This window comes from Suncus etruscus, chromosome 13 (genome assembly GCF_024139225.1).
Source record: "Suncus etruscus isolate mSunEtr1 chromosome 13, mSunEtr1.pri.cur, whole genome shotgun sequence".
Lineage (NCBI taxonomy): Eukaryota > Metazoa > Chordata > Mammalia > Eulipotyphla > Soricidae > Suncus > Suncus etruscus.
In genome coordinates, this window is record NC_064860.1 from 88,432,014 (window position 1) to 88,504,102 (window position 72,089).

The 72,089-nt window shown below is 37.9% G+C and overlaps 1 non-coding gene and 1 pseudogene across 1 annotated transcript; both read left to right on the top strand.

Annotated features, from left to right (window-relative positions):
- The first annotated feature begins 21,823 nt into the window (after nt 1–21,823).
- LOC126025973 (heterogeneous nuclear ribonucleoprotein A3-like) lies at nt 21,824–23,125 on the top strand (annotated as a pseudogene).
- On the top strand, nt 22,315–22,421 carry LOC126026651 (U6 spliceosomal RNA). The gene has a single exon (XR_007501875.1). It is a non-coding gene; the product is annotated as a U6 spliceosomal RNA (small nuclear RNA).
- Nucleotides 23,126–72,089: the final 48,964 nt, after the last annotated feature.

Here is a 72,089-nt window from a genome sequence, read left to right on the forward strand (position 1 = left end):
TAAGAGGGAGGGAAGGGCAAATGCGGTGGGATTTTTTGTGGTTTTTTTTATTTGTTTGTTTTTGCTTGATATCAATAGAATAAATATTCTAATTCTGAACTCCATCTCTAGTACTGTAGCTTCAAGTAAATGGAAAGATGTAGGTTAAATTAAGCTGGCCAGAGAATTTTGTTGTCTTTAAATTGGATCTTTGTGGATTAATGGAATTCAATTCAACTGACACTTATTAAAAAGGCAGTAGGAGAGACAAATATAAAATTACTGCCTCCATCAAACTTTATTTTTATACTGTGTTGACATAAGAAGTAACCAGAATCCCTACAAGATATGTACTGTCTTTTCTAGAAATAAAGGTTTCCCTATCTCAAGTCAATAGTCAATAGTCCAGGGGAAAATCTAAGGCTTCCAGATTGATGGATTTTATGATACACTACACCAAATATGACACAATGGTATATTAAATATTGCATCCTGAAGGAGTTTGAGAAAAATAACAGAAGCAAAAAAGTTGCTCTGACCTCCCCTTACTACCCTTACGTAGTAAGGCTCCTTCTTGTCTGAAAGCAAGAGATAGAGGTGCTCTGTGAAAGTTTCACTCCCTGTACCAACAGGAAGGAAGACATTCCTATCATCAGACAAAGGGAATTTGGAATCAACGGTGGCGCTAGAGGTAAGGTGCCTGCCTTGCCTGCGCTAGCCTTGGATGGACCACGTTTCGATCCCTCGGCGTCCCATATGGTCCCCCAAGCCAGGAGCGACTTCTGAGCGCATAGCCAGGAGTAACCCCTGATCGTCACCGGGTGTGGCCCCCCCAAAAAAAACAAAAAAACTTTGTTAAAAATTTATCTTTCTGGGCCCGGAGAGATAGCACAGCGACGTTTGCCTCGCAAGCAGCCGATCCAGGACCAAAGGTGGTTGTTTCGAATCCCGGTGTCCCATATGGTCCCCCGTGCCTGCCAGGAGCTATTTCTGAGCAGACAGCCAGGAGTAACCCCTGAGCACCGCTGGGTGTGGCCCAAAACAAACAAACAAAATATATATATATATCTTTCTGGGAACGGAGACATAGAACAGCGATAAGGTGCTTGCCTTGCATGCAGAAGGACGGTGGTTCAAATCCCGGCATTCCATATGGTCCCCGGAGCCTGCCAGGAGAGATTTCTGAGCCTGGAGCCAGAAGGAACCCCTGAGCGCTGCCGGGTGTGACCCAAAAACCAAAACCAAAACCAAACCAAACAAAAAAAACTCATCTTTCTGTTGGGGAAAAAAAAAAGCTGGGAGGAGTTTGTCTAGGATCCTCAATAGGATATCAATTTAAAAGAAAGTGAAAAAAAGAAGAAAGGAGAGGAAAGAAGCAAGCAATGACAAAATACACAACAGCCACAATAAACAACTACTAAACAACAATAACAACAAAAGAACATCAAAGAGATGCAAATCAAAACAACTATGAGGTACCCTCTCATGCAACAGAGATTGGCGCACATCACAAGCAGTGCTGTGAGAACGAGAACAAGCAGTGCTGGCAAGGATGTGGAGAGAAAGGAACTCTTATTCACTGCTGGTGGGAATGTCGCCTAGTCCAACCTTTATGGAAAGCGATATGGAGATTTCTCCAAAAACTGGAAATTGAGCTCCCATACAATCCAACCATACCACTCCTAGGAATATACCCGAGGATCACAAAAATACAATACAAAAATCCCTTTCTCATACCTATATTCATTGCAGTGCTGTTTACAATAGCCAGACTCTGGAAGCAACCAAGAGGTTCTTCAATAGATGAATGGCTAAAGAAACTGTGGTACATATACATAATGGAATATTATGCAGTGGTCAGGAGAGATGAAGTCATGAAATATTCCTATACATGGATGTACATGGAATCTATTATGATGAGTAAAATAAGACAGAGAGAGAGAGAGAGAGAGAGAGAGAGAGAGAGAGAGAGAGAGAGAGAGATAGGCATAATGGTCTCACTCTTCTATGGGTTTTAAGAAAAATGAAAGACATTTTTGCAATAATTCTCAGAGACAAAAGAGAGGATGGCTGGAAGGTCCAGATCACTACATGAAGCTCACCACAAAGAGTGGTGAGTGCAGTTAGATAAATAACTACATTGAGAACTGCCTAATAATATGAATAAATGAGGGAAGTAGAAAGCCTGTCTAGAGTACAGGTGCGGGTGGGGTGGGGAGGAGGAAGATTTGGGACATTGGTGATGTTTCTGGACTAGATTTATCTCCCCAATTCCTCTAGTTACTTCTTTAGGCAAGCTTACCATATTGTATATTCATTGTATATTATATACTGTTTTATAATAAGTTACTTAAAAATAAAAAAAATAAAATAAAAGGAAAGGAGGGCATGTGTGATGAGGTTTTGTGCCTTTTTTTTTTTTTTTTTTGAAAAGGCACAGTAAGTATTGGAGAAATTAGAAAGGGAATTCCAATGACCTAAGAGCTACAGGGTTTCTTCACCCTTGAAGCATACTGCCATGCAAACAACTATTGAATCATCTTGTTCTGCCTCATAATTTGAGGGGGTAAAAAAAAATTGGATGATACCAGGAGCAAACAGTCACATGAATATTGAGTGGAAATAAGTAATGATCAGGCCTAAATACCAAACCCAAAGTCAATGACGACAGAACAAAGATCTACAACAAGTTATATACAAAGGGCACCAGTTTTATTAGCAGTCCAGGGGGCAAAGGGGAGGTATGGGATGTATGATGGAAACAGGGGTGAAGGGAGGTCAACATTGGTGATGGGCATTGCCCTAATTCACTGCCACTATGTACCTTAAATATAACTGTGAAAGACTTGTAGTTCACATGGGTCTCAATAAAAATTATTTAAAAAAAAACCCTCATCTTTCTAGTTATGTTTCATCACCTACTACCCTGAATCTTTTGTCTTGTCAATTCTTTGTTTTTACTTATTTTATTGTTTCTTTGTTGAAAAGATATAAGCACATCCTGTTCTGCTCACTTGAATCTTCATGCGCAGCAGCTCCAGGGTATATGAAAATTGTCAATTATATCTGTGTGCTTCCTCTGTTGATCTGTCTAGTATTAACTTAAGTATATTAAAATTAGTTTTTTGAAGTAATGTTGACTTACCTATTAATATGTTTTAGGGGTATAGTAGTTCCCATTCTATTTTCACCAGTGTTAATATCCTTCCTTCTTTCAGACCACTTTCTTATCCTACCTCAATTCTTTGGCTAGTTTAATGGTTGGTTTTTATGTTCTTTTTTTTTTTTTTTTAATTTACTGTATTTAAAGAACATGTAACACATAGTTGTCATAGGTGATTGTAACACATTTATTTCCAAATCAGCAGGAGCAATATTATTTAAAAAAGAATAAAAGAAGCCTAAGAGGAAACAAAAGAAATACAGTGACAAGCAAATTTGTAAAAATTACTATATCTTCAGTGAGGCCATTAAGTCATTGTCAGAAGGTTTAGTAAACTCTTGTTGCTAGTTGCCATGATGTTACTTCATTTGTTACTGTATATTAGGTGACTTCAGCTACACATTGGCATCTAAATTGTTATGTCCCTATGGCAATGACAGTATTAAATAAAAATGTAATGGATGGGCTCTGAGCGATAGCACAGCGGGTAAGGTATGTGATATGCATGTGGCCAACCTGGGTTTGATTCCTGGCATTTCATATGGTCCCTTGAGACTGCTGGAAGTGATTTCTGAGCACAGAGCCAGGAGTAACCCTTGAGAGCCACTGGGTGTGGTCCAGAACCTCAAGTGTAATTGTTAAGTGATCCAGAAATTTCAAGTACAATTGCTTTCATTGTAGCTTTTGTAGAACATGTAGAGCAGTCCAGGGCTTTAGGAAGCATAAGAAATCAAGAGAAGTGGGGTGGGAGGGTGCCCACACTCACCCTAAAAATGTCCTTCTGGTATCAGTTCCAATGCTGGCACACTTGGAGATTTTTGTTTTGTTTTGTTTTTCGATTTTTGGGTCATACCCGGCAGTGCTCAGGGGTTACTCCTGGCTCTATGCTCAGAAATAGTTCCTGGCAGGCTCAGGGGACTATATGGGACGCCGGGATTCAAACCACCATCCTTCTGCATGCAACGCAAACATCCTACCTCCATGTTATCTCTCCAGCCCCACACTTGGAGTTTTAGTCCAACTGGTCTCTCTGCAGAGAGTCAAAGAGGAGTGGTCAAGTAGGGCCATTGGTGAAGCAGTGATAGTGGGTGAAGGGTGCAGAAGATGTGGTTTTGGCAGGTTGAGGATTTGGCCCTTCTCTCCATCCAAGATTGACAGTTTTCAGCTGTATGACCTGTGTGCCTATTATTTTTTATGGACTAATTTACATCTCTTTTGAGAACAGAGTGCGTCAATGAAGATGGCATAGTGCAGACATGGCAACTGCATTTTGTGAGGGTCTGTTTTTTATTAATAAGAGCACGGTCTTTCTCCCCCCATTTTTTTTTGCTTCTTTATATGCCACATATAAGTTAGATCATCTGGTATTTATATTTCTTCTTTTGACATATTTTTTATCATGACTCCCTTAAGATTTGCCTGTATTGTAAAAAAGGACAATATTTTTTTCTAATTTTTATTACAACACTGTGATTTACCAAGTTGTTCAAACACTAATCTACCTGTGTGACCTTCCCTTCACCAATGTCCCCAATTTCCTACTCACGACTATAGCAAGCCTTCTCACAGGCAAAAACAAAACAAAACAAAACAAAGACATTACCTCTTGTTGCTTGTTGCAATACAAAGGCAAACAGAACTATCAAAACTTAGATTAATAAGGGTCTGTGTGAAGTGATTGTTATATCTCTCCACTGTATTACTAAAGTCAGTGTCTAAGGACTTGTCTAAGGACTTAGTAGAGTCATCTGAGTTACTATTTAGGCTAGTGAGCTCGGTAGATTTCTATGTAATTTTCCATCAGACTTCCTCTGACACTATTGGTCTAACACTATTATAAAATATTGAGGTGTCAAGGAGCCACACAATCCAAGATTTATAGACCTGTTTGGTGGCTTAGAAGCCAATAAATTTGGTGGCTTAAAAGTTTGATAAAGTTAAGTCACAGAGGTGGCCTATTTCTGTTGGAGGGTGTCATGTGTGGCACTGGACTATTGCATTTTATCCAGAAAGGTAAATATGCCCACCCTCTTTCTGAGAACTTCTTAGAGCTATCAGCCCTAACCAGACTACCTGGGAAGTACCAGTAGCCATTATTTTCTTTTTCAAATGACAATATTTCAGGGCCAGAGAGATAGCACAGCAGTAGGGTATTTGCACGTAGTGGATTCAGGACAGATGATGGTTCAAATCCCAACATCCCATATGGTCCCCCGAGCCTTCCAGGAGCAGTGTCTGAGCACAGAGCCAGGAGTAAACCCTGAGCACCACCGGGAGTGGCCTAAAAACATAAAAACAAAAACAAAACAAAAACCAAAATAATAATATTTTATCTTTTCTTATAGCTGAATAATGTTCCATTGTGTATATACACTTCATTGTCTATATCATTCATTAGGCATTTGTATTTTTTTCTAGAAATTGACTATTTTAAATGGTGCTATAATTAATAGGTATGCATACTCTTTTGTATAAGTGCTTTTATATACTTGGTAAAGGTACCAAAAGGTGGAATTGCTGAATTGTAAGTTAAACTTTTTAATTTTTGGAAATATTCCACATATACTTGAGATGTGAACTTGATGTTTTAATAGTGGCAAGATCTTTTATGCCCAACTTTTCCAACTCTCAGTTCCTGACTAATTTTCTGTCCAGTTGATATGTCAATTGGTGACCATAATGTATTCAATAACTATTGTCCAGTTTCTCATATTTCTTTTTAGCTCTTGTAGTAAATTTCGATGCTCATTCACTTGTTGAAAATATGTTAATGAGTGCTAAACCCTCTTAATCTATTAATCCTTCAGTCTTTATATAATGTCTATTGATGTCTTCTATTGATGACTTCTTTGGCTTTATATCTGTTTTTAATATTTGACTGTTCCTGCCTTTTTAAAACTATAATTGGCTGTGATTGTTTTCCAGCATTTACTTGGAACCAATGTTTATTTTGGAGATCATTCAGGTCTCCTGTAGACTCCACAGATTTAATTTTGTCTTCTGATAGGTGAGTTCAAGACTGATCTTTTAGGACGATTTGGCCCCTCTTATTAACTGACTATTATTTGGGGAGAACTTTAGGGTACTTTCTGCTGTAAAGATATGACTTACTTGCATCATATCAGGTGAACTGGGACAATCCTGGCCTGTTTTTTTTTTCTGGGTTTAAACAATCATGATAAATATCTCTCAGCCCCTTGCTAGCTCAGCTATTTTCTAAGGATGGAGCTCTCCTTAAGAATTTGTCCTCGGGCCAGCGATGTGGCGCTCGAGGTAAGGTGTCTGCCTTGCAAGCGCTAGCCAAGGGTCAGGACAGCTGTTCAATCCCCCGTCCCATATGCCGCCCCCCCCCCCCCGAAGCCAGAGGCAATTTCTGAGCGCTTAGCCAGGAGTAACCCCTGAGCATCAAACGGGTGTGGCCGAAAAACCAAAAAAAAAAAAAAAAAAAAAGAATTTGTCCTCAGGGTAAGTTACTATGGACACTGAAATCCAATACGGCGTTTACTAATAAGGTCGAAAAAGGTCACCAAGATCATAGCTGTCATTTCTTTTTCTTTATATTTTGTGATTACGTGTTTCCTGTTCTAGTATTATTAGTATAGGATTGTAGAAATAAGGTTCCAGCAGTAACCCTCCCTTGCTATTCTAAAGTTTTAAACTTTTAAATTTTTTCCTGGCTTCAACTTGTTGCTCTATAATATTCTGGTTTGTTTGTTTGTTTGTTTGTTTCTTTCTTTCTTTCTTTCTTTCTTCCTTCCTTCCTTCCTTCCTTCCTTCCTTCCTTCCTTCCTTCCTTCCTTCCTTCCTTCCTTCCTTCCTTTCTTTCTTTCTTTCTTTCTTTCTTTCTTTCTTTCTTTCTTTCTTTCTTTCTTTCTTTCTTTCTTTCTTTCTTTCTTTCTTTCTTTCTTTCTTTCTTTTCTTTCTCTCTCCCTTCCTTCTCTCTCTTCTTTCTTTCTCTCTCCCTTCTCTCTCTTCTTTCTTTCTCTCTCCCTTCCTTCTCTCTCTTCTTTCTTTCCTTCCTTCCTTTCTTTTTTCTTCCTTCCTTCCTTCCTTCCTTCCTTCCTTCCTTCCTTCCTTCCTTCCTTCCTTCCTTCCTTCCTTCCTTCCTTTCTTTCTTTTTTTTTTTTTTTTTTTTTTTTTTTTTTTGGGCCACACCCGTTTGATGCTCAGGGGTTACTCCTGGCTATGTGCTCAGAAATCGTCCCTGGCTTGGGGGGACCATATGGGACGCCGGGGGATCGAACCGCGGTCCTTCCTTGGCTAGCGCTTGCAAGGCAGACACCTTACCTCCAGCGCCACCTACCCGGCCCCACTTTCTTTCTTTCTTCCTTCCTTCCTTCCTTCCTTCCTTCCTTCCTTCCTTCCTTCCTTCCTTCCTTCCTTCCTTCCTTCCTTCCTTCCTTCCTTCCTTCCTTCCTTCCTTCCTTCCTTCTTTCTTCCTTCCTTCCTTCCTTCCTTCCTTCCTTCCTTCCTTCCTTCCTTCCTTCCTTCCTTCCTTCCTTCCTTCCTTCCTTCCTTCCTTCCTTTCTTCTTTCTTTCTGTGTTTATGTATTTATTTATGTTATGTATTATTATTTATTAGTTCGTTTTGGGGGCCATACCCAATGCTGCTCAGAGCTTACACCTAGTTCTGCACTTAAGGATCACTACTGCCAGGAGTCAGAGGCCCATATAGGATGTTGGGGATTGAACTCAAGTCAGCATAGTGCCAGGCAGTTTTTCTACCTGCCACGATATCTCTTTAGCCCCTTTTACTTTTTTGGCTTTAGTGTTGGTGTCACTGTTTCCGAGTCCACCTGGGTTTTCTCCCTTTTGTTTCTTGCCACGAAAGCTTTGATCATCAGATTTTTTTGAGGTTGATTTTTCTTTAAATTAGTCAAATTTTTAGTGTACATTTTTGTCATGACCACAGATGTAAACACAAATGTTTTCCTATTTTTATGTAGATTTTTGTCATGACCATAGATGTAAACACAAATGTTTTCCTATTTTTATGTATTGAACATATTTTTTGGAAAGTCTACAAGGAAATGCTCAGAAGACCCTGTGACCATTTCCAGAAATTCTTGGCCTACTAGTCTTAAGATCAGTGTAAAGGTCCAAAGGTTTCATCAGACTCTTATGCCCTACTGTGCTCCAAGGCCTTTAGGACTACACTTGGTAATAGTCAGTATGTTACTGGGGGAGTAACCTGAATGGGTGAAAGCTAAACATGTGTCCTATAAGGCATACTATCTCCCTGCCCCTATGCTAGCACTCTTAAAATGCAAGCTTCGGTGCTTATGAGGTTCTGATGATTTTAAAAGTCTAACTCCAGATACCTTGAGAAATTCTGTTTCTCCTCAGTGTCTGATGCTTTCTTCTGAGGCTGCTTTTCAAGACCTCATAGCCAGGATTCCTACTTCCTTTACCTTGGGATTATTGATCAGGATTAAAACTTTGTTCTATCCTGGGTGAGCTTGGGCCTGCCACCTGGACCATTGGCTAACCTAGAGCAGCCTACCCCCCTGAGCCCCGGAGTGGACCTGAAACTCCCCAAGGACTGAGGGCAGTTACTGGGTGGGTTTGACTACAGGAATTTCTTTTGCTGAGGCTAGGAGGGGGTGGAGCTCCATTGACTTCCACAAAGGGGAGGGAGGATAGAAAGCTAGGCTCAATAGCGCTCTCAACCATTGTGGCCAGGAGCAGAACTGCACCGGCTGGCAGGAATAAGGAGAAGGAAATTGACCAGACCCACTGAAGGAGGGCTGACTTCCAGATAGGGGAGTGGGAGCGAAGGAGCTAGGCTCAACAGAGCCCTCCACCATTGTGCCCAGAAAAGGACCTGCACTAGCTGACAACAAAAGAGAAAAGCAACGAAACAGGCCACATAAAGAGCACAGGAGGAGCCAAACCTCAGCGAGTCCACCCAACAACACCCTCTAGAACCACGCTCAGAGAGGGGACCCATGGAGGGGACCCATCCCCATGCCACAGGGGACCAAAGCAGGCTGAATTTAGAAGGCACAGCACTCCAAACCACACCAAAAAATGCAAAGAAATATGGGTAAATCAAGGAGAACCCTAATATCTGGAGATATGAAGATAAACCCTAGCAAGTTTCCAAGTCCACCAAAATGTACAGATCCATGGGAAGGAGACCTAAAAGCAGCCATGAAGAAGAAAATGCAAGAATTGATAAAAAAAAAAAATGAAAGAAACGCTAGCTACCGAGTATAAGAAATCTATGGATGAACAAATCAGCCAAATTAAAGAAGAAATGTTAAAGAACATGAGAGATTACATACAAAAAAATTGAAGGAATTAAAAGACAAAGTAACAAGCCTTATGAGCAGAAACAGAGTTGGAGAAGTACATTGAAGAACTCGAATGAAAACTGCAAACAAAAATGACCAAGAAACCAACAAAGAAATAAAAGGCAAAGCACTGGAAGGAAAAGGCCAGAATTTAATTAACAAGGACAAAAGAAACAATCTAAGAATTGTGAGTATACCAGAAGGGGAGGAAATAGAGAAAGGGGAAGAACAAGTAGTCAAAGATATAATAGCAGAGAACTTTCCCACCCTCTGGAAAGAAACTTCAGTGCAAATCCAGAAAGTGAAGAGAGTCCCTAATAAAATAGACCCTAATAAACCAACACCAAGACATATAATAATCCAAATGGCAAAAAAAAAAGAAAGATGAACTCCTTAAAGCAATAAGAGAGAAAAAGAAAACCTCAAGTACAAAGAAAGGGACATAAGAATCAAACCAAATCTCCCATTTGAAATAATTCAAGCAAGAAGACAGTGGAATGACATATTTAAATGACTGGATGAAAGAAATTTCCAACCTAGGGTCCAATACCCAGAAAAACTATCATTCATATGGGAGGACAGACTAAAAACATTCTCAAACAAGAACAAACTTGAACTATTTGTGCAAACAAAGCCAATCCTAAGTGACCTACTCAGAGACGAATTACACAATCCAAATCCCCGATTGTAACAAAAACCACCCTATACAACACAACTGCACAACAGTCATCTCTGTCAATAATCTCCCTAAATGTTAACGGACTAAACTCCCCAATTAAAAGACACATAGTAGAGAACTGGATTAGGAAAAATAAACCGGACTTCTGCTGTCTGCAAGAAACACACCTACAACTACAGGATAAACACAGGCTTAGAATAAAAGGATGGAAAGTAATTATTTAGGCCAATGAAAAACAAAAAAGAGCAGGGACAGCCACTCTTATATCAGACCAAATTGCATTCAACCTCAAGAAAGTGATCAGAGACAAAGAGGGTTACTACTTACTGATCGGGGGAACATTAGATCTAGAAGTACTAACCCTGGTCAATATCTATGCACCTAATGTAGAGCCAGCAAAATATGTGAGGCAACTGCTTGCAAACCTGGAGAAACACATGAAGGGAAATGTGATAATAGTAGGGGACCTCAATACTCCACTATCACCACTGGACAGATCCACCAAGCAGAAAAATAGCAAAGAAATAAGAGCTCTAAATGAAAAATTAGAAGATCCAGGGCTAATAGACTTATTTAGGGCCCACATGGAACCTTCTCTAGAATAGACCATGTCTTAGGATACAAAGCCAACCTATATAAGACCACAAATATAAGGATAATTAGAAGCACCCTATCAGATCACTATGCAACAGAGGTCAAGAAGAAGCAATGGAGAAAAACTAGTACCTGGAGATTAAACAACATGCTGCTCAACAAACTGGATCAAAGAGCAACACAAGGAAGAAATAAAAAGATTCCTTGAGACAAATGATAATGAAGAAACAACTTGTCAAAATTTGTGGGACACAGCAAAAGCAGTAATTAGGAGGAAACTAATAGCAATACAGGCCTATATCAAGAAACAGGACAATGACAAAATCAACAGTTTAAAGGATCACCTCAAGGAATTGGAACAAAAGCAGCAGAGAAATCCAACCATAATCAGAAGGCAAGAAATAATGAAAACCAGAGCAGAAATAAACAACATAGAAAATAAGAAAAGAATACAAAAATCAATGAGGCCAGGAGTTGGTTTTTCAAAAAAATAAACAAGATAGACAAACCACTGGCAAAACTCACCAAAAAATAGAGGGAAAACACCCAAATTAGTAGGGTAATAAATGAAAGGGGAGAGATTACAACAGAACCCCCCAAAATACAACATATCATGAGATCATATTATGAACAACTATATTCAGCTAGGCTAGAAAACCCAGTGGAAATCGACAGATTCTTGGAAAAATACCATCTTCCGAGATTGGAAAAGGAAGAACTAGAAAGCCTAAACAGACCAATCACCTCAGAGGAAATTGAAGATGTATTTAAGAAACTCCCTAAGAATAAAAGTCCAGGCCCAGATGGATTTACAGGTGAATTCTATCAAACATTTCGAGAAGACTTACTACCACTTTTCCATAGGCTCTTCCATACGATAGAAAAAACAGGAATCCTCCCCAACTCCTTTTATGAGGCTAATATCACACACATCCCCAAAGATGGCAAAGACACCACCAAGAAAGAAAACTATAGACCAATCTCACTAATGAACATAGATGCAAAGATACTCAACAAAATCTTAGCAAACCGAATCCAATACTTCAGCAAAAATATCATACATCGGGGCCGGACGGTGGCGCTGGAGGTAAGGTGCCTGCCTTATCTGCGCTAGCCTAGGACGGACCGCGGTTCGATCCCCCGGCATCCCATATGGTCCCCCAAGCCAGGAGCGACTTCTGAGCGCATAGCCAGGAGTAACCCCTGAGCGTCACCGGGTGTGGCCCAAAAACCAAAAAAAAAAAAAAAAAAAAAAAAAAAAAAAAAAAAAAAAAAAAAAAAATATCATACATCATGGCCAAGTGGCTTTTATACCAGGAATGCAAGGTTGGTTCAACATATGCAAATCAATCAACATTATACATCACATCAACAACAAGAAAGACAAAAACCACATGATCATATCAATCGATGCAGAGAAGTCTTTTGACAAAATCCAACACCCTTCATGTTAAAGACACTCAGCAAAATAGGGTTAGAAGGAACCTTCCTCAAGATAGTTACAGCTATCTATGAAAAGCCTACAGCCAACATTATACTTAATGGCGAGAAACTAGAAGCATTCCCACTAAGGTCAGGAACTAGGCAAGGCTGTCCACTCTCTTCAATCTTATTTAATATAACCTTAGAAGTCCTAGCAATAGCAATCTGACAAGAGAAGGAAATCAAAGGAATTCAAATTGGGAAAGAGGAACTCAAACTATCTCTATTTGCAGATGGTATGATGATATACATTGAAAACCCTAAAGAGTCCACAATAAAACTCCTAGAAACAATTAACTAATACAGTAAAGTGGGTGGATACAAAGTCAATACACAAAAGACAGTAGCATTTCTATATACAAACAACGAAGTTGAGGAGAGAGAGATCAAAAATACAATTCCATTTAAAATAGTATCAAAAAATATCAGGTACCTAGGAATTAACCTTACAAGGGAAGTGAAAGACCTATACCAGGGAATCTTTAAAACACTCCAGAAAGAAATTGAAGAAGATCTAAAGAAATGGAAGAACATCCCATGCTCATGGATAGGTAGAATTAACATAGTCAAAATGATTATCTTACCCAAACTACTGTATAGATTTAATGCAATCCCAATCCAAATTCAGACATCATTCTTTAAAGAATTAGAACAATCAATCACAAAATTCATCTGGAACCACAAAAGACCCAGGATAGCCAAATACATACTGAAAAACAAGAAGCTGGGTGGCATCTCCTTACTTAACTTGAAACTATACTATAAAACCATAGTGATCAAAACAGCGTGGTACTATAACAGAGACAGGACCTCAGACCAGTGGGTCAGAACAGAATTCCCAGACAAAAACCCCCAGATATACAGCCAACTAATATTTGATAAAAAAGGCAAGAACTTGAAATGGAACAAAGAAAGTCTATTCAACAAATGGTGTTGGTACAACTGAAAAGCCACATGTATGAAAGTAAAAATTGACCCATACCTCACTCCTTATACAAAAGTCAACTCAAAATGGATCAAAGACTTTGAAATCAGACCCGAAACTATAAAGTTTATCGAGAATAAAATAGGCAGAACACTCGAAGACCTATATATCAAAAAGGTCTTCAAGAATGGAGCACCAATGGCAAGAACTTTAGCATCAAACATAAACAAATGGGACTACATCAAATTAAAAAGCTTCTGCATGGCGAAAGAAACCTTACTTAACACAAAAAGACAGTTAACAGAATGGGAAAAAATCTTTTCACTCGACTAATCAGATAAAGGGCTGATATCTAGAACATACAAAGCACTCAGAAAGCTAAGCCCCCCAAAACCAAATAAAGCCATAAAAAATGGGGAGATGAAATGAAAAGACACTTCTCTGAGGAAGACAGAAGGATGGCCAACAAACACATGAAAACATACTCACCTTCACTCATCATCAGGGAGATCCAAATCAAGAAAACAATGAGGTACCACCTTACACCAGTGAGGATGGCTCACATCAAAAATAATGGGAATAATCTGTGTTGGCAGGGTTGCAGTATGAAAGGCACTCTCATCACTGCTGGTGGGAATGCGGCCTAGTCCAACCCCTATGGAGAACAGTCTGGAGAGTGCTCAAAGAACTCAAAATTGAGCTGCCATTTGATCCAGCAATTGCTCTCCTAGGTATCTACCCCCAAGTTGGAAGGACATTCATTCCAAAGTATGTGTGCACCCCACTATTTATCACAGCTCTCAGTATAATAGCCAAGTCCTGGAACCAACCTCGATGCCCAATAACAGATGAATGGATCATTAAGATGTGGTATCTATACACAATGGAATACTACATGGCAGTCAGAAATAATACAGTCACAGACTTTGCAGCAATGTGGATGGACCTAGAACATATTATGTTAAACAAAGTAATTCAGAAGATGAAAGATAAACACAAAATGATAGCACTATTCTGAAGCACCTAGAACATACACCTTATTGACAACTAATACTCAACAACCAAATAACAGGGTTTAACAGGGTAGAAACTCAAAACACTGTAATAGTCAACATATACTCGGGAGTAGGGTCCAAAATACAAGAAAAAGGAGCAACACAAACTCTTGACAACACACTATACCACAAATAAACCAGCAAACAGCAGAAACAGCAACATTGAGAGAACAGGTATGTAATCAGCCTTCTAATACAAAGGCCCATAATAATCCCTTACGGATCTTATACATGATCACAGGTAAAGAACACCACGGGAAATCACTGACTCCAACGGAAACATCTCATAACACTATGTTTTAATAACTTAATCTTACTATATTTTAAATAACCTCTCAGCTTTTCTATTCACAGGCGTTCTTGGATACAAAGGGTGGACAAACTAAGATGGCATCTTGGGGCCCAGTCACACGAGATACCATACCCAGCTTGCACTACGAGAATGTCCCGAGAAAACTCTTTAACATACACTTTATCTCTAGGTTATATCTTCTTTTAGGATTTGAAGCACGTGACCAGTCAGACCACTGAAGCAGCAACTGTGACATACAAACTTATACTACAGGCCCTACTCATCGAACACATTCAAGCAAACTAGCATTCCTTTGCTGTTTTCTCTTCTCTTCTCACTACTTTCTTTTTTATTTTACTTTTCTATATCTTTCTTCTCTTTTCCTTTTTTCTTTCCTCTTCTCCCTTTCTTTCTAATGTATTTTCTCTTTTCTTCCTTCCTACCCCTTCCATATACTTTCCCCTTTCCCCCCTTTGAAAATCCAACTATCCCTTCACCCTTCAATCCCATCCAGACCTCCCACCGTATTAAAACTCTTCACCCTCAGTTCTTAATCCATTAGACATCAAGACTGACCTCCTACCCCAACGAACCAGTACCCAGCACCCAAGCGAAGGGACACCCAATCAAACCCACACCTCATCCCCTGCAAGAAAAGGCAACCAACTCCCCTGTGGACTCAGGCTGCATGGCCCTCCCTACCAACTCCTCCTAACGTGGACTGTTACTTGAAACCGGACTTAGCTCTAAACGTATCCCCAACACAAGAGCTCTTCCAAGACCTTCCTGCCGCAAATCTTTACCAATCTCAAGAAGGTCAGGGGCTGTGATGGAAAGGTGCCTGGGAACCCACACACCACAAGAAAATCCCAAAAGACAATGGGGAAACCTAAACTTTCAACATAAGTATCAGACCTGTATTATACCACCTCTTTACCTGTTTATCCCCAAATGTAAAGTAGTCTCTTGCATCACTTTGTTCCTTTAATTACTTCGTTAATTCATTTTTAAAAAATGTTTGTTCTACATATACATAGGTGAGCACATATATTTTTATTCTTTTTGGGTGTGTGACCTGTTTTTGTTTTCTTCTCTGTCCACCCCCAAATGCACCAACAATATAATGTAGCACCATTCCTCCCTGCAAAGGCACACTAATAAAAGGGGAAATCCTACATATAAAAACGAGCTCTTATCTACTAGGGATAAGAACTCATACTTGTTTACAATACAGGGATATCTCCCACCTTGAAAATATGTCATGCGGATTCAACTTAGACCCCAGGTGATTAGACACCATCCCTCCAGCCTTGAACCCTGGATCCCAGACATAGAAACGACAAAGTTCTTCACAACAGCTACGGGAAACAAATCCCAACCGGGACATCCTTAATACTGCTGGGCCACCAACAAGTGCCAGCTCTAATATGATATCCTGACAATGAGGAAAATGGGAACAACTTGACCTAAGAGCAGGTTATCCTACCTCACCAGCTAACGATAAGACAAAATCAGAAAACTTGTCACCCTTTGGTCAGTCCAAAAGCCAAGATCGTGATTTACAGATGACTGGCTACTAGAACCATGACTGGACTGTATATATCTTGGGACCAATAAAAAAGCCCCAGTCTAGGGTTTGAATTATGACCTGCACAACAACCATGATCCCCACTTCCAAAGGTCTGGCTGAGACAATTGCAACTGAATGGGGCTTCTGGAAACACAATGAAAGACGCTATCCTAGGTTCCATCCTAGGATCAGTGCAAAGACCAAAACCACCAACCACAGAAGATGGATTAAAATGACACTGAGGAAACAGAACTTCTAGAACGACAAAGAAAGACTTCAAAGTCCCACTCCTGGACCTGTGCAGATACTGAGATCTCTAGATACAGAGGTCTGATTTTATCACCCAGGAAGGAGCAGAAGCCTTCCAAACACCACGAAAGCACCAAGGGGAGAGTAAATGAACCTGAACCGAATCTATAGTTAATCCCATGACAATATACTCCAAGGGTGGAGAAACCCCATATCTCTTAGGCCAAGTGAATTCCTTTTCGAATGACCCCAATATTTACTGTGCTATTGCAGGAGGGGGAAAAAAGGCAAAAAGCACAAAACCATTTTTTTATTTTATATATATATTATTTTTTAAATACTCATTTTTTAATTATTTTTTATTTTTATTTACCTATCTACTTCTTGTCGATTTCCTTGTTTTGGTGTGGTTATTGAGGTGTTGTCCCCATTTAAATTTATGTTTTTACCTTCTTTTCTTGTCTTTCTTTATATGCCCTGCCATGTTTTTTATCTCAAGACCATGGCTATTTTTGTGGTGCTTATCGTTGTTATTGTTAGAGTGCTCACTAGATATTTGACACTTCTTTTTGTACTGTTGGGGTGTTACATCTTATTTTTCTCCTTTGTCTCTCAAACCGATGATGAGAGCCTCTAGAAGGATCCCGCCCATTTTCGGCATATTAGACTTTTACCCCAGTTTATTACTTTTCTCTTCTTCAAACAAAACCACATAACTTGAACTATCTAGTCCTGCCTCCCAGTTAGAGGGAGAAATGAGGGAGGCACCAAGACCAAACAGATGCAAGACTACTAAGTAGTAAACTAGGTACAGAGGGGACCACATTTTCTAGCAGCCCCGGGGGTGAGGGAGGAGGATTTGGGAGGTAGGATGAAAACGGAGGTGTAGGGAGGACAAATAGGTGATGGGAATCCCCCTGATTTTATGTAAATATGTACCCAAAATATTATTGTCAACAATATGTAAGCCACTATGTTCAAAATAAAAATTATATTAAAAAAAAACTTTGTTCTATCATTTTTCTTAAAATTTTTCTTAAGAAAAATGAAAGACATTTTTAACAGTATCTCAGAGACAAGAGAGATGAGGGCTGGTAGGTGCAGCTCATGACATGAAGCTCATCACATAGAGTGATGAGTGCAGTTGGAGAGATGACTACACTTAAAACTATCATAACAATGTGAATGAATGAGGGAAGTAGAAAGCCTGTCTCGAGTACAGGTGTGGGGGGGTGGGGAGGAGGGAGATCTGGGAAATTGGTGGTGGGAATGTTGCACTGGTGCAGGGGGGTGTTCTTTACATGACTGTAATCATACAACTATAATCATATTTGTAATCACGGTGTTTAAATAAAGATAATTATAAAAAACTTTGTTCTAGAAACAATTACAATTTGCTTTTCATTAGAAGGAAGGAAGAAAACAATACCAAGTTATAAACACTTGGAAGTAAGTGAAATCCTCGTAAAAGATATTAAGAGGTGGATTTAGCATCAAACTCTTTTGGGCATAGGCTGTTAAATAAGCAGAGAAGCAGAGGCCTCCTGGATACAGCAAACATCACACAGTGTCTGCAGGTGTGGGGACAGATTTACAAACCTATTTACTTAGGTGCCATCTGGGAGCCTATCTATACTGAAAGTATAATAAATTGGACCTTACCATTTTATTAGAAGTCCACCTGATTTACCTAAGGTTTTGATTAATTCTGGAGAGCATTTCATGGACAGGAATGGAAAATATAGATGAGCCTCAAATCATTTTCTGTTATGTTAAATCTCCTGCAATATGAGACCAAAACTTGTTAATAATATGCTGTTGACCTTTTATATTTCAAAGCCCCATCCTACCTTTTTTCATCAGTACCCCAATTCCATAGAAATGAAAATGTATTGGTATTGGAAGAGTAGAAAGTTCTAAGTGAGCAAGTACTTGTTATCCATATATTTTTTTTCTTAGAATATCTCACTCCTCCTTGATACTTACCCTGAGCCATAAAACTAAATATTGTTTTACACTATATGTCTAAACTAGGCCCAGGCACAACTAGATGTGAGAGTAAACACCTAGGTCTTCTGAAAATAACCCTAAAGGCTATCATGTAGGGCTCAGAGACAAATGTTTCTTGATGATGTCTCTATGTTTTGCAACATTTATTTGCAAAATTTGCTCCATTTATTCACTAAGCTGATGATGTCAGGCAGAAAGTCATACATGATTGAATTAATTTATTTCCATTAACCATTATTTGCAGGTCGAAGGAGTACAGTTCCTGCTAGTGCTTGGGGTGGGGACTACTTTCCATGTGATAATCAAGGGTTGTAGCCCAAACCTGGGGCTCCTAGAAGTAATAAACTAAAGCCTTTCAACCATCTCAATAGTCCTGTGCATTTTATGTGTATTTTAACATACTTTCCCCAAGAGACCTATGTAAAGCCCTAGCCCTTGAAATGTCCACACTTAAAGTGTAAATATCTCCTGAGTGGGAAATCTCTTTCTGTGTATCCACTTGTCCCTCATTTTCTATGACCCAACCATTCTGAAACTCATAGTAGTCAACCCCTTGGTACTTAGCTTCTGATTCAATTACAAGCTTAAAATGTTGATCGTGTATTCATTCTCTTTAAATCACCAATGACATGCTCAATCCAATTGACTATTTGGCATTTCTAAAAGTTGGTATTTGGTCAAGATGTAATAAAACACTATTAATCCTCTAATAACTAAAAATCAAGATAATTCTGTATAGTTTGGTTCCAATTGCAAGGTCTGCAGTCATATTTTCAGTTCCACACACTTTTTCAGAACCTTTCATATCCCCAGAAAAAGCCAGTGCCTGTGACTCTTTTCTTCCTTTGATGATGGATGAGTCACAATTTTGCCACAACTAATAACTTATGGTATAAGTGAAGCTGGTGATATAATATATAATTTAGAGGCTGGGGATCAATGTTTCTGTGCCCAATTCCATAGTGTGTGTGTAGTTTTTCTCATACCACAAGATAATTCTTTGCCATCATCTGTGTGACCAGCAATGAAGCTCAAAATTAAAAAAAAATCTTAATTATTGAAACACTATGAGGTACATAGCTACAAAGTTTATGATTGAGCTTCACTCAATTTTCAGGCACTCATCCCTTCACCGGTTCACAGTTCCCACCACAAATGTCCCCATTTTCTCTTCCATCTTCCCCACCTCCAGTCTGCCTCTATGTAGACACTTTTTATTTTTTTTTTCTTTTAGGCACTGTGGTTTGCAATACCTTTACAAAAAGGGTATCGTGCATATCACTTTACCTCCTTTCAGCACTCAGTTCTTGACCTGAGTGACCATTTTCTGCCAGTGGAACCTAGAACTCCAAAATGAGGATTTGGTGAGAACAGGTTTGGAAGCAAATGTTGATGCAGGAAATAATCCACACAGTAGAGGTACAAGAATGGGTTCAGAAAACTTGGCACTCAAGCAAAGAATTCAACCATTCAAGCTTTCTCCTTTAAGAAGGAACACAGTTCAGTGTAAAAAGATCAAATAATCAGCCTATGCCTTCCTCAGATCCCTGCTTTGATTGACAAGAATCAGGCCACTGCCTAGGATGGAAGAGGAATACCAAGTAGGGAATAATCCAATATCCCATCACTAGATCACACCCTCAGAATGTGAATATTGATTAGGGTAGGACCAGTAAACCAACAATTTCCCACTACCATTGCCATACTGATTTCTTTCCTAGCCTAACTGCACTCCCCCCTTTCCCATGTGGCAAGCTTCCTACTATAGACCAGTCTTCATGCCCCTCATTTTTGTTTTCTTCTATGTCTTTTTATATCCTGCAAATGAGTGCGATCGTTATTTGATTGTCTCTCTCCAATGAGTCAATGAGTCTCTCTCCAGTGATTCATTTCACTCAGAATGATGCTCTCCAAGTCTATATGTAAATAAGCTAATGTCACAACTTCATTTTTCTTAACAATTGCATAGTATTTTATTGTGAGAATGTGCCATAGTTTTTTATCCACTCATTTGTTCTGGGCACTTGGATTGTTTCCAGATTCTAGAGGTTATTCTGAATGTTTTAACAAACATGGGAGTTCAGATGTCTTTTCTCCATTATATTTTGGGGACTTTATGGTACATTTTTAGTATGGGGAGTTTAAAAGCTTAATTCTAGTTTTTAGAGAAATGTCCATATTATGTTCCCCAAAAGGCTGGTTCAGTTGACATTCTCAATAGCAGTGAGTGAGGGCCCTTTTTCCCTGCATCTGCACTAACATTGGTTGGTGTTGTTCTTTGTGATGAGTGTTTGTCTGGGAGCTATCTCTGTATTCTAGTTTTCATTTCCTTTAAGGTATAGAAAGTTCTTAATTTAATGGAGTTCTATTTGTTTGTGTTTGCTTCCACTTGCTTGCTCAGTGGCATTTCATCTTTTAAGATGTCTCTAGTTTCGCTGTCATGGAGAGATGTCTGTTTCCCTCACACTGAGGTCTTTAATCCTTGATTTGACTTCTGAGCATGTCATCAGAAAGAGGTCTGAGTTCATTTTTCTGCATATGACTGATCAGTTTTTCAACATCCCTTGTTAAAAAGGCTTTTCTATTCCACTTTATTTTATTTTACTTCTTTATAAAAAATTAACTGATCATGAGCTAAGGGTCTGTCTCTGGATTTTAAATTTATTTATTTATTTTTTAAATATCATTATTGAAGAACATGATTACAAATATGTTTGGATTTTTTATTTTATTTCATTTATAAGATTTTTTTTCTTTGTTCCAGTACCATGCTGTTTAAATTACTACTACTATATAGTAAGTACAGTTTGAAGTTGGGAAAAGTGTTTTTCATCTTCTTTTTTCCAAGAACTACTTTGGTTATTCATGGTGGTTTATTGTTTTCTATGAATTTAGGAGTGTTTGATGTAGTTGTTTAAAATTGTCATGGGGGGCCAGACAGATAGCACAGAGGTAGGGCTTTTGCCTTGCATGTGGCCAACCCAAGACAGACCTGGGTTCAATTCCTGACATCCCATATGGTCCCCAGAGCCTGCCAAGAACAAATTCTGAGTGCACAGCCAAGAGTAACCCCTGAGTGCCACCAGGAGTGCCCCCCCCCCCCAAAAATTGTCATGGGTACCCTCAAGATTAAAAATGCTTTAAAATTAAATTTTATGTTATTATTGTAGTTAAGGTGACATTTGCAATAAAGTTAAAATTTATGGCACATTGTGAAACAATAACCTTTCACTATCACCAATAGCCTCCACCAAAGTCTTTGCTGAACTTCAGTTCATACCACACCTTCAACAGCCTCTAGCTCAATTCCTCTAGAAACTCCTACTCCATGTCAAATACTAATATTAAGTACATGTTGCTTATATTTCTCTTCAACTTGTTATAAATAAAAGTTTCTTATGTTCCTGATGTGGGTTTGATTAATCTGCTACTGAAACACTCAGAACCATTTCAGTTCTAAAAGGATATAAAACCAACATCGTGGGTGCCATATTGAACTCAAGTTGGAAGAGGTGAAACTGGTCTCAAAATGGAGACAAAACCACCACTTGGTCGCCCCCAGCCCAACTTGGCTGTCACCACTGCTGCTGAGGAGAGGAAGGCCATGATTCAAAAGAACCAGAACAGTTAAGAAAACTGTTTATCGGAAGTTTGAGTTTTGAAACTATAGATGATAGTTTAAGAGAACATTTTGAGAAATGGGCACATTTATAGCTTATGTAGTGATGAGAGATCCTTAAACAAAATGTTTCAGAGCTTTACTTTTGTGACTTAATCATACTGTTTTGTGTCTTAAACATCAGGTGGATGCAGCAATGCATGCTAAACCACACAAGGTTGATGGGCGAGTAGTGGAAGCAAAGAGAGCTGTATTCTAGAGAGGATTCTTTATATCCTGGTGCCCACCTAACAGTGAAAAAAATTTTTGTTGGTGGTATTAAAGAAGATACAGAGAAATATAATTTGAGAGTCTACTTTGAAAAATACAGCAAAATTGAAACCATAGAAGTTATGGAAGACGTGCTCGCTTCGGCAGCACATATACTAAAATTGGAACGATACAGAGAAGATTAGCATGGCCTCTGCGCAAGGATGACATGCAAATTCGTGAAGCGTTCCATATTTAAAAAAAAAAAGAAGAAGTTATGGAAGACAAGCAAAGTGAAAAAAAGAGAGGATTTGCTTTGATGATCATGATACACTCATTAAAATTATTGTTCAGAAATACCACACTATTAATGGGCATGATTGTGAAGTGAAAAGACTCTTTCTAAATAAGAAATGCAGTTTGCTGGATAGCAAAGAAGTTATGGAGGTAGATCTGGCAACTTTATGGGTTGTGGAGGCAATTTTGGAGGTGATGAAGGAAACTTTGGTGGAATCTTTGGTGTAAGAGGAGGCTATGGTAGTGGAGGTGGTGGCAGCAGAGGTAGTTATGGTTAAGATGATGGTGGATATAATGCATTTGGCAGTGATGGTGGCAACTATGGTGGAGGTCCTGGCTATAGTAGCAGAAGAGGGTATGGTGGTGGAGAAACAGAATACAAAAACCAAAGCGATAGATATGGTGGAGGTGGTGGAGGATATGATGGTTACACTGAAGGAGGAAATTTTCTTGGTGGTAACTATGGTGGTGGTGGCAACTATAATGATTTTGGAAATTATAGTGGACAACAGCAATCAAATTATGGACCCATGAAAGGGGTAGTTTTAGTGGCAGAAGCTCAGGCAGTCCATGGAGGTGATTATGGATCTGGTGGTGGAAGTGGTGGCTAAGGTAGCAGAAGGTTCTAAAAACTCAACAGCAAAGGGCTACAGTTCTTAGCAGGAGAGAGAGTGAGCAAGGTGTTGTCAGAAAAGCTGCAGGTTACTTTGAAACAGTCGTCCCAAATCTATTAGAGGAACTGTAAAAATTTGCCGTAGAAGGAGCAATGATCCATAGTCAAAAAATTTACTGCAGCTTCTTATTTAGGTGAAAAGGGAAGTCAACAACTAGTTACACCAGCCCCCCACTACTGTAGTTCATAGAACTTGAAGGTCAGGTTTTGTAACCAGAATTCTGTAATTTTCTATGCTTATACCTGCTTTTTGTATCTAACCCTTTTTGTCCTAAAGAGGAACTCATATTACCTTAGCGGATGTCATGCCCTTATAAGGAACTCGTATTACCTTAGTGAATGTCATGCCCTTATAAGGACCTCGTATTACCTTAGCAGATGTCATGCCCTTATAAGGAACTCATATTACCTTAGCAAATGTTATAACCTTATAAGGAAGTCATCCCTACCCCCCTTTCCCCCCCTCCCCTTCTTATGGTATATAAGGATGAACAAAGAAAGCCACGTGGTCCTTTGCCTCTGTTCAGTTCTGAACGAGCATTGGACCCTGACCGGCCAGAATAAAGAACCCACTTTTGCCTGAGTGACTGTCTCTTCATTTCTCTGTGTCAGAGCAGCATCTGGACTACCGAGCCTTACACAGAATTGTCATAGTCACAGTTTGCAAAAGTGCAACTCTTGATAAATGCAATGTAGTGTCAATTAGATGTACATTCCTAAAGTCTTTTATTTGTTATAGCTTTGACTTTTTATTTTCATTACATCAGGTATATTGCCCTGTAAATTGTGGTAGTGGTTTCAGGAATAAAAATTTTAAAAAATTTAACTTAATAAAATAAAATAAACATCTTGATGAAGAGATACAGAATGGAGTATGATACAAGGATGAAAACACTCTCTCTGGGTATTTTGCTCTTTCTTAAATCTTTATGTATTCACCAGTATTTTGGGAGTTAGGTCATTCATTAAGTCATTATTGATTGGCAATTGAACTCAATCTCCACTCACCCCTTTTCTTCACCAGAGGTCATGAAGTAGGAATTGAAATTTCCCTCTATGGAATCACAGATTTAGCTTCATGAGCAAGTAGAGCTTTCCATCAGTGCTTTCACATTTTGCTTCATTAATATAACAGAAAACACTTTCATTGGTCTCGTTCTAGCAGGTCTCAAGAGTTTCAGGAATTCTATTCAGAAACAGGTGGAAGGCCAATAATATGTTTCTAACATAAGTATCAACTGCACAATCATAAGTGGCATTATTGATCTTTCTTTGCTTTCTTTTTTGGAACATAAGCCTTTGGAGTCCAAAGCTATCCCAAAACTATCTAGAGCTAGAAACCTCTGGAAGTTGAATTTCCAATTTACTGCATTTTTCTAGTCAAAACAGTCATCTGAGGGGTAAACATTCAGAATATTTGAGATTTGGTCATCATTTGACTAAAATTTCTTGAGCTATCCTGGAATAAAAGTTTCTTAAATAAACCTGATCCACCTCCCAAACCAGGAGAATTAATAATAAAATGCCTGCTATGTTATACTTCTAAGCTGTGGGGTGGTGTGTTAAGAAGCAACAGTTCACCAAAACTTTCTTTGATTGTTAACTTGCAAAAGAGACCCATAAAAGAATGAGATTAAGTGCCTGCAGTAGAAACAGTGCATTCATTATGAAATGAAGATGATTTAGAAGCCCCAAATTTAATAAAGGCAAAAGCTTAGGGCAGAAAAAATAGATATGATTGTAATCAAGGAAGTGTTCCTGTTACGGGTATTAAGAACCAAAATTTAACTGAATAAAATTTAAAGATCTTATGGGATTTATTCATTGATATCTGAATCAGACAACATACCAGCTAGCAGACAGAAAGGAGCCTAAGGAAATTTGTAAGACAAAAGGCTTTTGTAAGCATTAAGGAAGCAGGAGGAGGAAGTTCTAGCAAGGAATTATAGATGGGAGTGACCTTTCTTTGGGAAAGGGTATGGAATTAGCAGGGAGATGGTCATATATGCCTATCAAGTAATTCCAAATGGGCTGATTTAAAATACTATTCCTGGGAGAGGCTGAAACTGTAACTAAGTTAGAACTTACGTGCCAATTTGCATGATATGGGAGTTAGTACAAATGACTCCATTTGCAGCATATATGTGTGTGTATGTATGTATGTATATATATTTTATTTACATGTGAGAAAGATTCTACAGCAGTGCTAGGGAAACTTGGAACCATTCTCGGAGACACTCCATGCACCGTGTGAAAAGGTTTCATTTTATTGCATTGTCATGGGGGAATGAAGATGGAAGAGTAAGATTATTAAGACCTTAGATTGTTTGTCTCACAAAATCTAATTTGTACAAGATAATATGCAATCTACTTATTTTTACCAAACCTCATTTATATAGGTCATATCATATGACAATTCAGTTTATGGAGGACAATGAGAAAATAGATATAGCAAGGGGTGAGGCAATGTTTCATATATATAAGTATACATATTTACATATATTTTATAACATTATATTAACATTATATAATATATAATTATATATTTTATAATATATTTTATATTTATATAATACATAATATATAAATTATTTGTGTAATTTTCTTACATAAACCAAAAGGTAGATGGCATGGACAGGAAGAGACAAATAATGGAGATGGTGAACATCAAGACTAAGAGGAGGAGAGCAGTGAAAAGAGGAATGTTGATTGTGAGTGCTGTCTGTCTCAGACTTGGAGGTTTCTATTTCTGTGGCTGCTGCCAAAAAACATCAGTCAGCCTGAAGAAATGTACCTACAGGAGCTTTAAAATAAAGAGCTATGAAACAAAGATCTGTAACATTGAAGGCATCTAGTGATAGATGTGTTATTGTTACATGCCATCCACAATACCCTAGAAGCGATTGGAATTCACTGTATTATGGTGATGTGATGTTCCTCTGGGCCTCCAGAGATACCCAGGGGTTAAGTGTGATGAAATATTGAGGCCAACAGGCAACCCCAGGAGTGTGAAGGCGACCATTAGGTGCTAGAATTAAACTCAGGCTCTCACACACACAATACATTACCCTGGAATCCTTTACTAGCAACTGTTGTCTCATATGGAGGATCATATAAAAAATATTGAAATATGGGGAGCATGGAATCTTCAGAAAAGAGTTGCCATTATGATTCTGTTTTTATTTTTTATTATGCACTGTTTAGTAAAACAAAAACACATTTTTTAGTGAGTAAGAAATGATGACTTGGCTTTTACTATGGTTATATATATCCTTTAGGTCTAACTGTTTGCACTGACCCCCTACCCATTTAGGGAGCCAAGTTTTATCAGGCTTCCCCTTTAGAGATGTACAATAGAAAATGTGATGTGTATACCAGAACCTGAGCACAGGACTGTGCTGATCCACATGGCTCTTAACATTCTGTTGGTGAGTGATGCCATCTTTATACATCAATGCCTTTTTAAATTAGTTAATGTAAATCAGTCTTTTATAACCTTGTCAACTCAGAGTGAACTGATAGAAATTAAATTCCTAGATGTGCAAATCTGACAAGTAGAAAAGGACCCTGATAACTTTTCACAAGTTCTGTTGAGCTGGCCTTGCTCAGAATTGGCGTTGCATATAACATTTTAAGTATTCCACACATTTCTGGTTATCAAATTATTATCTATAATGTTGGTTACTAGTTAGCAGCATGCTACTTAAAACCTTTCATCTTATTGTGTTGAAATATTGACACTATAGAAGCAGCAACATTTGTGGATTCTTCTTAAATTTTTATTTTTATTTTATTAAATGACTGTGAATGACAGTTGTAAAGATAGATTGAGTTTCATGGAACAATGTTCTAATACCAATCTTTCACCAGTGTCCACTAGCCTCCACCCATGTCCTCAGTTTCCCTTCTCTCACTCAACCTGCCACTTTGGTGAGCATATTCCCCCTCCAAAATTGTCCTAATGTTTTATTTCCTAATGTATCCTCAACCCCCGTGCCTGACACTGTGGCAAATTTCCTACTAATGAACAGTTTTCCTGCTTTTTATTTCTATTGCATTTGGGTACTTTATATTCCCCTAGGACATTTATTAATATCCCAAATAAAATAGTATTCTTTTATTCTGATTTCACTGATTTCACTCAATACAATACTCTCCAGATTCATCCATGAAGCAACAAATTGCATGGCTTCATCTTTTCTTGTGGTATTTGTTATTGGCATGTATGTACCATAGTTTCTTTATTCAGTCATTATTTTCTTGGACATTTAGGTTGTTTCCAGATTTTGGCTATTGATAGAAGTGTTGCAATGAACATAAGAGTACAGATGTCTCTCCTGAATTGTCCTTTTTGACAATTGGTGTGTATTGCCAGGAATGGAACTGCTGGGTCATATGGAAGCTCAATTCCTAGTTTTCTTAAGAAGTGTTCACATTTTCCAAAAATGTTAGACTGGTTGATATTCCTAACTTCAGTGAATGAGTATCTCTTTCCCCCCACAGTTTTATTAAGTGTTTTTTTTTTCTATAAGAGTGAACATTGAATTCGGAATCTTATGTATTTTAGGCATATGCTTTATTACTTGACTTCTCTTCTGCTCAAAAGATTTTCCAGGGGCCATAGAGATAGCACAGCAGTAGGACAAATAAACAAGCAAACAAACAAAAAAGAGTTTTTCCAAAAATTCACCAATGTTTAATGATATGATTAGACATTTTTTGAAAGGAAGGCTATTGATGCATGATTGACATTTAGTAAATTTTATTGTTTGACTATACAGTTATATGAATAGGGATAGATGCGTTTTCCCAGGCAATGCTTGGAATTAATTCTTTGTGGTTTGGTACTTGAGGGATTGCTCCCTGTGGTGCTCTGAGGACAGTGTAATATCAGGGATTAATTCTGCCTGCATAGCATGAACAACAGGCTTTTGAGTATCTCCCTGGCCCATTTTTATGAATGTTAACAAACACACAAAATTGTGTGCTATCCCTACTCAAAATATAAAATATTTTATTATTCAAATAGATTTACTTTACCTTTTTGTGGTCACTCTTCTACCTGTACTCCTAGTCTCAAGCAAATAACAAGTATTTATAATTTTGCCAGTTAAGAATCATATATAAGTAAGGTGTTGATTTCTTGCACTCAATGTAGTTATTTTTGAGGTAAATCTGCATAATAGTATCAAATGTTTATTTTTTATTGTTGAATTTTCTAATAGAGATGAACCACATTCTGTTTAGTTATTCAATGGTTGATAGACATTTGGATCACTCCCAGTATTTTTCAGTAATGGATTTTAAAACTCCTTACAAATCATTGTGTGTAGGTTTGGGGTGCATGAATATGTTTATATTTCTCTTGAGTAAATATTTGAATGGAATTGCTGAAAGTTATGACAATAAATTTTACATGTAGGCTATCATTTAATCCTCACAGGCATGTATTTGTGGAAAGTATTATTGATATAGTTCCTCTCTCTATAGGCAAATGAAGACTTACAGAGGTTAAATATGAGGCCAGAAGAGATAATCCTAGGTTTGTTTTACCACAAACACTGCAAACCTCACTATTATTTCTTCTAAATCTACTGATTTACTCCCAGCTAATGTGTAACCACTTTGAAAATTAAAGTAAAAAGTGTTATCTCATCACCCCTGTGATCAAGTGTGATACAGACTTTGTTTTCAATGAGAAATGAAACACATAGAGAACATAACATGAAAAGCCCTTAAAGAATCGATTTGGGGAAAATTGAAGTGGATCACAAGTGGCAAATATATGAAGATGGCAATGAGAGTCAATTCAAAACTCAATTCAAAGATGAGTTGTGACCTTTATCTTTTTTTTTTTTAATCCAGGTCCAATAGTACAGAATTGCACCAAGTTCCAGTATTAAAATACATCTCTGATTGATTTTCTGATAAGGCTCCACTACTGTTAACGCCTACTAAATTATCATGTTAGCTCTAAGGCAAGTATAAACAGTTTTTCCTCTCAAAACACATACTTACATTTGTGAATTTCCAATGTTCTTTTGTCACAATAACAATAGAATGACTTCAGAATATGAATAATGAACTTCTTAAAGAGTTGCATTTTATATTCCAATATATAATGCGTGGATTCTAAAATAATATTCACAATGCAAACAAGAAAGGAATTGCAGTGAAGATTAACCTCCAAAAATGTATTGTGGCAATTTGGGAGCTCTTTTGCAAAATTTGAAGTAATGGAAAATTGACAGTAAAATGTAAACGTAGGACATGAATAGTTAATACATAAATTCCTCTATGATGAAGAAATTAAAATAACAACTAGTCACCACAGTGACAATTTAAGACAAATTTGTCATCATCCAGTGCCTAGCAGAAAGTCTTGCATTTATTATGAGCTGAATAAACATTTACTGAGTTGAATTTAATCTTTCCCAGATGAATGTTTATAGGAATGGGAAGATAATAGTGGCAAGTACTCTGCATAAAGTTTATGGGTTTAGCATTAATAAAGAAAATGCATTTTGTCTTACTAACAGAAACAAAAAGAGAATACAAATGACATTATTAATAAGGTAACCACTTTCCCTTAGGAAGTCCAAATTGAGAGGTATTGTTGACAGTTGGAACCGACATTTGACTTACCTGTGACTTTGAAACACTGGTCTATATTTTAATGTTGTTATAAAATTTGGTTCTAAGAATACTTTGCATAAAATTCCTTATAGGATCATGATAGAATAATATGACAAAACAAATGGAATAATTGTGAAAATTGTAGAAGTCACAGTGCCAGTTCCATCTCCAATTTTTTTGGGCTGCATAATCAGTAATATATGATCCCATGTCTTTGCCCATATTGGAGGTAGAATTGTCTTTACAGCAAAACTATTTTGGACTAATTTTGGGTAGTGTTTAAGGACATTCACATTTTAAAATCTAAAACTAATAACCTAACTGACATGTGACCTTAAAAAAGTCAGTGAAATCTGTAAAATACATAAATATATTGAGGAACAAAGAAAATTAGAACATATTTTATGCTCCAGAGGAAAATAGGACAACTCCAAGATAGTATGGAACCTAAATATCTATAAAAACAAAACAAAAATTGGGGGTGGGTGGAGTGATAACACAGAAATTGGGCATTTGCTTGCATGCCACCAACCTGGGATGGACCTGGGTTTGATCCCCGGCATCCCATATGGTGCCAGAGCCTGCCAGAGTGATTTCTGAGCACAGAGCCAGGAGTAACCCCTGAGTGCTGCCTCCAGGTGTGACCCAACCCTCCCAATAAAAACAAAAAGTTAGCATTGCAAAAGGGGTGTCTCCTTAGTTATTGTATCAAAAGATCCCTTTTTAATAAATAAGATTTACAGAGGGAATTTGAGTGTACCATTTTGATGGTGGTCTAACCCAAGGTCCGTTGCATGGATAAATGGTATACCTTAAGAGTGAGTCTCCAAGTGTTGTTTCGGGAAATCTGAAGTATGTATTTCTCTTGGGAGAATTGACTTTAAAATAGGCATCATGAGGCATCTCCTTAGCATTGAGTCTCTCTATGTCCTTCAAAAATTATGACTGAAACTCAAGCACAATCATGTTTGTAATCAAGGTGTTTAAATAAAGATATAAAAAAAATAAGCAAAAAATGGGACCAGAGATACTCAACTTTGCAGTTGGCAATGTTTTTACAGCCACTCTTGGGATGATCTTTAGTGAGAGTGGTTGGAATAGGCATCTGATTCAAACTGTGTCAAATAGAAAATTATTTTGAGATGAATAACATGATTATGAATGCTCTGGAAGATGCTCTCTTTCATTGTTTTGACCATAATATTGTGATGAAGACTGGGAATCTTAAGGATCTTCTGCCACTGTAAGCAGATAGAGACAGAAAGGCGCTGAGCACCATGACATCTTGAAACTGTTCAACCAAGGGTTGGCATAAGCATCCATTCAGTTTATCTGTTAAGCAGACATGAAATTGATTACCCGTGTGTCTGATTTGTTGAGGGAAATGTCAGTAAAAAATAAAGGAGGAGGAAGCGTTTTTAGTAGTGAAAGTCTTTAGTACTTGATGCACAGGCCTGACACACTTAAAAGCATATGGTTGTTTTTTTTTAAACTTTATTGATTGATTGATTGATTGATGATTGGTTTTTGAGCCATACCAAGCCATGTTCAGGGGCTACTCTTGGCTCTGCACTCAGAAATCGCCCCTGGCAGGCTGTGGTATCATATGGGATGCTGGGAATCAAACCAAGTCTCTCCCAGGTTGGCCACATGCAATGAAAACACCCTACTTCTGTGCTATCTCTCCAGTTCCTCGAAAACATATGTTGAAATAAAAAAATGGATTGGGCAAGGAAGGGGTCTCAACTTTTTAAAGATTTCTTAAACTTTTTCCACTCACAACCCCTTATAATCTGCTACATTTTATGTGATTGACTCTAGTATATAGACATATGAAGTAGGCAACAAATCAGACATACATTGATAATAAATCAAAGAAATTATTTAAAAACAATATTTTAAAATCTATGCAACCTAGGGGCAGGGAAATAGTAAGGCAATTATAGTACATAAGTTAAATCCTCAGTAACACACGATCCCCTGAGCATTGCCAGGTGCAGCTCTGGAGATCTCAAAGAACTAATGCAAATGGCCCTAGAGGTTCCCAGCATCGCCAGTATGATTTGGGTATCCCCGAAATCACAGGACCCAAGAAGCGCCACATCTTAAGACTTTAAGCCTATATCAATCTCCAGCCTACTTAACTTGAAAATCACCAGTAAGACCCACAATAGTTGGGGAAATGCCCGCTCCCCAACCATAAAATAAGAGACTAGGGCTTAAACAAGTGGTTCATATTTTACCTATTTATTGTGGGTAGATTGTGTTGGGCCACTACCAGTGGTGCTCAAAGCTTACTACTGGCTCTGTGTTCTGGGGTAACTTCTGGCAATGCTTGGAAAAACAACCACACACAGTGCTGGAGATTGAACCAGGATTGGACTCAGGCAAGGCAAACTCCTCAATCCTGTTCTTTCTCTCTGGCCCTAGAGACACACATTTTACAAAGTTTGGTCAATATAACAGGGAAACAAAGAGCAAAGATCACTTATTGAATGAGTCCCATATTATACAGAAATGCCCAGATCTTGGACTTCTTCACCACTATTCTCAGTGTCTTCTCAGGTTAAGACAGTGAAAGATCTTGAGCTTGAATGTTCAAGAGTTGTTGTTTGTCAGCAATCTCACTATAAAAATTTGTTTCTCCTCCTCCTTCTCCCCCTCTTTCTCTTCTTCTTTCTTCTTCTTGTTCTTTTATCTCCTTTTCTTCTTATTCTTTTTTCTTCCTTTTCTACTTCCTCTTCTTCCTCTTCCTTGTTCTTTTTTGTTCTGCCTCTTCCTCTTCTACTTTTTTTTTTTTTTTTTTTGGATTTTTGGGCCACACCCTGTGACGCTCAGGGGTTACTCCTGGCTATGCGCTCAGAAGTTGCTCCTGGCTTCTTGGGGGACCATATGGGACGCCGGAGGATCGAACCGCGGTCCGTCCTAGGCTAGCGCAGGCAAGGCAGGCACTTTACCTCCAGCGCCACCGCCCGGCCCCCCCCTCTTCTACTTCTTATTCTAGCTCTTCTTTCTCCTCTTCCTCCTTCTCTTCTTTTCTACTGTTTTTAGTTAAGCCTTTATTTACTTAACTTGTTTGGAATATCTTTATTTAAATATTTTAATATCCTTATTAAAATAAGGGTAAAATAATCTAAGTAAAATGATTGAACCTTATTGGGGGGGCATATAACTCCTATAATTATGATGTTTTTTGATAACTTTAAAAGGAAAATTTCTCATAATAATATTAAGGGCTAAGAAGATAGCATATATAGTTTTGCTTTGCATGCAAGAGTCCAGTGTTTAATAATGTCCTGAGCATGGTTAATGTGGTCCAAAAACAAAATAAGCAAACAAAAATAATCTTATTGATCACATATAATTACAAAAATGTCAGATATAATTGTGTATGTAATCTTAGTAGTATAATCTGCTTTTGTCCTTTTATAGGCCCATTCATATTTTTTAATTTGTTTTGTATTCTCTCCCCATTCTTACTTATTTGTATTTTTGTAGAATTTAATGTAAAATTTTGTTCAATGAAAATTCTAAAATGAATTAGCATAAAAATCATTTAAACATTACATTTTTATTGATATATTTATAAAATATATAGTTTTGAAAGATTGTTATCAACTAGCCATTGCTTTAAAATTTTGCAGAATGTCAGGAATGTAGCTCTTTTCATCTGTATGTGTGTAGTTAACACTACCTCCACAGTCAAAAGATTTCTCTCATATGTGGGATATAAAGAAACATAGTAAGGGAACAAAACTGATCCAAAGCAATAGAACTAGAAATTTTTTTCTACAGAACTTAACTTGAGTGGGAGAAGTGCAAGGACTCCCTGGGACATTAATCGAGCAAAGCAGACACTCTGGTAATGAGTGTGGTGGCATTGGAATGATGCATCAAAAAGGTATCACTAACAGTGTTATGTAAGTCATATTATCTCAATAAAAATGAAAATTAAATAAAAAGTAGTTGACTTAATTCAAATAAATATGTGAAGTGTATTTTATGTAATGTATATGTTATATAATTCACACACATATATTAGCCATATGGACAAACATAGCTAGAAAATAACTGGTCACTAGAGGTCATATGCAGCCAGACAGTCTGACTGCTTTCCCTTCATTGATAGTAAATAGCTTTATACCAACAGATAGGAAATGCAAACACATCTAAATATTTAAGATAAGCCGAGATCTTCTAGCCATATAATCTGACATTTACATGATATTTTCACAAAAATAATATATTGAGAACCCCATTCAGGCAGTAGGAAGACTGCATGGAGCTCTAGCTGAACTTGTGAGATGTTTAGCTTTTGGCATTAATATCTGCAAAGAGCATATGTTTGCTTTTGCTCTGTTTACTTACCAGTGATATTCACTTAGAATTGTGTATCAGGTACCAATGGTGTTTTGGCCTAATGGTGATAGCGGAAATACACTTTACGATGTGGTAACAGTGAGTCAGAAAACATATCTCGCATGCTGAATGCCTGGGTTCAATTTCGACAGTTGGTACCATGTGTTCCCTATACATGGCCAGGAATGACTCAGAAACCAAAAGGAAAAAAGGCAATCAATTTTAGTAACATATATTAGTCACAAATTTAGCATAAAATATGGATCATGTGCAGATTAAGTCTTTAAAAAGGGTATATACTAAACTTGAATGCCTTTAATTTCAGCATTGTGTATTTGAACCACTGTCCTAAAGAGCAATACTGACACAACTGATTGGTTATATACCGAAAGTAGGCACTAATTTAAGTGAATAAATGACAACTCTATCTCATTCCCGCTTGAAAACAAGATCAAGACTAAAGAGATAGGACAGGAATTAAGACACTTGCCTTGCATGCAGTTGGCACTAATTCACTCCCTAGCAATGCATATGGTCACCTGCGCTGCCAGGAATCAGCTCTGAGCACATAGTCAGGAATAATTTCTGAGCACAAATGGATATGGCTCCCATGCAAACAAAAATATAAAATATCACATAGAAATAAGAATGTAAATCCCACATGGTCACAGTGATCCCACACCTTGACATCTACACCCCCAAAACTAAAACATCAATTTACAAAGATATATGCATATCTCTATTCATCAAAGCATGTAGTACATAAGCTGGGATGTGGAAACAAACCAAATGGTCAATTACAGGTGAATGGATAATGACATAAATATGACATAGATACAAAATGAAATACTATTCAAACACAAGGAAGGAGTGAATCATGCACTTTGCTGTGATTTGGATGGAACTGAGGAGTGGCATATTAAATGAAGGCAGAGGAAAAGGAACAAATACTGGGTGTTCTCACTTATTTTTGGCATATAGAAAAAGAAGACAAGGAAATTTGAGGTATCAATGTATCAAACCCTATACAGAAATGAGAATACCAAAGAAAAATGGAAATGAGAAGGTGGACTGTTGGTAATGTAGGAGCAGTGGTCAAGGGCCTTGGACAATTTGTGGTAGTAGGTGAAGTAACTGTATACATCCAAATGAAGAGTTAACCACTACTGTAAACCTATGACCCTAATTATAGTAATTAAATTCAAAATGAGGAGATAGGATGTGAGGGAAACTTGAAATATTAGTAGAGGAATGTTGACAATGGAATAGGTTCCAACTAGGAACATTGTATTGCTGAAAATCTACTTTTTCACATTTTTGTAAACCTAAATAAAATTGTTTCAAAGAAACAAACCAAAATTATCAGTTATTGTGGGCTATGGGGAAAACACACCATTAAGAACATCCTCAAATACTAATGGCACTGATGTTGGGTCTCCTTACAGGGCCTAGGGATCTTGACCAGCATTTTATTTGAACCTCCACTTACTCTACTTTCTGCCAATTGCTATACACAATGTAAGGAATCTGTCTCCATTCTATGTCACACACTACAAAAGTGAAGATGGATATACTCACTATGCCATACCTATTGAATGTCAAGAAGAAGACAATTAGGGTAAAGCTATGCCTTCTATTTTCCTCTGAGTCCACATGCTAGCATTATCAGGTTCAAAAAATATATTTGTCTTGGGGTTTTGAGGGCCATATTCTGAAGTATGCAGGGGCTATTCTTAGCTCTGTGCTCAGAAGTGATTCCTAGTAGTGACAGGGCTGTCTAGGAATTGAACAAAGTCACAATATGCAAGTCCAAGTGCCTTATTTCTTGTACTATGCTTCTAGCTCAGGGACTTTGTTTTATTACAGTTCCTTTTTTTAAATCCCTGTATCAGTCTCTTATTATAGGTTCTTGAGTAGAATGATACTCTTGGATAAATTTGACATCTACTTTTTGTTAAAAATATAGTTAATCTATAGGAGGCTGGCAGAGTGACAAGTCAAGGTCTGCATACCCTCTCACACCCATCCATACCATAGTGACCTTTGTAAATAACTTGAACCATAAAATTTTTTTCTTTGTTCTTACTTATAGTACTAGTACCCTGTTTCTCTGAAAACAAGACAGTATCGGGCCCGGAGAGATAGCACAGCGGCGTTTGCCTTGCAAGCAGCCAATCCAGGACCAAAGGTGGTTGGTTCGAATCTTGGTGTCCCATATGGTCCCCCGTGCCTGCCAGGAGCTATTTCTGAGAAGACAGCCGGGAGTAACCCCTGAGCACCCCCGGGTGTGGCCCAAAACCAAAAAAAACAAAAAACAAAAAACAAAAAACAACAACAACAAGACAGTATCTCATGTTAATTTTTGCACCCAAAGATACGCTAGGTCTTATTTTCAGGGATGCCTTATTTTCCCACGAAGAAAAATATAGTATACTTTAATTGTTAAATGAAAATAAAGAAAGTTTATTACCTGTATATGGTATAGCATCAGGACTCCATGTAATGTCACTGGTTGCTAGATGTCAGTCTGTGCAGCCCTAACAACCAGTTTACTGTAAATCAGTTTTGATTTCTAGACAAAGCCTAGGGTGGTTTATATTTGGGAATGCCTTATATGCCCCCCAGAAGGAAACCTATAAATAGGTCTTATTTTTAGAGGATGCTTTATTTTCGAGGAAACACAGTAGTAGCATCCTTATCATCATCAATAGTAGTAGTAGTTGTTGTTGTTGTTGCAAGATTTGACTCTAGTATTTTGCTACTGTGACCAATGGAATTCCAACTAAAATGTGAAATGTTTTTAGATTTACAAATACCATCAGCTCAGTTCAACATGCTCATAATGAACTAGGTAATTTTATAATATTAGATTCTATCTTCAAATACAATATAATAACTTGGTACATATTAAAGAACTATAATTGGAACATAATAAATAGTAGCTAGTATGATTGATTTCCATTTGCCACTTTGTTCATCAAAGTCTAATAATTATAATTGAGTTGTAAGTACCCCAAAAGTGCTTTTATACATAGAAGAGTATATTTATAGTTCCTTGTTTGTTTAATATTTAATTGATAAATAAACTAATTTTATAGCCTCACCTTATAAGTCCTTACTTTTAAGTCACACATTTTATTTACTGAACCTGCAGATCTAATATTGTGTTACAATTTTGAATTCTTAAATGTAGTGTTTAATTAATGCTTGATTAGCTTATAAGTCTGATGGATTGAATCACTTTCATGTTCACATTTTAAGCGACTTTATTAACTAGATTTAAAAAAATGATTTTAAATGATCATTTCCAAATTGATAAACTGCTTCTCTTAAATATTTCAAGTACCTAATTTACCAATCTAGCATGCAAGATATTTATAATTTGTGTAAAATTCTTCTAAATTTAATAAGCCAGATGTATAAATTTAACAAGGTATATTCTCTCATTTCTCATTTTAAACACCTTAAAACAAATAAGGAATATATAAAGTAGTGCAATAGCTATCAAATAGCTTACTGCAAAGATCTATCCCATTGGAATGCATTCCTTCTGCAACCCTTCTGGAGTTGCATACTTAGTTATTCAACTAAAGGGAGGCAATACACATTAGCCTTGCACTCTGCAGACCCAGGACAGACCTGGTTTGATACCCCAGCATTCCATATAGTCCCCCTAGTCAGGAGCAATTTCTGAGCACATAGCCAATAGTAACCCCTGAGAGTCACCGGGTGTGCCCCCCCAAAACAAAACAAAACAAAAACCAACTAAAACATAAAATATAAAAATTACTGCTATCTGCTGGGGAAGTAAGAGAAATGGGAAGGACATGGTAAGGACTACAGTCTTAGGGTACGAGATATAGTACAGGAGTAAGCCACTTGTCTTGCATGTAGTCACTGCTCAATTCATCCCTGGCCCCACATATGAATCCCTGCACACCACCAAGGGTCATTACTGAGCACAGTAGGATCACAATGCGTGGTCCAATTCTGTCCAAGAATGAATAAACAACTAAATACAGGGTATATCATAATTACAGGAGTAATAAATTGCAAGGATCTAATAAATAGCATGTGGTTAATAAATCTGTACTGTGTGTAAGCTTGCTAAGAAACTAACATTATTACAGCACCTTTCAAAAATAATTATGTGAGCCCTGGTGAGGTGAAACTTTCCCATTTCTCTAGCTCCACTTCTACCCTAGTTTCTATTCTACTTCCAGTTTCTTATTTTTAAAGATTCTACATAAAGGTGAGATGAGGCAGTGTTTGTCTTTCTCTGTCACACTTGGCAGATTTTTGATGATAATTGGCTCCTTTTTGGTTGTATAACTCAGTTTGAAAATTCAGAAGATATAAATTAACCTAATTGGGTAAGTATTTTTTTTTGTTTTGATTTTTGATTTTTGGATCACACAGGCGGCACTCAAGGGTTACTCCTGGCTCTGCACTCAGAAATCACTTCTGGCAGGCTCGAGGGATCATAGGGGATATCAGAGATTGAACCCAGGTTGATTGTGGGCAAGGCAAATGCCCTACCCATTGTGCTATTGCTATGGCCCAGTTGGAGTAATTATTTTACAAAATATATGTCTGTTAAACTATATGCCATACACTTTTTAAATATACACGATACTTGCCAATTATTTCAGAAAATGGGGTCAGGGTTGGAGAGCCAACTGTGCTGGGGTGAAGTTTAGCATTATGCGATGGATTTTAATCCGGGGCAGGATGAGGATGTGGCCCATTAAGTCCACCCATGACCCCTTCAAGAATAGTGCTTTTAGTGCCACAGAGATATTCCCTGAAATCTTTTTTCTTATCAGCTCTGGCAATGTTTTCCCTGAAAAACTCCAACTTTGCAGATTTTACCTGGAATACATTTTAGTTTCAGAGCCCAATGGATCATGTGTGCCTTTCAAGTTTCACTTTTACTCCATTTTTCAATTTTTTATTATTTGCTATTCATGGTCTGAATTCTGAGTGCCTATCAAAATGCAACTTTTCTCTTTATTGCCTACTTAGACACAATGAAATTTGAATCTTCTTTATATCTGACTTTTTTTTGTCTCAGCCACTTCTCTTCATTGAAATTTATTGAAAAATAACCTCTGCCCTAACACATTATTTTTCTATTAGATACAGCTAACACAAACATAAATAATTTTTTACAGGTAAAACTGAAGTCTACTATAGAAGCGCTATTAGCACATTTCTAAAAGATCTGGTTGACAGAATTTGAAGAAAGTCCAATAGATTTTCTGCCAGATGCTCCTGTATATCTGTAATCTTACATGACAAAACAGAATGTTCTAGATGTAACAGGATGTATATAACAGGACATGACTCCCCTGACCTAAGAAAGCAGGTTACTCTGATGGACCAATCTAGTCACAAGAGCCCTTAAATGACAGGGAATTTTCTGTCTAGTGGAAGAAGGGGGAAGTCAGGGTGATTAGAAACATAATAAATGAGGGTAGAAGCCAGAACAGTGACACAAGTAGTAGGGCGTTTGCCTTGCACACACTAACCTAAGACGGACTGCGGTTTGATCCCCTGGCATCCCGTATGGTCCCCCAAGCCAGGAGCGATTTCTGAGTGCATGGCCTGGAGTAACCCCTGAGCATCACAGGGTGTGGCCCAAAAAGCTAAATAAATAAATAAATAAATAAATAAATAAATAAATAAGAATACGGTATATAGTAGGAATGGAGATAACCCTAGAGCAAGAATCTGAGATTTGTGTCTAGACTGATGGAGTTCCAAAAATGATGAACATAAGTGGATGTCTCTGCCTTTATAACCATAAGTAACAGATATTTACCAACATGAATGAGTTGGGAAAGAATTGTTCTCCAGAGACTTCAAAAGAGACCCCATTTAGGGGCTGGAGAAGTGGCACAATTGGTAAGGTGCCTACCTTGCCCAAGCTAGCACTTCAATTCTATTCCCTGGAGTCCCATATGGTCCCCCAAGCCAGGAGCTATTTCTGAGCGCATAGCCAGGAGTAACCCCTGAGCATCACCAGATGTGGCCCTAAAACAACAATAGCAAAAAAAAAAAATCAAAAAACAAAAGAGATCCCAATCGGACTGACATCTTGTAAGAATCTAAGCAGAAACTCGGTTGAGAATGAATGGATATTAGTTTAAAACAATATTCTTACACTGATTTGTAATTTAGCATAGGAAACTATCACATTGTTAACATTTCTATTTAAACCCAATGACTTAATGCATTAAACTTTAAGTTTGTGTGTGTGTGTGTGTGTGTGTGTGTGTGTGTGTGTGTGTGGTAGAGAGGAGATTTGCACTCATAAGTGCTCAGAGTTTACTCCTGATTCTGTGCTCACGGATCAATCTTGGTGGTGCTTGAGAGAACTTCATCTGCTTCTGAGGATTCTGAGATCAATAAAGGGAAGAGTAATAGTACAACAGGTAGGGCACTTGTCTTATATACAGCCCACTCTGGTTTGATCCCTTGAATTCCATATGGTCCTCCAACCTGGCAGAAATAACCCCTGAGTGCAGAGCAAAGAGTAAGTCACTGCTGGGTGTGCCTGGAAACTAATCCAAACAGCAACAAAAAGAAAAACAAACAAACAAAAACAAAAAACAAAAATACTAAACCATAAACAATGCAATCTTCTTAACCCCTGTGCTATCTCTACCCAACATACCTGCCCAGGAAGGCATCAAGCAGATAGAATCACATTGTTTCTTATTAGATTTTCCTGGTGAATGAGGGAGGAAAATATAAGCCTGTTCTTGGTTGAATTACAAAGGGTTTAAGGATAAGGGTTTAATTTGAGAAATTGCAAAGGTTTATCTACAATGTTTTCCTCTGTTGGCCTTGCCAAAAATATCTGTGCCATTTTGTTTGGGGCACAAGGCATTAAAAGAAAATGTCTTCTAGATTTGCCATTTCTCAGAGAGAAATATGTCAGCTTACTTGTTTATGCAATTGGCAAGAATGAAAAATGGAGTGAGGACAGATGAGCACTGGCAGAAACGGATGGGTCCATTTGGGAAGGCAGGTTCAGGTGTGATTCATAAGGAACAAGTCTCAGAAGGAGGAGACAAAGGTAAAGATGCTAAAGATGTATGACTGAACTGGCATTTTGCCCAGAGCTGGCCTACATGACAGAAACTTGTCTTTTCTCATGAAAACTTTCCTCAAGAAAAACCCATGAACAATAAAACTTGAAGTTCTAGAACCGCTACTTTTTATGCCCTGTATATTTTCTCTTCTTCCCACCTCCATACACTCATATCCTTTCTGGAAAATAGTAATGACCTGATCTTACAATGACTTTAACTCATAACACACTTTTTTAAAGCACCGCCTGTACAAAAATCTTTTATTTCCTGACTGGACACGAGGATGAAGTTTATAGCCTTTTTATTGCTACTATTTTGACATTTTTATATACTTTCTCCACATAGCATAGAACATGTTACCCTCAATAATTGCTTTTATATACTACTTGACTTAAAGATTGTTTCGAGCCTTCTTGGTCCTAAATCATTTTTATTTGCTGGCAGTCAGAAAAAGGGCTGGGTGGTTAAAAAAACAGACAACAAAGTACCAGAGTATTCAAGCTGAAGGCATTGCTTTTGTTTTTTCTTGTTTGCACTCTTCAAATGGCATCACTAGGTTTTTTTTTTTCAATGAAATAAAAGGCATTTTGGGTTTCTATCTTATGTAAGCCCAATTGCAGATACACACATATTATGTACACAGATATCTACATTAAGCCTTTTACAGTACCTTAGATAATAAAATATAATGGTAAGGTACCTTTTTGGTATTTTGTATTTGCATTTGTTATTTATTTATACTAGTATTTGGGGATTTAAATAACAATATATATCTTATGAGCTAATCACAATGTTTTTCCAAGTGATAATAGCAATCAACATCTGTGAAATGTTCTTCTTCTTTTTTTTTTTTTTTTTTTTTTTTTGGTTTTTGGGCCACACCCATTTGACGCTCAGGGGTTACTCCTGGCTATGCGATCAGAAATCGCCCCTGGCTTGGAGGGACCATATGGGACACCGGGGGATCGAACCGCGGTCCTTCCTTGGCTAGCGCTTGCAAGGCAGACACCTTACCTCCAGCGCCACCTACCCGGCCCCGTGAAATGTTCTTAATGCATTAAAAGTTTTATAGAATCCATAGCATGGCAACTTTTCTACTCACAATTTCTTTCAAGAATAAATTATTCTATATGCAATAATTTTAATGGTGTGAAAGTAACTCAGTTTTCCAACTATCTTATTCTAAATTTGTAGCTCAATATCTAATACATTTTTATTTCATCCTTTTAATTTTTATTATTTTTAGTTTATTTGGGCCACACTTAACAGTACTCATGGCTTCCTCTTAGCTCTGTACCCAAGAATTACTTTTGGCAATGCCTTGGAAACCATATGAAATGTCAGGATTTGAACACTAGTCAGATACCTGTGAGATAAGTATTAAGTTTAATCTATTATTTCTTTGGTTCCTTGATCTTTATTTTAATGCATTTTATGTTACAAGAAGTCTAATTCAGAGTAACAATTATAAACATGTAATTTTTTTAATTTCCTAAGGGCCAGATAACATAGGAGTTGGGTACTACATGCTGCTGATCACAGTTAGTCCCCTAGCACTAGAAGGTCATCTGAACACCACTGAAAGGAATCATGAAAAGCCCCAGAGCACTAAGGGATATGGACATATACATATTAGTAAATATGTCAATAGGATATAAGAAATGGGATAACACCTAGGACTTCCACATACTGGCAAAGAAGACACTACCACTGACTAATGACTCCATAAGCTCCCCTATTATTAATAGAAATCTCTCATCAGTCTCACCAAAACCCTCTCAATTCTCAAATTGTAGGCACCTCAAAAGATGTAAATCATCAATCCCATTCACATTAGTGTTCCACAAACTCAAATATCTTGGAATAAACTTAACTAAAGATGTGAAGGACCTATACAAAGAAAACAACAAAACACTGCTTCAAAAAATAAAAGAAGACACATGAAAATTGAGACACATACCCTGCTCATGGATTGGCAGTATCAACATCATTAAAATATCAATACTCCCTAAAGCATTGTATAGATTGTTCCTCTAAAGATACCCATGGCATTCTTTGAAGAAGTGGATCAAACACTCATGAAATTCATCTAGAACAACAAACACCCATGAATAGCTAGAGCTACCCTTGGGGAAAGAAATATGGAAGGCATCACTTTCCCCACCTTTAAATTGTATTACAAAGCTAGTCTTTAAAACAGCATGGCATGGGAAAAAAGACAGATCCTCAGATCATTGGAATAGACTAGAGTATTCAGAGAATGTTCCCCAGACATACAATCAACTAATCTTTGATAAGGGGGCAATAAATGTAAAATGGAGCAAGGAAAGCCTCTTCAACAAGTGGTGTTGGGATAACTGGTCAGCCACTTGCAAAAAAAAAACAACAAAAAAAAAAACAAAAAAAAAAAAACGAACTCAGATCTCCATCTAACACCCTGCACAAAGGTCAAATCCAAATGGATTAAAGACCTTGATAAAAGATCCAAAACTAAAAGGTATATAGAACAACACATTGGTAAAAATAAATAAATAAATAAATAAATAAATAAATAAAACACTTAAGACATTGAGACTAAAATCACATTCAAGGAGAAAACAGCACTCTCCAAACAAGTGGAGTCAGAGATAAACAGAGAGGGGACTATATTAAGCTGAGAAGCTTCTGCACCTCAAACGAAATAATGCCTAGAATATAAAAGCTACCCACAGAATGGGAGAAGCTATTCACTCAATACCTATCAGATAAGTGGCGAATATTGAAGATAAACAAGCTACAGAACTTAACAAGAAAAATAAACATCCCCTTCAAAGTTGGGGAGAAGAAATGAACAATTTCTCAAAGAAGAAATACAAATGGTTAGAAGGCACATGAAAAAACATTGCACATCACTAATCAAGGAGATGCAAATCAAAACAACAATGAGATACTATCTCATGCCACAGAGACTGGCAGACATCACAAAGAACAAGAACAATCAGTGCTGGCAGGGATGTGGGGAGAAAGGAACTCTCATTCACTGCTAGCAGGAATGCTGTCTAGTCCAGCCTTTATGGAAAACAAGATGGAGATTCCTCAAAAAACTGGAAATTCAACTCTCATATGATTCAGCTATACCCATCCTAGGGATATACCTTAGGAACTCAAAAATGCAATACAAAAATCTGTTTCTCATACCTATATTCATTACAATGCTATTTACAATAGCCAGACCCTGGAAACAATCAAGATGCCCTTCAAATGATGGATGGCTAAAGAAACTCTGGTACATCTACACAATGTAATATTATGCAACCATCAGGAGAGATGAAGTCATGAAATTCTCCTATACGTGGATGTACATGGAATCTATTATGCTGAGTGAAATAAGTCAGAGGGAGAGAAATAGATGCAGAATAGTCTCACTCATCTAATCACTCATCTATAATTAAGAAAAATATAAAACATTATTGACATAATTCCCACTGATGAAGACCGGAGGACTTGCTCACCATATGAATCTCACCACAAAAAGTGGTGAGTGCAATTAGAGAAATAACTGTCTCAAATACAGGTGTGGGGTAGGGGGAAATGGGGCATTGGTGATGGGAATGTTGCACTGGTAATAGGGGTGGGTTTTTTTTTTGTTTTTTTTTTTTGTTTTTTTTTTTTTGGTTTTTGGGCCACACCCAGTGGTGCTCAGGGGTTATTCCTGGCTGTCTGCTCAGAAATAGCTCCTGGCAGGCACGGGGATGGGACACCGGGATTCGAACCAAGATCGGCTGCTTGCAAGGTAAACGCCGCTGTGCTATCTCTCCGGGCCCAGGGGTGTTCTTTTTTGTTCATGTTTGTAAACATGGTGTTTAAATAAATATTATTTATAAAAATAAAACAAAAAAATAAAATTTTTGTTGTTTATATAATATCCCTAAATAAAAATTAATGCTAGTCTTGTTAGTGGCTGTTAGGCCAAATCAGGCTTACTAGTATATTTATACTGTCATAATAAAATATCTTAAACTAGGAGTTTTATTTTATTTTATTTATAGACTTTTTGTTTGTTTTGGGGACACATGGAGCAGCTCTCAGGGATTACTCCTGAAATAGCTCAGAAATTGCTCCTGGAAGGCTCAGGGGTCATATGAGATGCCGGGGATTGAACCCAGGTAAGGCAAATGCCCTACCCACTGTGTTATTGTGCTAGCCCAATTGGAGTAATTTAAAATCAAACCCAGGTTGTTCCTGGGTCGGTCATATCCAAGACAAGGCAAACGTCCTACAGCTGTCCTATTGCTCGAGCACCAAACTGGTGAATTTTAATAACAAAAATTTGCTTCTTGAAGTATTGGCAATTGGTACCCGATTATTCAAGATTAGGTGCCAGCTTAGTTGGTGTTTGGTGAGCACTTTCTTCCTAGGTCATAGACAACTTTGTATTTCTTAATATATCCTCACATGTCAGAGAGAATTTATGAGATTCCTTTCCTGTGTCTCTTCTTATAAGGGGGTTCTAATTTCTGTGAGCCAAATCTTCACCCTCGTGACCTCATCTAAAAGTAATTACCTTACAAAGGGTTCATCTCTGAATACCATCACATCACAAACATGGTCCAGGCTTCAGCATAAACTGTGGGATGAAAATATTGATCCACATTATCAAGTAAAGTGACAAAGAGAATTAAAAAGGAACACAAAAGTGAGCACTCAAGGCTAAATTTTGTTATGACATTGATTGGATTTGGCATTTTGATTTCTTTATGGGGGGTGGCCTTACCTGGCAGCCCTTGAGGGTTACTACTGGCTCTGCACTCTGAAATTACTCCTTGCCGACTTGGGGGATCACATGGGATGCTGGAAATCAAACCTGGATGGATTGACCTGGCTGGGTGCAAGACAAATGCCCTACCACTGTGCTATCAGTCTGACCTGCATATTAATTTTTTTGAGGGGTCACACCCGGCAGTGCTCAGGGGTTACTTCCGGCTCTATGCTCAGAAATCATTCCTGATAGGCTCAGTGAACTATATGAGATGCCGGGATTCGAACCACCATCCTTCTGCATGCAAGGCAAACGCCCTGCCTCTATGCTATCTCTCCAGCCCCGCATATTGATTTTCTAAAGCATGAATTAAAATTACTTCTGAGCCAAGATATACATTTCAATAAGAAGTGACTTGGGGCATCAAATAATGGAAATTTGCTTATTTTATGTAATGAAACACTTGATATTAATCGCATGATTCGATGACACTTGGTTCTTTTTATCTTTACCATCCTCAATAGTATCATTTTTTCATAAGTTGCTCTCTTTTTAATTACATTATTGCCATCACAATCTAACCATGCTGCTTTAATGTCAGCAAGAAGAAATAAACTAAAAGCCAAGGGCTCTTTATGTCACAAGGAGTAAAACTTTCTCAAAAACTTATTTGGGCTCATTGGTTGGACCTGGGTCATTTGCTTCCTTACTATAACTTAAAAGGAAATAAGTTCAAAGGCAGTTTTCTGCCTTTGGAGCAAAAGGTGAATGAGAGAAATGGGTGCTGAGAATAATTGCTGTTATTAAAAAGTAATCCATTTATCCATCTTTGAAGGGCAGGTCAGAAACTGAGTTGCCTTTGGATGCTATAAGACATCTGATCTATCACTATAACATGGAGACTAAAGTGGAGAATTTATTAAGATTGATTAATGCCCAACTATTAGAATTGGACATTATGCAGTGACATTAATAGGAACTGTGATGTTTGGTAGTACTGGCATGGAGTCTCCATTTAAGTTTTTTTGGTTTTGTTTTATAGAAGCCACTCTGCAAAGGTTGGGAAATAATGTGATGCCTACCATCAGCTACAAGCTCCTGAACATGCTAGGCATAGACTCTTATCACTTTAGCCAAATTTTAGGCTGTAGATAAGGCATTTTTCTTGTTTTGGGGGCCACACCCCATGGTGCTAGGGCTTGCTCCTAGCTCTGTGCACAGTGATCCTTTCTGGTGGTGCCAAAGTGACCAAATGGGATCCCAGAAATGGAAACCAAGTTGGCCAGCTACAAGGCAAGTGTCCTACCTATTGTAGTATTATTGCTCCCCCACTAAGGTGCAGGGTTGTTGTTATTTTAAAATAATTTTTTAAATTTGGGGTCACACTTGGTGGCATTCAAGGGTTACTCCTGGCTATGTGCTCAGAAATTGCTCCTTGTGTGGGGGACCATATGGGATGCCGGAGGGGGGAGGGGATCTCCCAGGGGAGCCCTTCAAAGATGAATAAATGGATTACTTTTTAATATCCCGCACACATCTCTTCATCAGTGTACGTTTCCAGCCACCAATATTCCCATTTTCCCCTTCCCCTCCCTGCTGCCTGCCTCTATGACAGATATTTTCTTCTCTCTCTCTATCATTTCCTTTTTTTCTTTTAGACACTGTCATTTGCAAATAATTACTCTAGACAAGAACTGGATGCTGAAAGGAGGTAAAGTGATTTACATGATACAGGGTTTAAATGCTGTCTTCCAGACATAGGACAAAATAGTCAACATATTTGACATGGTCAAGAACCTTTTGTAGGTCCATGATTGTGAAGTGTCCCTAAATTTTTCTTCTAGTCTGAGGTTCTTTACGGGTCCATACCTTTACAGAGCTGCTTTACAGACATTCATATAAGCACATTAGAATTACTAATGTAAGAATTTCTGGAGTCTTCTCTGGGAAGAATATAGTAGAAACTCAATGACAGGTCTGTATCAAATGATATGACATTTTAAAATATCTCAGAACCTGAATTTAATTCATTTTCTGACTACCGTTATATAAGAAATTTCACTCAACAGTGGGGGAGGGAGGAAATTTCACCTTCAGAACTATTATACTGGAAGGTTATGATTAAAGAAATTACAGGTCAGCTTCCTGGGTCTAATGACCCCTGTGGAACAGAGTAACCACATCAAGGACAATAAAATGTTTGATTTGTGGGTTTTGTGTGCCCTGCCTTTTTTGTTTCCTGCTGCTTATAATAACACTACACACACAGCTATTTAGCTCTTTGCAGCAACAAGTCCAGGAGCACTGTACAACATGAGCTTTACAGCTGTGAAAGGCTTGAATTGAGAGGCTATTTTATATAAGTGAAAGCCATAATTCTCCTTTTTTTTTTTTTTTTTTTTTTTTTTGGTTTTTGGGCCACAGCCAGTGGTGCGCAGGGGTTACTCCTGGCTATGTGCTCAAAAATCACCCCTGGCTCACGGGACCATATGAGACAGAAGAAGAAGGAACCGTGGTCTTTCCTAGGTTAGTGCGTGTAAGGCAAACACCCTACCACCTGTGCCACTGCTCCGGCCCCCATAGTTTTCCATTTTCTTCATATTTTTCTTTGTCAAGCTTGTTTGAAGAAGCAAATGATGGTAGAATATTGCAGTCCTCTACCTGACTCCCTGCAAATGACTTTTGCTCTACAAAACATCCTTATGTGAGTCTTTGTGGATTTTCACCACCCAAAGTTTCCTCATTTCAAACCCCAAGCAACCCTACCTGCAGATCTCTAAGAAAACATACACTACACTGAAAGTGGTAAGCTTGAGTCAATTATAATTCACCTTTCAAAAGGATGAGACGAATGGATGCAAGCTTCACAAATGCAGCAATAGCAATTAACTTAACAGGTAGAGGGAGGTATTCCTCCACTTTTCTGATAGCTCCTTAAATGAACCAAGGGAATTGAGAAGCCATAAATTCCCAAGTGGAAATGCAGAAATAGAACCACTTTATAACCTTTGGAAACAACTGAGTAGGTTTTTCTTTTAACATGCGTATCATTCTATAAAGAGCCACAGACTGAGATTGTGACTCATACCTACAAGGCAGTGGCTCGCCAACAAATGTACATGAGAATTTTGCAAAACTTCATAAGACATTCATTTTGGGGCATAATCAAGACAGAATTTCACTTCAAGAATGAGGGGCCCAGAATCTTCCTCTCTGACAAATTACCACTGATGCCCAGGCTGAAACCCAAGGAAAAATACTCTGAGAAACTCTACAAGAAGAAATGAGAGGAAATTATTTTCTCCACACCATACATTGGGGGGTTGATTCTCTTTTACTAAATTTTTTCAGGGACTGAATTGTTTTTTACAGTGGGTCTAAATGATTCACACACTTTTGTTGTAAGTCAGCACTGGGCAAATGCACTTCCTGAGCTAAAATGCAAAGATCCCCCTCTATGTCCTTTACCAAACCCAGCTGAGGACAGAGAATTCTAGAGGGGCCGCAGGTGTGCAGTAAACAAGTGGAACAGCTGTAGTGACAACAGGAGGGTCACACAAAAGCCCTTATTGGTTCCAGATAAGGAAACACATTTCCCCTTCTCTGCAACAGGCCTTCTAGTACATCTTTGTTTGGGGGTTGTGGCAGGAAAGACAGGCTCCTGGGGTGGTGTTGCTGTCTTCAAACTCTCGGTGGCATTGCAAATTATATCCTTCCCCTGGTTAGATTGACTTGACTTGAGGGAGGGTTTGCCTTTGCAAGAGAATCACTGTGCCTTCCTGGGGCCCAGAAACAGTTCTGCACACCTACCACTGTTCTTTTCTGAGCGGGGATTGGTTTCCCTGCAAGGGTGTGCATGCATATGTGTTTAAGAAAAACTTCCAACACCTTAATTGTAGGTTTCTTAATAGCACTGTATGAAAACACTCATAGCTTACAAGCATTTATGTAATCTGGGTCCTTAGAGTATCTCTTACAGAATTTTCTGATTTCCCCCTCATTTACCCTGTTTAACTTCGATCCAATTTATTTTCCATTTATGCTACAAGTTTCCTGTTTGAGTGGCTTCAGACTTCTAGTTGGAAAAGCAGGATAGGACTCTGGGGTCATGGCTGGCCTGGTGTAGAAGACATACACCTTCTTCTCTGTTGGTAGTGTGGGTATAGGAGCAGGCCATAGAATCTGAACATGAAAGTGCTTCAAGAGATCTACAGAGCTGAAGATAAGGGCTGTCTATGGAGGAGGGAGTGAGTGGTGTGGGATTTTCTCTTCAGTATCTACAGCCTCCTTCTCCACCCAGAGGACCACTCAAATCGATTTGTTGGACAGGATATCTGCTCTTGCAACCAACTCAAGGAAAGTGAGTTTAAGTCAGTTTCCTTAATAACTAGGTAGAATTCTATTATCTTGAGGCATAATGACTGACACAAAATGGATGCCTTTAATTGTATGAATGAATGAATAAATTAACATCATCCAAAAATGGGGTTGAGCTTTTCTTGAACTTGGCAGGGTAGTTAGTCTATTCTACCTCACAGGTTAATGAGTTCCATAAATTTACCTTCTGCCTTGGGAAGTATTATTATCTCTTTCTTTCTCTTTTCTAACTTCAAGCTATCTTTTCTAGGGGATTGCAGAGATGAGTCTATTTCTAACATGCTTAGGAGTTGCTCAAAATAAAGTGAATGTGATGGTACAGGAGGCAAGGCACTTTCATTGCATGCAACTAACCCTAGTTTGAATCTTGACATAGCTTATGACCCTCCTTCCCAATAACCACACACACACACACACACACACACACACACACATGTGCCACCAGTAGTGACCTTTGAGCACAGAGCCAGGAAGTAAGCGCTGAGCATTACTGGATGTGACCTAGACTCCCTCTCCAAGTACTAAAATTGAATAATACATATAATGTATAGAAGGTTTTTTTTTAGGACATTTAGTGCCTGGTGAAACTAAGCTGCAGATTTTTAGAACCTCAGTATTTTCAGCAGAAACTGATGGCATTCTACTGGAGAGTGACATGACATTTTGAAGTTGAAAGAGACTTGTTGGCACCCACAGGTTGTTCACATGTGTTAAAGCATATGTAGATTACATATGAAGCCAATCTGAATTCCTCATGCCAGCCTCCTTCTGCCTCGACATAGAGACAAAGAACTCTGTTTCCTGGGAAGCTCTGTGCATTTGGAAAGAAGTTTAATTCAAAAAATACTCAATTATGTTATTCATTTAGCCTTCTATTTACAAAACTCAAAGACATTTAAACATGGTTTCTGGTTCAGGGAGGGTAATGTCTAATGAAGGAGACAGGCAAAACAATAACCAACCACATGCAAAAGGAAAAAATAAAAGACATTATGGAATTTATGACAGAGGATGTGCATGCATGTAAGAATGAAGAATAGAGCTGGAAAGGCATTTTGTGTTTGCTTGTTAAAGATCTTGTATGTCATCCTGTGGAATTTGAATTTTAATACTAAATAGTCTCTAAAGTGAGATAAGTCTCTATGTATAATGTATTGCACTGAGTGGGGATGAGGACTCAATGTTTGCAAACTCTGTCCTCTTCTTTTCCTACCTTCAGTTTATTCATATGTTTAGACTATTCTCAGCATAGTTGCTTTAGGAGGTGGGCCTTCAGGAAGTTATTAGAATACAACAAAGTTTGAGGGTGGAGCCCTGTGAAATGGGATAATTACCTTTGGTGGGGGTGTTTTGTTTTGTTTGTTATCTGGGGGGGGGCACACTTGGCAATATTCAAGGTTTAACTAATAGCTCTGTACTCAGAAATTCCTCGTGGGGATGTTTGGATACCTTGTGGGACACTGGGGAATGGGGCTGGCCACCTGAAAGGCAACACCCTTTCCCCTTCGCAAAACTATAGCTCTGGTCCTGGGATTATTGCTTTTAAAGGATTCACAGGAAAGCTTGCCTATACTCTAATTTATGCACTGTGAAGATATAATGAGAATTCAGCATTGGCCAAACTCTAAGACCAGGATGACACCCTCATCTCAAACATCCAACCTGTAGTCATAAAGAATATATAATATTATGTGTATATTATGTATTATTAAGTTACATCATATTGCACTATATTATATTGCATTATACTATATATTTTATCTTATATTATATATTGTATTTATGTTTGTTGCAAATAAGATAGTCTATGACATTTGTTAAAGCATTCGTTAATACAGACAAAATATTAGAACTTATACCGATGCTGTTTTACCACCAAAAATTAAAACTTCCTAATATATACTGTACAGACGGAGATGTGGCATATAAAAACAAGATGTTTCGTTCTATAGTACAGCTATTTTTATGGCAAAAATAACACTTGCTGCCTGAGTTACCACAGAGCTGTTGTCTGATTCCAACTCTGATCAAGTGATAAGGAGGCAGCAGGGCTATCTCTGCAAGTTGTTGTGCAATCTGCACACTCCATAGTGGAAATAAATCTTGGACACCCACTGGACAGAGATAGCCAGCAGAGGGCTGTGAGAGCCCAAGTCTTCCCTTAGCATCACTGTTCATTCTGATGTAGGGTTGACCCAGCCTAGATAGGCATGCCATTAAGTAAATCAGCCAAGATACATGGTTTTATTTATTAGAACAGAGGTTAAGGAGGAGAAGGATGGAATTGCAAAGGATTCTTGCATTCGATTTTAGAGGGATTGTAATTTTTTCATTTGAGAGGGTCATTCAACTGGCATGTCCAGTAGACTTCTGAATATGAATGTAGAGCTCAGAAAGCTGGAATGAGGGGCTGATTGGGGGATAATAAGAATAAGCTGCATGAATATTATCCTTTTTAAATCCCCATTCAGTGTGGTTGGGATAATGAGGGTGATGGCCATGCTTGTTCAAGTCAGCAATTATTCGTACCCAGCATCCGGCATCTCCCACAAGGAATGATGCTGATTTCTCCTCTGTTGGAGAAAAGGAAAGTAGGAAATAGGCTTCATATAGAACACTATTAGTCTAAGATCTGGGGAAATGCCTGTGGCTTTTTTCATAAATGCATTCTTCAATGTTCTTTTGTTTGAATAAACTGCTTTGCTAATTGAATAAATGATAATCCTTTGAGATGTTACTGAAACAGAAGTCTTAATGTGCTTAAGATCAAGGCTAAGAGCAAGTATAGTGAGGGGAGGAAAAATAACTTAATGGATTTTTTTGTTTTGTTTTGTTTGGGGGCTACATCCTGTGGTGCTCAGGACTTATTCCTGGTTCTCCATTCCTGGTTCTGCATTTTCAGTATTTAGGGGATGATATGGAGTGCAGGACTGAGCCTAGGTTGGTTGCATGCAAGGCAAATATTCTACCCATAACCCCAAAGATAACCTAGTTAAAGGGATTAAGAAAAGGAAAGAGACAGCTAGCCACAGGCCCCCTGGGCTGACCACTTAGTCCAGGGGACCGAGATCCCCCCACACCAGGCCGGTCTTCAGGGCCACGCCTGGTTAATCTGGGCCCTGGGGGGAAGGGGGTGAGAAATTTCTCCCTATGCATCCAAAAACTACAGAGGCAGGGCTGGGCTCCCTATGCATCCAAAAACTACAGAGGCAGGGCTGGGCTCCCTATTCATCCAAAAACTACAGAACTGCGTGGGGGCTCGCGCCCCCGCACGCACTTTATGTATTAAGAGTATTCCTTATCCTTATGTTATGTTTTGCGTATCCAGAATGTTCATTTTGTATTCTGCCCTTTCCCACACCCCTACAAAGCTCCTTTTTTACTCCTTAACTCTCTAACCCCCCCAAACGTCACTAACTTACATTACTCTTTTTAACTTCAGTACTGTACAATCCTAATCACAGACCAAGCCGTGCATTGTGTGTAACAACCCCAACCTGTTTCAAGAGATATAAAATGGACACGTATTTCTTTAGAATATTTTGTGTTTTTTCTCTGACAGCTATAATTCTTACTAAATGTTGTCTAATACAGTGACGATTCTAACCACTTTTTTTTTTTTTTGGTTTTTTGGGCCACACCCGGTGACGCTCAGGGGTTACTCCTGGCTATGCGCTCAGAAGTTGCTCCTGGCTTCTTGGGGGACCATATGGGACGCCGGGGGATCGAACCGCGGTCCGTCCTAGGCTAGCGCAGGCAAGGCAGGCACCTTACCTCCAGCGCCACCGCCCGGCCCCGATTCTAACCACTTTTTATCTTCTCTTTATGAGCTGTTTAACAAGGAATTTTGGTAAAAGAGTCCCCCAGTTTAATGCTTATGATTGAACTATATCATGGGAATCGTTGGACTTGTACTTATGGCCTCCATATGCTCCATTAACTCCACGTGGCATTGCTCCTTTTTTGCATAGGCACATTAGAATAGGAAAATACTATACATAAAAATAAGATCCTACCTAATAGAGATTGGAACACACAAATCTTGTAGTGCAAAGGGACCTTACACCCTGAACATTGACATAACGACCTGGCACAGTCCTCAGAAGAAAGGTCATTTTTCCATTCACCCCTGAACCAGGGAAGCCATCCATGAAACGTCCAGGCTTGTCTATAACATCACCTGGAAGCAATCCTCTACCTCAGAAGACCCTACACTGCTCAGACATTGACCTGCTCAAAAGAGACTTCCCTTAACACTGAGAAGACTTAACAGCAACAACGACCTGCTTACAGGACAGGGCTCCCTGCATTGCCCTTTGATTGTGAGGTGAAACGAGAGGACACTCCACATCCTGACTTCAATGTAGGATATACAGATTCCTGGATCTTTAATACAGAAACATGATACCAACAACAGACTGTGTGAAAAATAAAAGTTTATTGGCACTATAGACAATGTCTTGGAATGGACGATCGAGCTTGCCTGGAGCCTAGAGTTGGTCTTGTGCCAGGAAACTTCAAGGGTTGGGTCTCTTTGTATTTAGGCCAAGGTTATTCCTTTCCATGTCCCTCATATTTTGGTGGGCCTATGCAAACAACAATTGCCACTCTAACACCATTTTTACTGTGCTCCTTTGACTTTAATCCTTAAAAAGAACCCACTTAAAATTTGAGGTTAACTTAAGCTAATATGCACATACATGGAAATGTAAAAAAATACTATGCCTGTAATGTTTAAGGAGTTACGTAAGTTTTATGGCTTTAGATTGCCTTGTGTGCTGTTAAGAAATATTATAATGTGTTACAATCTGGGGACTTGAGGGACAAAGTAATTGTACATGGATTCTGTCTTATTTATCTTAATGTTCTTTGGCTGAAATTTCAAAGTTAAGATATCAGCAAGGGGACTTCTGAGAATTATGTTATGGGTGGTTGTCCTTCCACTGTAACTTTACCTTGTCCTCTTTCTTTGAATCTTTGTTCTCATAATTAAAAATAAAAAATTAAAAATAATAAATAAGAAAAGGAAAGAAATCAGGAAAGTGACAAGAAATAACTAGAGTCAGAAAGAGAACCAGTTGCATAAATGCTGCAAGAATGGTATCTTAAAAGAAGTGGAAAAGCAGATAAATGAGAAATAAAAGTTTTCTAATGAATTTAGAATTAGAATATTGTTAAGTCTCTTAGATATGGTTATTTGAATAGAAGAATAAATCTTGATTAAACAGTTGAAGAGTGAAAGAGAAGTGATAAGATCAAATTGGAATAGCAGTATAGTGACTAAATATTATATAAGTTTATTATTAAATATATACTTAATTAACTAATTATATATGCAAATATGATTAATATATCAGATGTTTGCTTCTAGTTACTAGTGTGAATCTAAATATACATTGATATAAAGTACATATATAAATAGAAAATTTATATCTTCAATAGATTTAAAATATGTTTCTATATATTTTTGAAATATAATGTAATATATATTAATTTTCCAATTTTGATAGCTCATACATGTAAAACTAAGTATTTTCACAATGAAGAAATTATAGATATTAAGTTCAATTAGATATTATGTACTTTTGGAATTTATTGCATGACTATTCACTTCCTCTTGGTCTGATGGTCAAGTTGTGCTTCTCATCCCACATGTGACTCGTCCTCTCCGTGGACTTGGACTCATTGTTCTCAATTGCTTCAGGTGTTTCTTGATGTTCAACACTGAGGCTCTTTTCTGATGCACATGCAACATGATTTTGTGCAGAGCTTGAAGATTTCCCACTTGGTTTTTAATTCTCATGCTAACAACAACCAGAGATTATTTTCCTTTTTGAGTCTAGTAATTCATTGGTCTCACACCTGTGGAATATCTACGTTTTGAAATCTATTTGGTGGGATCACTCAAGCAGTGCTCAGGAGGCCAAGGGAGTTCTTCTAGGCACCTCTCAGCCAATCAGGCCCAAGGTAAAATGTTGAGTGAGGATGTAGTGCTGTCTAGCACTGTGGTGTAGGGGATTACCTGGCCAACCCAGCAGTGGTGGGGTTGAGGTTCCTTCAGCCTTACCCCCAAAGTGCTCAAGGGACTGTGTGATACTGGGAATAGAGCTGGAGTCAGCCAAATGCAAAGCATGTATCTTATCCTGTACAATTTCTCTTGCCCTTTTGTCTCTCTCCAGATTTCACATAGGAAAAATAATACTGAACTAAATGTATCATGTCAATCTATAATTTCCTAGGTATATTTTGATGTTTCTTTACTTCATAAAGGGATTTCCTCCAAAATACTAATTCTGAAGCTCAAATGCCACAAAGAATCCATGTAGTTAATCTTTTTTCTTTAGTATATCATGTATTTTCCTAAAAACTATACATCCCTGAGGCCAGAGCGGTGGAGCAGTGGTAGGACGTTTGCTTTGCACACGGCTAAGCTTAAGTTAGGGAAGACCGGGGTTCAATCCCCCCTGGCATCCCATATGGTCCCCCAATCCAGAAGCGATTTCTGAGTGCATAGCCAGGAGTAACCCCGATTGTCACTGGCTGTGGCCTAAAAACCATAAAACAAAACAAAAACAAAACAAAACAAAACAAAAAAATCATGTCTTCATATTCCTGAAAGCAGTTTTTTTTTTTATTGCATGCTCCTTTTCTGAGCATTTATAAAAGATTTCAAATATTTTCCTGTAAACTCTTCTAACCATCCTTCTTTGTCTTGGCAAGCATTTTCTTTTTTTTTTTTTTTTTTTTTTTTGGTTTTTGGGCCACACCCGGTAATGCTCAGGGGTTACTCCTGGCTATGTGCTCAGAAGTTGCTCCTGGCTTGGGGGACCATATGGGACACCGGGGGATCGAACCGCGGTCCATCCAAGGCTAGCACAGGCAAGGCAGGCACCTTACCTTTAGCGCCACCGCCCGGCCCTTGGCAAGCATTTTCTTGCCTTTACATTTTTGTTTCTTTTTAAAATTTTATTTAATGAAGTATTTCCCTTAATGGGTCCACACCCCATCTCAGACCACACTGTTTTAAATTATCTTTGAAATACAAATTTTGTTGGAGGATTTTAAAGCATTAAAATGAATTCCATGGTATTTCATATCTTTCTGCCTAACACCTTAAAGCATTCCAGAGACTATCAGGAGTAATTTCTTCTGATCTTACTGCATCACATTCTGTTTGAGTGATACTACAGCTAATGGTATTATAATTTTGTTCAGTTTTTCCAAAGTATGTCTGTCAGGGTCCTTACCAACAATGGCAAGATGCCTGTTTTGATCAATATGTACACATTCGAGCTATAAATTCTCTCAAGATGTGTGGGCGTCCATGATTTATTTATCTCCATCTGCCAATTAGGTCGAGAGAGCCATGCTAATAGACTCACAGGAGAAAGGCAGGGGTGGGGAAAACCTTGGAGGAAAAGAGCTTAATTCAAAAAGGAGAAACCTTTTTGCTTTCTGAATTTAGAATAAATTCATCCCTATTTTTGTTTTACCTCAATTAACTTTATTCCTCTGAATTCATCTAATCTCCAAAGAAATATTATAGCCCGAAGAAGTCCTTCCTGAGACTGGACTTTAAAAGGTCTTGTGAAATGTATGGTCCGTGTGATCAGGGAATCTAAGTATATTGGTAGTTCATTATTATGATGGCGCTCGGGGGCGTCCGAAACGATAATGTCTGTATTTAATGGTATTTGTGGTTTGCCCCTGGCTTGCAATTACCTGCAAAATGTAGTGGCTGGATTGAAAGCATGATTGCAGCGGCCCATTTTATGAGGTATCCTACTGGTTCCTTGATGATAATTTGACCTAAAATATGTGTGTGTGAGTATGTATGCGAGCATACATGCATGTTTGAGAGTAGAATGCCATTTCTTCATTCCCCTGAGCAGTGAGAGAAAGCTTCCCAGGAAATTGAACAATTCAAACACTAGCAAATACTGAAATTCTTCAATATCGGCCTCACTCGGCCAGCTGAATAGTCTCAGTGCGGTGGGGATGGGCCACCCTGAACCCACCTTTTAGACAAGAGATGCCTAGTATGTGGGAACGTGCTGAGTTTGCATGAGGACTTGGCAGCAGAAGGCTATGTCAGAGGAGCTTGGTCTCAGGAGAGCCCCATTGTCCACAGGGCTTAGAGTTTGATGATTCAACCGTTTTTGGGATGTATTTGTCCACAGTGAGTCAGGCAGCAGCTGTCACACTTTTTTATGCTTAAAAAAAAAAAAAAGAAAGAAAGAAAAAGAAAACTGCACAGATTGGACAATTACAGAGATTTCTTACCAGCACTATAAGTTAAAATGCTAATGTTGATGAGTTACCTGTGCGTGAAGCAAAATGTCACATGGGCCTCTGGGTACGCACTCTGTGTGTGTGTGTGTGTGTGTGTGTGTGTGTGTGTGTGTGTGTGTGTGAGAAAGCATGTGTTGAGATAAAGGTAATAGCAGCATACACTCAGGCAAATATGAAAACTTCCATCCTGTGAACCCTTATGTTTTTTTAATAGAGTAGAAAGCTCATGGCCATATTCTTAAAATGGATTGCTTTAGACATTTTACTTATTTTATTTCCACTTAGAATGGAAAAGAACGAAAATGTTGGCCAGTTAGAACAGCTCATATGTTACAAAGATTTTCTTTATGTTTTATACATATTTCTTATTGTAAAATCAATAGGTAATCACCGCCGAAGAGCTAAAAGGCAGGAATAAGAAAAATAAAATATAAATATGAAGCACTTATATTTTCCTATGGAGTGCATGTCACGGTTACAAGTGATCTCATGTGCTAGCCCATTTAATTCTCAAAGTATCATTCTGTTGTGTTTTACCTCCCCACTTTCAACAGATTAGGAAACTGAGGCCCAGAGAGGTCAGCCAGCTTTCCCTGCATCCAGAAAAAAACAAATCTGGCTCCAGTGTTTGTGCTCTTCATCCCAATATTGTTCTTTCTCTTACCCTGAACCATGGATAGCCTAGTTAAGCATAATAAAAGCATGCTGCATTATTATATAGGATATCATAATATATAGGATATAGGATGATTTATATAGGATATTATTTACACATGTAATATCTTAAATATATATCATATATTAATTATATATAAAATATAATATATGTGTGTATACATACTCATGTGTATGTGTAAATTTAATGTGTGTAACATATGTGTAGTATATGCATATTATAAGATATACATATATACATGTGCATGTGTGTATGCATGCCATGCATATGTATACAATTATATAATACACATATGTAATAGATATAAAATATGATATGTAATGTCTAATTAATACCCTCTTTAGTTCCCACAATAACTCAGCACAAGGTTTGTTTTTATAGGGGCCACACTCTGTGGGCTTCAGGACTCACCAACTCTCTACCCAGTGGTGCTCAGGGTCCATTCAGTGATGGGATCAAACTCGGAGCCTTGTGTCTGCCAGACAAGGACTCTATCCCTTTGAGCCTGCAAATAGATATTTTACTCTTTTGTGGGGGTGTCTCTCAAACCATGCTCAGAAAGGACTCTTCTATCAATGCTTGTCAGCTTGGTCATAAAGTTCCAGGCTGGGACCTGCGGATGCAATGCTGCTCCAGTTCTGTGCTGTCAGGTTCTCACAGACACACTCGAGGATGCTTAAGGATCTATAGGGCTACACCCTGTGATGATGGGGCAGGGACAGGAGAAGGTGGTGCAGGTGATAATATTAGAGCCACAGGCTCCTAACTACCCTAGATTCCTGGCCCCCAAATAGGTATTTTCTAATTTCCCAGTCTTCTAGATGAAAGAAAGAAACTTTGGGACTGAGTTCTTTCTTCAAAGCCTTTGTGAAAGGGAGAACAAAGAGGTTACCTGCATCACAGAGTATCTTTTCTCTGGTCTAAGTTGTCTCACTCTTTCCATTTTTATTTTGAGAACAGGGCATCGTTTTATGTTGAATGATGTGTTTCTGGGTGGAAGATAATGAGATTTGACCTTCAACTGACATCCCCACTCCACCATACCACACTGCAGTGTCAACTAATGACCACTTCCAACCAACCCTTTCTTTTTTCTTTTCTTTTCTGTTCTTTTCCTTTCTTTTTTTTTATCCCCTTTCCTTTCCTTTTCTTTTTTTCTTTTCTTTTCTTTCTGTCCTCTCATATCTAGGAGACCCAAGAGGACAAGTAGGGAGCATGGATGTCAAACATCCTCTGTGCAACAAAGATTAGCACCCAGACTGGAATGAGAACTTTATTTTTGGATTCTGCGATGATTTTTATAATTTGCCCATCCTACTTACCTGGAATCAATGAGGATATTTTCTATGGAAAAGTCCTTGACTATTTTCCAGCATAGTTTCTTAGAGTGTTTTGTTGAGAAGACTAATATGGACCAAAGAAAGCCCCTTCCCCAAACCATGGAGGCCGGAGAGAAAGCATGGTAGGGTGTTTGCCTTGCATGCAGAAGGACAGCGGTTAGAATCCCAACTTCCCGGGGCTGCCAGGAGAGATTTCTGAGCACAGAGCCGGAGTAACCCCTAACCAAAGAAGGATGTGACTCAAAAACCAAACTATCATATATAAATTTTTTAATTTTAATACCGTGGTTACAAAGTTGTTCATACTGTAGTTTTTTTTTCACACATAATATTCCCCAAATCATTTTTAACACATTTAATTCAGGGTCATTTCTCACATTTTCATATTTTCAAGCTTTAGTGCTTGGGATTTATGTTAATTAAATTAATTTATATTAATTTTAAAAAGCAATTATATTAAATGCTTTCATTTATATTTCAAATCAATTACTCTATTCATTATTTGAACATACTTTATAACTTCAAAAAGTGTGTTCAAATTATGAATAGAGTCAGGTACCTACAGACATATTAGAGTGTGTCGAGGTACTCACACATTACGAATAACTATCCTGAATTTTTAAAAAATTTCACAGTACCCCATGTGCCGTCCAACTTTTTTACAAAAAATTTTCTTTCCTCAGTCATCATAATTTAATAATTAGCTTTTCATACTACCCAGCAGTATATCTTGCTGCCAAAGCTCTGGTTACTTCAGTGATCTCAATGAGTCCTCTTCCCTAGTACAATACTTTCAGTACTGCCAAGTATTCTTCCTTTGAAGCCAGCCATTAAAATCTACAATTATAAGACAAACCCTTGAATAGAACTACCACTCTCAGTTCCTGACCTGAAAACCTTTCAGAAGTGGAATTTCCATCCTTATACAGCTCAATGGAGCATGAACTCCCTTCTCTACTCTGTTGGCATCTTCTTCCCAGCTGATTTGTATCATTTTGTTTATATCTTTGCAAGAGTTTCTGAGCTGAACAGCCTGCCTCCCTTCCAATCAGCATAAACCCAAACTTGCCAGGACTGCTAAAGCAATCTTCTCAACCTTTTTCTTTTTTTTTTTTTTTTTTTTTTTGTTTGTTTTGTTTTGTTTTGTTTTGTTTTTGGGTCACACCCGGTGACGCTCAGGGGTTACTCCTGGCTATGTGCTCAGAAGTCGCTCCTGGCTTGGGGGACCATATGGGACACCGGGGGATCGAACCGCGGTCTATCCAAGGCTAGCGCAGGCAAGGCAGGCACCTTACCTCTAGCGCCACCGCCTGGCCCAACCCTTTTTCTTTTCATGGCATATCTATGTACAAACACTCTACCCTGACTTTCATTACAATGGAAGACCTTAAATTTTTTTCAGAATAACTCAGTAAACCACTAGCATTTCTAAGACTAGAATAAGACTATAAATATCATTTCTGACTCAGAATTCTTCTCTTTTTACTCTTAAAAGACCAACGAAGTGTGTGTGTGTGAGTACCTAGCCTACAATCAAATTCTTTCCATAACTCTGCAATCTTCACTGGAAAGTAGTTACCTCTGGACCACTCTTCATTAATGTCCATCAAGACTCCTTTAAACTAAAAATTATTGTATACTATGTGCCAGAGAGTTAAGACAGGCATAAGACACATGCTTTGCTCTGGTTCATGACCCCCACCACTGCATGTGGTCGTCTGAAGTGATCTCAGGAAGGATTCCTGAGCATAGAGCCAAAAGTAAACCCTTAGTACTGCCGGATGTAGTCCAAAATGAAAACCAAATAAATAAAATTGTGGGGCCAGAGTGATAGGACAGTGAGTATGGTGTTTGCCTTTCATACGGCCAGCCACGTTTGATTTCCAGTACCCCATATGGTTCCCTGGGCACACGTAGGAGTGATCCCTAAGCGGAGACAAGGGTGACCACTAAGTATCATGTATGACCCCAAAACAAACAAAAATATGATACGCATTTCTATTGACAGAAGTTTTATTGTTGTCTTTCAGCGGTGGATGTGGCCATATCCAACATAATGGAAATACTTTTGAATGTGCTCAAGAGACAATCTTAGCAGTGCTTAGGGACCACAAACAAATTAGGATTGGCTACTTTTCACGACAAGAGCTTAACTGTGCACTATCTCTCCAGATTTATCAATTTGTTAAATGTTTTAAAAATCATTTTCGTCTATAGTTTATTTTTTTTCTTTTTACTGCTTATAATTTATTTTTTCCTTTTCTTCCTTCCTTCTGCTGTCCTTCCTCCTTCCTTCTTTTTCTTCCTTCTCTTTCTTTCCTCCTTTCTTCCTTCCTTCCTCCCTCTTTCTTTTCTTTCTTTCTCTCTCTTTCTTTTCTTTCTCTGTCTTTCTTTTCTTTCTCTCTCTTTATTTTCTTTCTTCCTCTCTTTCTTTTCTTTCTTTCTCTCTTTTCTTTCTCTCTTTCTTTTCTTTCTCTCTCTCTTTATTTTCTTTCTTCCTCTCTTTCTTTTCTTTCTTTCTTTCTCTCTTTCTTTTCTTTCTCTCTCTCTCTTTCTTTCTTTCTTTCTTTCTTTCTTTCTTTCTTTCTTTCTTTCTTTCTTTCTTTCTTTCGTTCTTTCTTTCTTTCTTTCGTTCTTTCTTTCTTTCGTTCTTTCTTCGTTCTTTTTTTTTTTAGAAATTGGTATTTGTTTCATAGGGAATTTCATAGTGTGTACTTTAAAAGGAGATACCCCTAGGGGCCTGTGTGGTGGCGCTAGAGGTAATGTGCCTGCCTGCCTTGCTTGCCCAAGCAAGGTTCGATCCTCCGGTGTCCCATATGGCCCTCCAAGCCAGGCGTGATTTCTGAGCTCATAGCCGGGAGTAACCCCTGAGCGTCACCAGGTGTGGCCCAAAAACCAAAAACCAAAATAATAAATAAATAAATAAATAAATAAAATAAATAAATAAAAAAGGAGATACCCCAGGAAAATATTAAGTATGCCACTATGTCCTTGTATTATTTGTCAATGTACAGTAAGGAAATTTGCTCTGATTTGAGAACGGTAATTTTGGCAAAACTATTTCATTAAAAACTCCCCAGATCTACTAAACTAATCTGAGGCATTTACCATGAATAATACTATTTCTTGTTCATCAATTTCCTAGCTCCTCCAGGCTATGTTCATTTTCTTCTACATGTCTCAGTCTGGGACTAAGGTGAGAAACACTACCTGGTGTTTGCAGTTTTCATGGTTGAGGACAAAAGCTGAAGGAGAGTACAGCCAAACCACACAGATGCATCTGCTTCTGTTTGGAGGTAGCATATGTCAGATTTGTTCTCATTCCATTATTCAAAGGCGATTTCTTAGCTGAGTTCAAAGTCAATGGGGCATGCAAAGGAATTATGATAAGATTGAAGAGAAGATGAATAATTGCAAACAAATATATGTTATGTAGGATTTTTATTGTTTTTCTTTGATAACATTAACATAATTAAATCATGATGACTGAAATGGTGTATTAATCTTACCATTTTTCTCTCATTATGAATTTGAATGTTACATAAAAAATAACTTACATTTTTAACCATTGTTTATTCAAAGTATCATTTTTAAGGAATAGGTAAGATGAATACCTGATGCTTTTATTTCTATTACCTGTTATCAAAATAAAGTTTCTACTCTACTGCCTTTGGAAGTTACCTGTGAATATTTTGAGCTTCATTGTGATCTTATAGATTTATACATATAAGACACATTTTAGTTCATCAATTATCCTAATTCTTGTTATCCTTTTTTAAAGAAACTCTTTGGGGGGGGCACATTGGGCAATACTCAGAGTTACTCTTGGTTCTGTACTCAGGAGTTACTTAGGGGACCATATAGGATGCCATACATGGGTTGACTTTATGCAAGGCAAACATCCAACCCACTGTACTATTACTCCAGCCCAATTTTCATTATCCTTATTAAATGATCACATCACTGACCAGTGGTAGCTTAGTATTCTTTGGACATGATCCAAGTTCTTAACTATTTTGTTTGATTTTTATTATAAGGTGCTTCAAAGGCATCTTGTTCATTTTCTGCCTTGGAATCTGACATTTCTACAAGAAACCCAGTCTCCTTTAAATTAAAGTGGTATTTAGAATCTATAATCTTGGCACTAGAAGTGTTTTTTGCTACTGAGTTAGTCATTATTTCTAAGCCTTTTCATTGTATAAAGTTAAAAAATATGTTTTTATTTTGGTAAAGATATATTGTTAACTCAAATACTTCCAATTTTATTTATTTTTTAAATATCTTTAGTTAAGCACTGTGATTACAAGCATGCTTGTAGTTGGGTTTCATTTAGATATATATACATATATACTTATATATATGTATATATATTTATATATATATAAAAGAACACCCCTTCACCAGTGATTCCTACCACAATTGCCCCCCAAATCTCTCCTCTCTCACTCCTTGCCTGTATTCAAGACAGGCAGGAATTCTATTTCTCTCTCATTGACTACCATTGTCATGGTAGTTGTCAATGTAATTATTTATCTAACTGAACTCACCATTCTTTGTGGTAAGCTTCATATTGTGGGCTGGACCTTCCAGCCCTCTCTCTATTGTCTATGTGTGTTATTACAATACTTTCTTTTATTTTTTTAAAACCCTTTTCTTAAAACCTAGTGAGACTATTCTTTGTCTATCTCCCTTTGACTTATTTCACTCAGCATAATAGTTTCCATGTCCATCCATGTATAGGAAAATTTCATGACTTCATTTTTCTGATGGCTGCATAGTATTCCATTGTGTAAATGTACCACAGTTTGTTTAGTCACTCATCTGTTGAAGGGCATCTGGGCTGTTTCCAGATTCTGGCTATTGTAAATAGCACTGCAATGAATATAGGTGTGCAGAAGGCCTTTTTGAGTTGTGTTTTTTGTGTTAATACTTCTAATGTTAAAACAGGGCTTTTGCCTAATCTTCCAAATGTCTCCAATCTGATGCTAATCTTAAACACTTAAAATGTAACATGAAAACCAGGAAAAGTGCAATTTGATAATATTAAAATTAATATTACTAATTTCAGGATGTTATATAATTAAAGTTATAAAATATTATTTGTCTTCTGAGATATATACATGCAAAAATATTTATAAATAAAATCCATTGCTATAAAAAGTTACTTTAAGAAAATACAAAGAGGGCTGGAAATAGACAGTGGATGAAAGAAAACTAGTCATCATTCTGGTCCATACCCAGTGGTTCTCAGGGCTTAGTCCTGGCTTTGGACTCCTGGCAGTCTTGGGAGACCATATAGGGTGCTAGAATCAAATATGATTTGGCCATGAGCAAGGCAAATGCCTTACCTCCTGTACTATTGCTCTAGTTTTAGCCATGATTTCTTAATTGCTGAGTGTAAATGATAGATACATGAACTGGAGTAAGAGATTATTGTCTGAACTTTTTAATAGCATGGTTAAAAACATGCCCTCACATAATATTTAATACATGAGACAGTATTCACATCATATCATTTAATTAAATATCAGTATAGTAGTTTGTAAAATAAGCACAAATTTGTATAAGGAAAAAATGGTTTATACACATACTTGTAGAGATTTCAAGAACTTACTCAAATGATTAATGGTTCTCTCTCTGTTACAGATTATTTTTACTTTAGTCTTTGTGCTTTTTCTCAATATGCCAATTTTTCAATGTGAATATATACTACTTTCATAATCAGATAGAAAGATAAATGTTATTGACTAAGTGACTTTAAAACAATAAATACGTCTCCATTTCCTTGTTTGCATGCTTTTATGATAATGGCATTTCCCATTTTCAAACTATTACCAAGTCTTGTCACAGTGTCATTGCCTGAAAGCCCAAGCGCTTTCCCCCCTTCTCTTATTTTCTTTCAAGCTGCATCTGCCTCAGTAGAGGTGGCCTTCATATTTCTTTCACTCTTGAGTGCCCACATGGAAGTCAGGACCTTAAGTCAAAATAGGAAAGAGAGAATACCACTTTACTCCTCCCTGCTCAGAGCTGCCTCTCTCTTCCTTTCTTAACTCAAAATATTTAGGCTAAAAATATTTTTTAGGACAGTTTTAGGTTCAAAGTAAAATTGAGAGGAAGGCACAGAGATTTCCCTTACCTTCACACATTTCTTCCCCAGAGCTTTGCATTTGTCTCAGTTGATGAACCGATACTGACATGTCATTATCACCTAAAGTGTATAGTTCGAATCAGAGTGCTGTATCATGCTTAGTATGTATTTTCTGAGCTTGGACAGAAGCATAAGGACATGTATCCATAACTGTAGTCATACAGAATAATTCTACTTTCCTAACAATTCTCTGAGCTTTCTTCTTTATTCTTCATGTTCAAAACCTAGCAATCACTACATTTTTTAATTGTTTTCTCTGTTATATAGTTGGAAGGATATTGTATGTCGCTCTTTATGTGGGCTTTTTGCATTTATAATAAGGTTCCTTCCGGTCATCTCTGATGAAAAACTAATCTCTTTAGCATGGCATAATATTCTATTTTGTGACTTCATTTTTTTATCTTGGGTCTCTTTCTTATAATTTTATGGATAATAGTAATATATTAATAAGAATATATGGTATCTACATAGCTCTGCTAAATATTTACCTAATCATTTGGTATGCAATAATGCATTTAGTTCTCAATAAACAAAAGGCCTTACAATGTACTGGATGTGGTTCAGTGGTATAGTGTTGAATGGTGGGTTGTATGTTCCACAATCCCTAGGGAGGGAGAGGAATTTCCATGCCCCTTGTTTGGGTAGGTCAAGAGACGGAGGTCCAGCAGCAATTCCTACACAGAAAATAATCCACACACAGTTGGGAAGAAAAAGCAGGCCAGAAACTTACACCACAAGCTGATCACCCACAAACCAGTCTCTTCACCATGTGGAACACGAGCCAAGATGACAGCTCCACCTCCAGACCTCCCACGCAGCCTTTATTGGGAAAAACGAAGCACATCCCCATGGGATGGGGAAAAGGCTAGCTAAGGAGGCAATGGGGAAACATCTTTTTAACAGAAAAACCAAGGGAACCAATTGAGAGACATCTAATTAGAAGGCAATATGAGGAACAATTCACAGGCCTCTACCAACAGTATAGTACCTTCCTTGCAGGTATGAGTTAATGGTTTCAATACTCGGTGATGTCTGCCCACATGCCAAGTAAAGTCCCAGCTACACATCGTTGCCATTTGGGATTCCTGGGGCCACAGTAAAATGTATAATCTATGGCATACTTCAGTCAAATGTATATGACCCCCTTAGTTGCAACAACAACTACATTAGAGGGGAGAGAAGCAGAATAAATGAAGCCTCATGAATTAAGAAAACCAATCCTTACAACTCTCCAACTTTATGATTCCATTCAGCATGTAGGAGCCCAACTCAGGAAAGATTTATAAAAGCTGTCTAGATACTCTCCAAGCAAAAAATGATTAGCTCTAATTCATGACTGGATCTAAAGTTTATGGTATTTCCAATATATCCTGCTTTCTTTTTCTACCAAGAAACAAAAAAAAAAGGGGGGGGGGAATACCTGCCATGTTATTCTATACAAAGACCAATAAAGTTTTATAGGAAATTTACAAAAGGAATGTAGTTCAGTGATAGAGTTGCCTGCTTTGCAGGTATGAGGCTCTAAGTTCAGCCAAAACAAAAACAAAATGTTTTTGAGAGAGAGAGAGAGAGAGAGAGAGAGAGAGAGAGAGAGAGAAAGAGAGAGAGAGATTGTGTATTTTAATATACTGTTCCTTTCCTATGTGAATTGCTTATTAGTGTAATAGACTTGTTCTTTTTTGATTTGCATCATTTAAATAGAATTAAGAATGCATAATAATGAAATTTTAGGGTGAACAAAGTCTTATTTGAAAAACTACAGACAACCAACCCTCTAAAAGTAATATAGATAAAGGGAAAAGAGCTCAAGGCGCAGGAATGTCATGAACAAGGTGGAAAGGGCAAGAATTAAAAAATTCTACCCGGTGAGAAAATAAGCCAGGAACTTGCATCTCTGTCCCTCTCAGGGGTCCTAAAAGCAAGCAGAGGAGCTAAAATACAGCCTTTCAGGGAAATGTCTGCTCATCAACTTTAACATCCTGAGGAATGTCATTTTTGGCACAGTGTCCTTTGGTGAAAACATGTTCTTTCAAGTTGTAAAAAAAAATTAGAAAGTCTCTAAAAATTAAAGCATGTCTTTATACATAAAAACCAAATTAAATCAAGTTTCTCTCCTGAAAACTCTCACCAACCAAGTAAAAATATCTTTGATGATGCATCCTTCCTTGTTTCACCTGGGGAAAGTTCATTTCCTTCTTCACATCAACTGATGCCCAATGCTGCCATGGTCCCCACATTGTAGACTCTCTGTGGCCAACTTCTCTGCAGTCCACAGCTGAATGGATGGAACCTGCTGGGAACAAAGAATTTCCTCCTTATTATGGACTCATACCTCTTCCTCTTTCACAGATTAATTTGGTGTCCTTGGGACCCGCTGTCAGATGGTATCAGCAGGAGTTTGTCAAACCATTGGGATGTTGACTGTGAATTGCCTTTCCTAGGCAAATATTTGCATTTTTACAGGAACCTTGGGTTAAAAAATGCTTTAGACCAGAGAAAGGGGTTTAGTCATCAAAATGTTAGAATGGAAGGAACAGAAACAGGTGATATTTGTGGGGAGAGAGCGTGGAGGGCTCCTAGGTTGTGCTCAGGAAGCCTGAGCACCACCATCCATGCTGTACAGTGAAGGCCTCAAAAGGCTGAAATAAGTGACCTGTAGGAGTCTGTATAGACTCATACAACTCATCAAATCACATCATATATACACAAATTTTTTAAATAAAGAACATAACATCTATAAACCTTTATAATACATTTAAAATGTGAGGGGGTGGAGTGATAGCATATTGGTAGGGCGTTTGCCTAGCATGTGGCTGACCAAGGACGGATGTGGGTTCGATCCTAGGCATCCCAGATGGTCCCCTGAGCAAGGAGCAATTTCTGAGTGCAAAACCAAGAGTAACTCCTGAGTGGCCACTGGTGTAGTCATTAAAAAAAAATGAGGGGGCTACGTAGATAGTACAGCAAACAGGACACTTATTGTGCACACAACTGATTCAAGTTTTATCCCTGGCATCACCCCCTACCCCAATATTGCCAGGAGTGACCCCTGAGTGCAGAGCCAGGAGTAAGCCCTGAGCACTGCCAGGACATTTTAAAGCTAAATTTATCCCACATTTTTAATTCTGCACCAACTAATTGGTTTATAACCAATCCGATTTTACTAAAGCAAGAATAGTGAGAAGAAAACATTTGAATAACTTGAGAAAAAAAAATTCCTGCCTAAAAAACAATTTTCCCAGATCCACACAGAAGCATAGAGAAACAGAAAGAGGGAGATTGGGTGAGCATAGTCATGGGGTTGAGCATGGAGTATATGATACATGAACTGGGAACAAATGTAGCACATTTCCTGAAATTTGACTCATCGCTATTATAAGGATCTGAATTCTTCCAATGAATTGTGGTGATCCTTCAACTTCGGAAAATACAGAAACATATAAGTAGAATAGAACTGAAATAACAATACAGAAATAAATCTCAAACCAAAACGGAATCAAGTCATTTCCCAAAGGTAATCTTAGCTTGCAACTTTTTTCTTGTACCTAATGCTGAATCTTTACTATGTATCTGGCACTATCCTGTTTTTAAATAGATCTGTTGAGTCTTTTTCTTTTTCTTTTTTGTAATTGGTTTGGGTTCTACCTGGCTGTACTCTTGATTCTGTGCTTAGGGATCACTCCAAGCTGATCTTCAGAGGATCAGCTTGAGTACCAGGGATTTAACCAGGGTCAGACAAGAACTATGCCAGGCAAGCAGTTGAAACTCTAACTATCTTTCTGGCCCCAAGAGTTAGTTATTTAATCTTTTGTTGCTGTTTTTATTTTTGGGTCACACCTGGTGAAGCTCAGGGGTTAATCCTGGCTACGCACTCAGAAATTGCTCCTGACTCAGGGGGCCATATGGGATGCTGGGGATCGAACCCAGGTCCACCCTTGGTCAGCTGTGTGCAAGGTAAATGCCTTACCACTGTGCTATAGCTCCATCCCCTGAGTTACTTAATCTTAATATAACACTTTGAGATAGGTAATATTCTTACACCCAGTAAAAAAGGTCCATTGTGCATTAAAAAAAAAAAAGACCATTGGATTAGGCCAGGTAGCAAGTGAAAATCAGAATTAGGATTTAAATTGTGGGGATAGAGCAATAGTACAATCGGTAGAATGTTAGCTAACACACAGACAACCCAAGTTGGTTCCTAGCATCCCATAGTCCCCTGCACACCACCAGAAGTAATTCCTGAGTGCAAAACCAGGAATAGGGGCTGGAGCAGTGGTGCAAGCGGTAGGGTGTTTGCCTTGCATGTGCTAACCTAGGATAGACTACGGTTCGATCCCTTGGCATCCCATATGATCACCCAAGCCAGGAGCAATTTCTGAGTGCCTAGCCAGGAGTAATCCATGAGCGTCACCCGGTGTGGTCCAAAAACCAAAACAATAAAAAAAAAAAAAGAACAGGAATAATCCCTGGGCATCTCTGGGTATGCCCTCACCCCACCCCCAAAAAGCAAAAAATATATAAATTAGAAAGATTAATATAGTGGCAACTATATATATTAATATATATTAACTATATATGATATAACTATATATATTAATATAATTAGAAAGATTAACATAGTGGCAACTATATGGGTAAATAACACAATAATACATGATTAATTGCAAGAAATACTGCCACATGGGTTGGCTTAGAGACGAATAGAATCAAAAGGTCTTTGTTTATGTTTTGGGTCCACAACAGCAATATTCAGGGTCTATTCCTGGCTCTGTGTTTAGGGGACTACACGTAGTACCAGGAATCGACCTGGGATCTGCTAAATGTAAATCTTTATCTCTTTACTATCTCTTTGGCCCAATTCCAGAATTTCTTGTCTCTGCTGTCCATTTTCAATTCTTATTTCATAATAAATTTATCAATGGGAGGGAAAAATTATATATTAGTATTCTAGAATTAAACCACAAATTAAGCTAATTATTTACTCTTTCTGACTTCCTACGGTTCTCCTTTCCTGATGGACTGAAGACCTTTTTATTCTAGGCCAAAGGGAATTTAAACTATAGTAAACATTTATTTTCATTATTTCTTTCACGGAGGCTCTCTTTCCTATTCTTTACTTTGCTCAAACTGTGACTCATTTCTTGAATACATTACTATATATTTCTCCTCTATGAAACTCTATTACAGGAAGCTAAATTTTAAGTAATATTGATAAAAGGAACTAAGGTCTCCTCCAAATATTTCCAAGACCACATCTTTCTAACAGGAAGCATCAGAAGTGCGCCAAAGAT